This window comes from Aegilops tauschii, chromosome 5 (assembly GCF_002575655.3).
Source record: "Aegilops tauschii subsp. strangulata cultivar AL8/78 chromosome 5, Aet v6.0, whole genome shotgun sequence".
NCBI classification, from domain to species: domain Eukaryota; kingdom Viridiplantae; phylum Streptophyta; class Magnoliopsida; order Poales; family Poaceae; genus Aegilops; species Aegilops tauschii.
In genome coordinates this window covers 424,927,729-424,994,376 of record NC_053039.3, presented here as the reverse complement: position 1 = coordinate 424,994,376, position 66,648 = coordinate 424,927,729, and the positions used below count along the sequence as shown (strand labels likewise).

At 48.1% G+C, this 66,648-nt stretch overlaps 4 protein-coding genes across 6 annotated transcripts; all 4 read right to left on the bottom strand.

The window, feature by feature from the left end:
• Nucleotides 1-8,753: 8,753 nt before the first annotated feature.
• LOC109745604 (putative F-box protein At5g52610) lies at nt 8,754-9,848 on the bottom strand. The gene has a single exon (XM_020304725.1). It carries the CDS (start codon nt 9,846-9,848, stop codon nt 8,754-8,756), a length of 1,095 nt encoding a protein of 364 aa, XP_020160314.1.
• A 17,520-nt stretch (nt 9,849-27,368) lies between these two features.
• Nucleotides 27,369-36,358, bottom strand: LOC109745607 (noroxomaritidine/norcraugsodine reductase). 3 transcript variants are annotated; one of them, XM_020304727.4, is made up of 4 exons: nt 36,002-36,352; nt 35,487-35,703; nt 33,860-33,966; nt 27,369-27,769 (listed from the first exon to the last, which is right to left on the bottom strand). In XM_020304727.4, the coding sequence occupies exons 1-4, from the start codon at nt 36,293-36,295 to the stop codon at nt 27,605-27,607; spliced, it is 783 nt and encodes a 260-aa protein (XP_020160316.1). In that variant the 5' UTR covers nt 36,296-36,352; the 3' UTR covers nt 27,369-27,604. The 3 variants fall into 3 exon arrangements, with proteins under 3 accessions (XP_020160316.1, XP_020160318.1, XP_020160317.1); XM_020304729.4 differs by lacking the exon at nt 27,369-27,769 and adding an exon at nt 34,955-35,067 and having other exon boundaries at nt 33,860-34,364; nt 36,002-36,355; XM_020304728.4 differs by lacking the exon at nt 27,369-27,769 and having other exon boundaries at nt 33,860-34,364; nt 36,002-36,358.
• Nucleotides 36,359-59,343: 22,985 nt separating this feature from the next.
• On the bottom strand, nt 59,344-60,372 carry LOC109745603 (putative F-box protein At1g19160). The gene is made up of 2 exons (XM_020304724.1): nt 59,930-60,372; nt 59,344-59,857 (listed from the first exon to the last, which is right to left on the bottom strand). The coding sequence occupies exons 1-2, from the start codon at nt 60,370-60,372 to the stop codon at nt 59,344-59,346; spliced, it is 957 nt and encodes a 318-aa protein (XP_020160313.1).
• A 689-nt stretch (nt 60,373-61,061) lies between these two features.
• Nucleotides 61,062-63,865, bottom strand: LOC109745602 (uncharacterized). The gene is made up of 2 exons (XM_040388490.3): nt 63,119-63,865; nt 61,062-61,352 (listed from the first exon to the last, which is right to left on the bottom strand). Exons 1-2 carry the CDS (start codon nt 63,840-63,842, stop codon nt 61,291-61,293), a joined length of 786 nt encoding a protein of 261 aa, XP_040244424.1. The 5' UTR covers nt 63,843-63,865; the 3' UTR covers nt 61,062-61,290.
• Nucleotides 63,866-66,648: the final 2,783 nt, after the last annotated feature.

Below are 66,648 nucleotides of genomic sequence, written 5' to 3'. Positions count from 1 at the left end.
TTAACTCCCACTTGATTCAAGTGATTGTAGTACTCAGACATTCTGAGCACATGCTCACTAGCTGAGCTATTCTGCTCCATCTTGTAGGCAAAGTACTTGTCAAAGGTCTCATACATGTCGACATGGGCATGAGTCTGAAATACTAATTTCAACTCTTGGAACATCTCATATGCTCCGTGGCGTTTCAAAACGTCTTTGAAGCCCTGATTCTTAGCCATAAAGCATGGTGCACTAAACTATCAAGTAGTCATCATACTGAGCTTTTCCAAACGTTCATAACGTCTGTATATGCTCCTGCAATAGGTCTGTCACCTAGTGGTGCATCAAGGACATAATTCTTCTGTGCAGCAATGAGGATAATCCTCAGATCACGGACCAAGTCCGCATCATTGCTACTAACATCTTTCAACATAGTTTTTCTCTAGGAACATATCAAAATAAACGGGGAGCAACATCGCGAGCTATTGATCTACAACATAGATATGCTAATACTACCAGGACTAAGTTCATGATAAATTAAAGTTCAATTAATCATATTACTTAAGAACTCCCACTTAGATAGACATCCCTCTAATCATCTAAGTGATCACGTGATCCATATCAACTAAACCATGTCCGATCATCACGTGAGATGGAGTAGTTTTCAATGTGAACATCACTATGTTGATCATATCTACTATATGATTCACGCTCGACCTTTCGGTCTCCAGTGTTCCGAGGCCATATCTGCATATGCTAGGCTCGTCAAGTTTAACCTGAGTATTCCGCGTGTGCAACTGTTTTGCACCCGTTGTATTTGAATGTAGAGCCTATCACACCCGATCATCATGTGGTGTCTCAGCACGAAGAACTTTCGCAACGGTGCATACTCGGGGAGAACACTTATACCTTGAAATTTAGTGAGAGATCATCTTATAATACTACCGTCAATCTAAGCAAAATAAGATGCATAAAAGATAAACATCACATGAAATCAATATAAGTGATATGATATGGCCATCATCATCTTGTGCTTGTGATCTCCATCTCCGAAGCACCGTCATGATCACCATCGTCACCGGTGCGACACCTTGATCTCCATCGTAGCATCACTGTCGTCTCGCCATCTATTGCTTCTACGACTATCGCTACCGCTTAGTGATAAAGAAAAGCAATTACAGGGCGATTGCATTGCATACAATAAAGCGACAACCATATGGCTCCTGCCAGTTGCCGATAACTTGGTTACAAAACATGATCATCTCATACAATAAATATAGCATCATGCCTTGACCATATCACATCACAACATGCCCTGCAAAAACAAGTTAGACGTCATCTACTTTGTTGTTGCAAGTTTTACGTGGCTGCTACGGGCTGAGCAAGAACCGTTCTTACCTACGCATCAAAACCACAACGATAGTTCGTCAAGTTAGTGCTGTTTTAACCTTCTCAAGGACCGGGCGTAGCCACACTCGGTTCAACTAAAGTTGGAGAAACTGACACCCGCCAGCCACCTGTGTGCAAAGCACGTCGGTAGAACCAGTCTCGCGTAAGCGTACGCGTAATGTCGGTCCAGGCCGCTTCATCCAACAATACCGCTGAACCAAAGTATGACATGCAGGTAAGCAGTATGACTTGTATCGCCCACAACTCACTTGTGTTCTACTCGTGCATATAACATCTACGCATAAAACCAGGCTCGGATGCCACTGTTGGGGAACGTAGTAATTTCAAAAAAATTCCTACGCACACGCAGGATCATGGTGATGCATAGCAACGAGAGGGGAGAGTGTTTTCTACGTACCCTCGTAGACCGTAAGCGGAAGCGTTTATCAACGCGGTTGATGTAGTCGTACATCTTCACGATCCGACCGATCCAAGTACCGAACGCACAGCACCTCCGAGTTCTACACATGTTCAGCTCGATGACGTCCTTGCCTTCTTGATCCAGCAAGACGGGCGAAGTAGTAGATGAGTTCCGGCAGCACGACGGCGTGGTGTCGGTGTTGGTGAAGAACAATTTCCGCAGGGCTTCGCCAAGCACTACAGAAACTATGACGGAGGATAAACTAGAGGGGACGGGGTTGCCGGCACACGGCTTGGTGTTTCTTGATGTGTCTTTGGTGCTAGCCCTGCCCCTCTATTTATATGTTGGGCCCTGGGGTCGAAACTTGGAGCAAAAGCCTCCTCAAAGTCGGTTTTGCCCGAAAGGCAAGAATCCCACTCGGACTCCAGGACCAAACGCCACAATCCTTGGCGTCTGGCCCAGACGCCAGGGTCTCCGGCGTTTGGCCCCTTGGCCTCCGCAAAACTCCTTTTGCACCGACTTATAGCCCCGTGGGCCTGACCCCTTGGCCTAACCATATCATCCTATATGTGAATCTTTACCTGCGGACCATTCAGGAGCTCCTCGTCATGTCTGTGATCTCATCCGGGACTCTGAACAACATTCGGTCACCAACATACATAACTCATATAATACTATATCGTCAATGAACGTTTAAGCGTGCGGACCCTACGGGTTCGAGAACTATGTAGACATGACCGAGACACCTCTTTGGTCAATAACCAATAGCGGAACCTGGATGCCCATATTGGCTCCTACATATTCTACGAAGATCTTTATGGGTCAAACCGCATAACAACATACGTTGTTCCCTTTGTCATCGGTATGTTACTTGCCCGAGATTCGATCGTCAGTATCTCAATACCTAGTTCAATCTCGTTACCGGCAAGTCTCTTTACTCGTTCCGTAATACATCATCCCGCAACTAACTCATTAGTTACAATGCTTGCAAGGCTTATGGTGATGTGCATTACCGAGTGGGCCCAGAGATACCTCTCCGACAATCAGAGTGACAAATCCTAATCTCGAAATACGCCAACCCAACAAGTACCTTCGGAGACACCTGTAGAGCACCTTTATAATCACCCAGTTACGTTGTGACGTTTGGTAGCACACAAAGTGTTCCTTCGGTAAACGGGAGTTGCATAATCTCATAGTCATAGGAACATGTATAAGTCATGAAGAAAGCAATAGCAACATACTAAACGATCAAGTGCTAAGCTAACGGAATGGGTCAAGTCAATCACATCATTCTCCTAATGATGTGATCCCGTTAATCAAATGACAACTCATGTCTATGGCTAGGAAACATAACCATCTTTGATCAACGAGCTAGTCAAGTAGAGGCATACTAGTGACACTCTGTTTGCCTATGTATTCACACATGTATCATGTTTCCGGTTAATACAATTCTAGCATGAATAATAAACATTTATCGTGATATAAGGAAATAAATAATAACTTTATTATTGCCTCTAGGGCATATTTCCTTCATAACCGTCCTGTATTGGACCAGGCTCATGAGATATAGTGCATTGCTAAGGAGCTGGAGCTCCTGAAGTGTGAGTTAGCGGACAAGTTTGTCGCGGGTTGCATTATTGCAAAACTCCCTCCTAGTTGGAGGAATTTTGCTACTTCTCTCAAGCACTTGAGACGTGAATTCTCTATTGAGGATGTCATTGGTCATCTCAGTGTTGAGCAGAACTCGAGAGCAAAGGACTCACACGTGAAAGGGGCAGAGGGTTCTTCTAGTGCCAATGTGGTGCAGAAGAACTTCCAAAAGTTCAAGGGAAAGAAATCTATCCAGCAGAATACTACCTTTAAGAAGAAGGGTAAGAAGAAAGACAAAAAGAGAGATGGATGCTTTACTTGTGGTTCAGAGGAACATTGGGCAAACAAGTGCCCAAACAAGTACAAGAAGCCAGCACAGGACTCCAAGTCTGTGAATGTCACTCTGAGCAACAATGATGCGACATCTGGGTATGGTAATCTGTTTACCATACTTTCAGTTTGTCAGTCCACCGATTGGTGGGTTGACACTGGGGCCAATATTCATGTGTGTGCTGATGTGTCTTTGTTTTCTTCCTACCAGGTCGCACGAGATTGTTCCGTCCTGATGGGGAATGGCTCGCATGCTTCTGTTCATGGTGTTGGCACGGTAGATCTGAATTTTACTTCGGGAAAGATCGTGCAACTGAAGAACGTGCAGCATGTCCCGGCCATCAAGAAGAATCTCGTTAGTGGCTCCCTTCTATGTAAAGAAGGGTTTAAGTTAGTATTTGAGTCTAACAAAGTAGTCATATCTCGGTATGGACTATTTGTTGGAAAAAGGATATGATTGTGGTGGTCTGTTCCGCCTTTCCCTGGAGGATTTCTGTAATGAAGTCGTGAACCAAATTCATTCTAATGTGAATAAATCTGAGGTTTGGCATTCACGTCTTTGTCACATAAATTTCGGTTGTATGACACGGCTAGCTAAGATGGACTTAATCCCGAGTTTCACTTTAGCCAAAGGCTCTAAGTGCGATGCGGGTGTGCAAGCTAAGCAACCTTGTAAGCCTCACAAGCTTGCGAAGGAGAGACACCTGGCACCATTAGAGCTCATACATTCAGATCTCTGTGAGATGAATGGTGTGTTGACTAAAGGTGAAAAGAAATACTTCATGACTCTAATTGATGATTCCACTAGATTCTGCTATGTGTATTTGTTAAATACTAAGGATGAGGCTCTACACTACTTTAAAGTCTATAAGGCAGAAGTTGAGAACCAACTTGAGAAGAAAATAAAACGAGTCCGGTCTGATCGTGGTGGAGAGTGCTTTTTTAATGAGTTTGATTTATTTTCTGCGGAACATGGCATTATTCATGAGAGGACGCCTCCCTACTCACCCCAGTCAAACGGGGTTGCCGAACGGAAAGACCGTACTCTAACTGATTTGGTTAACGCCATGTTAGATACATCGGGTTTATCCAAGGCATGGTGGGGGGAGGCTGTATTTACATCATGTGGAAGAAGGCCACGGACGACGCCGAGGCTGCTGCTGCCGCCGCCGCGTTGGCCTGGCCAACTAGAGGGTATGATATGTTCATCCCTCGTTTACTCATACTTGTACTAGCCGTATATGTGCTGCTCATAGATGGTTCGCTTCTATGTTCTGTACGTGCTAGTATGCTTATGTATCGCTATGAGATGCATACCTTTTATGCCATGCTTACTGTATACTCGTGGATTAGTCTAATCGGAAAAGTGCTAATATTTCCAACAACTTCTTCTCAGGAGCTCACCGCGGAGACGATGGACTACTCAGCATGCCCGGGGAGATCCCCAGCCCCGAGGTGGAAGAGGACGGTGTTGAGGGCGAAGCAGGGCTCCCCGGCTTGCGTGGCTCATCTATGAGGAAATGGACGTCGCGGTGGAAAGGACACAGTGGCGGGGCAAAGCGACGGCGGTGACCACGCGCACGACGAGGGCGTGCTCCGCGGGGAGGCAAGCAGGAGGTGGCATGATGTGTGGCCACGGGCATTGGGTACGCGCTCTGCGTCCGACTGGTGGGAGGAAGAAGACTAGGAATTCCTTATTTAATACCATGTTTAAATTTTATGCCCTATTTGACATCGACAATGATTTCCTCCCTATTTAACAAGGAGTCTAAATTTTACATCTGTCGTAGACCGACAATGTGGACTTGTTTAATATCTTGATGTAGATTTAGATGTGATTTATTTAGCACTTTCTTGAGGAATAATATGAATATGTACATGTCGTTTCATATCATTCAAAATACAAGGCTAGATATGGGTCATATTGTCCCATTTATTGATTGACATGTGTGAAAATTATATTTATGGTATGCTAAGTTGGCGTCATAGTGTGGTGAAAACTATAGAACCTTGGTTTCTAGTAATGTCGCTGTTCTTGTTTTTGCAACTTTCGTAATGGACAATTACATATCAAGGACGGCATTCCTGAAGTACATGTTTGTGTCTGGTTTTTTTGACAACGTACATGTTTGTATCTTTTATGTGTTTGCAAAATTTCATTGTGGTCACTTGGAAATAAAAACTTAAATCTCATAGTAGCACCTTTATATATATATATTTTCACAAGCCATGAAACCTGTTTTTTTGGGTCAGAAAATTGCATGTTCACATGGAACATGAACATGTATTGCTTGTCAAAAACCTCAATAATGCAAACACATTTTTGTTCACCCGGGGGCACGTGCTCCCGGTTGCAACTTTGGACTACAGCTAGATATTCTAATTACCTTTGTTCCACTAGATGTGTCATCAACCCACTATGCCACACATACCAATGAAAATATTGTTGAGTAACATGATTGTATTAGGAAACATAGGTTAGACTAGAAAATATTCTGGCTTGCCTTGTACTCAAGTAAATCATGTACTGCTATATATATGCCCACGAGGCTCAAGCAATACAAGGAATTATTCCACCAATCCTCTCTCCCTTCTAACATGGTATTTATCGCAAGTCGATCCTAAACCCTAGCCGCCGCCGCTTCCGCACCCGCGCGCCGCCCCCGGGACGGTCGGCCTCCATGACCGCCGCCGAGGGCCGCACCGCCCGTACCTAGGGTTCGTCCGCCGGTCGTGTTGACCGACTGCCCTAGAGAGTCTTTTTCCCGAGCCTTGCTCCGGGGTTTTCTCTCTTCCGCCGGTCATCTTGATCGTGCGGTTTCTTTTTGGTTTTTCAATCTATTATTGATCGGTTTGCGTCGCCCACCGCCGCCGTCGACCTCGAACGCCTCTACTCCGACCCCTGGGCGACCAGCCGGCCTCTCCTCCGACCCGGCGGCCACACGCGCCGAGGCGGCCCGCCAGTCCTCCCGTCACCCTGCGCCGGCCGTCGCCGCCCTGCTCCGACCGGGACACCTGCATCGCCCCGACCCGGCGGCCTCGCGCCATGCGACGGCCAATCATAGCAATCGCTCGCGCGCCGGCCCGCCCATCGATCCACATCACCCGCCTCCGCCGCGTCTGCACGGCGGCCCGACGATCTACCTCGCCGGCATCGTCCTCGGTTGTGTCGGGACGGCTGCGTCAGGCTCGTCGGCTGCCTGCTGACAAGCTCGTCCGCACGAAGTCCCACGTCCGTCGTCGCTGGTTTCATCTTGGACTTCGCCGCCACCACGCCTCCATCGAGCGGCGTCCCCGACCTCGCGCACGATTGGCTTGATCACCCGCTCGCCGCCGCGATCCACCTCATCTATGCCGCGCGACCGACCTGGCTCGTCGATTACGCGCGCCTCCGCAGGTCCCGTGAAGATCGTCCCCGAGTTCAGCGCGCCTCTCCACCGATCGAGCATCGGGTTGCCGCTGCGTCGCCCCGTGGTTCTCCTCGCGGCTGTATCGACTCGTGCGTCGCCGCTGCGTCGCCCCTTCGGGCCGTAGTGTCGCGATACGCGGTTCCCACCGCCGCCCCGAGGTCGTCCCCGCGGTTGCACCGACTCGCGAACCGCCGTTGTGTCGCCCCTTCGGGCTGCAGCGTCGCGGCCCGCGGTCCCCGTCGCCACCCAGAGGTCTTCCCGCCGTCGCCCCGACCCGGCTGCCGCCGCTGCGTCGCCCCTTCGGGCCGTAGCGCCGCGGCCCGCGGTCCGCTCCGCCGTCACCGCGCGTCGACCTCCCGTGGTATGCGTCGCGCCATCTTCCTTGGCGCGGGAACGCCACCGTCCGCGCCGGTCTTCGTCACGCTGTCAGGGTTCTTCGCCTACTTCGAGCACCGCCGGCGCACTCCTAACCTAGCCGCCGCCACCGCTCTTCTTTGGCCGCCGCCGCCGCTACCTTCGTGGCCGCCGCCGCCCGTCCACCCCCTTCGTCTTCGTCCAAGCACCAGCCCGTCGCCAGCCTCGCCGTCATCTACACCGACCACTTCGTCTACTCCGACCACCATTAGTGACATCGGCCCCGCGCCGATGGACGCCGCAATCGTCGTCGAGTTCTTCTCTGCTGGCCCCTCCGACTTCTCCGACATGGCGTACAGCTCGTGCAGGTCCCTCGTCTACGCATGCCCGGTGCTGGCAACACCGATGCGTGCCTTCATCCACGACATGTCCCTGGGCCTGGCAAGCCTGGGCGGCGCTTCATCAACTTCGTCTTCGTCCGTCTACGCATGCCCGGTGCTGGCAACACCGATGCGTACCTTCGTCCATGATATGTCCCCGGGCTTGACAAACCCGCCGCGACGCGTCGTCAACAACATTTTCTTCCCGGCGCACCCCTACTTCGACACCACTGCGCCCATGCTAACTCGGCGCCCCCTTGCGCCCGCGGCTCCACGGCGACTTCCTCGACACCGGCTACCCCGACTCGACATCAACAACGGCATTCTTCGCACGGCTACCTCGACCACGGCTCCACCACCCACGCTCTCGGCTACATTGACAAACGGCACAAAGGGCTACCGCCTGCTTGAGCAACCTCGTTGGTTTTCACTCCAGCCACGACTCTGCGATGCGTCGACCGTTATGATTGTGGGGGTGGGGGGGGGTGTCCGTCGGCTTGCCTTCAGATTCTTCTCCAGTCTCACCGTCTGCGTCGCTGCCATTGTGACTGCGGGGGATGTTGAGTAACATGATTGTATTAGAAAACATAGGTTAGCCTAGAAATATTCTGGCTTGCCTTGTACTCCAAGTAGATCATGTACTCCTATATATATGCCCACGAGGCTCAAGCAATACAACGAACTATTCCACCAATCCTCTGTCTCCCTTCTAACAAATATAAACACTTTGAAAAATGATTAATGAAATGGGACCTAAACAACATACTCCTGAATCTACTAAACAGTAGTACAAACTACGAAGTAGTGAAATTTCAATAATTTTTCAGATGCAAAATATATTGAAACGAACTCCGCCCGAGCCCAGGGACACATACCATGAAGCGGGGAAGTAAATACTCACTACCCTTCACTTGGCCGCATATAAATACCTAATGGTTCCAATGTTTGGACGTAAGCAAACGTCCGGTAGTTAAATTTGCAGCCCACACCATTCATCTTAGCGACCAACACTCCCTTATCCCTGTGATTAACCTGCACGATGTTGGACGCAAGCCTCGAGCCGAACGGCGATGATGCGCCTTGCCGCGAGCATGCATACAACAACTGCCCCTCGCACTTCAAAAAGTGCTCGCCGTATGCGAAGTGCGGCCGTGGAATCTCGTGCAATGGAGACGTGAGGGTGTACCGGCAGATCCACCTCCCCTCCTTGTTCCGAACCCACGCTTGCATCATCCCCGCCGGGTTGCTGATGACGGCCCCCAGCCTCCCGTGCACCTCGGTCAGGCTGTAGTCATTGGGCCTCGCATGCAGAAAGGGCAAAGGTGTGCCGGCAGAGGAGGCGATGTGTTCGTTCTCGAGGTCGAACGAAACGATCCTTGCGGAGCCGCCGTCGTCCGTGACCCAGTATGTCACGCCGTCGACACTGACAATGCCGGCGTCGAGGCTGCACCTCTTACCACTGGGGGCCGGCACCTCCCGCCACGCCTCCTCCCCAAGCGTGAGCACGTGCACGGCGTCATAGCCCTGGTTGTTGAAGCTGCAGGGGACGTGCACCACCTTGTACCACCCTGTCGTCGGATGGTACGCGAAGCTGTATGCCCTGTCCCACTCCAATCTCCTGTCGTCCCCGCGGAATAGCTGGTCGTCGCATGGCAGCCGTGGGACGGACAGCGTCTCCCTTGTTGCCGGGTTAACCAGTGTGATGTCGCCGCCGTCGTCGCAGAGGCATAGCAGGCCGCTGCATGTGCCGACAAGCTGCGGCCTGCCCCTCCACAGCACGCTGTAGCTCCCCGTCGAAGACGACGAGAGGTCGTCAACAACGTAGACGACGGTGGAGCCGGCCTGCCAGAGGAGGGCTGTGGCACGGCTCTGCATCTCCGTGGTGCGCTCGCCGACGGCGTCGCGCCAGTGCCTGCAGACGAGGCGGGCGCGGCGCCTCGCGCTTGGCGGGAGCCGCAACAGGATCTCCACCAGCATGTCCGGGGACAGATCCATGGCCGGATGCGTGCCCTGTTTTTCCTAGCTTTATTTCCGATCTTCCAGTTGCATGCTCAGGTTGCCATCCGTCGTTTCCGTTCCTTTTAACGGTATTGGATACAAGTTCTTGATTTTTGTTACTCCTTGGTCGGTTCATGTTACCCGAAAAAAAAAACTCATTAGGAGGTTCGCAAGTAAATCCACGTGTTTGTTGCAAGGGGTAAACTTGAGACAGAACCGACTTAAATCATCTCTATTAAACCTCAAAGAATTAAGAATATCCCATTAATTCTTGTAAAAAAAGGAATATCCCATTAATTTACAGAAAAAGTCAAGCCATCGCTACCAATCCTAATTTGACACTCTCTAGAATTTAATGGAACAGATGATTTCTGGTTAGTTCGATTTACAAAGTGCTCTGCAGCCTAAGGATACCTCCTCAAAACCAAGATTGTCCTACGGTAACGGGAAAGACAAAGACTTGCAAATTTTCCAGGAAAAAAAAAAACACTTGCGATCACTTGCCTGGTACATGCATTGTCTTCCTCTCCTCTCATTTCTTTTTGAGGTAATAGCACCTCAGATCCATAAACTTGCACAGAATGTGATGTTTTAGTCCAATACTTGCAAAATGTTACTGAGGACTCCCACAACTTGACACCTTATGTGATGTTTTGGTCCACAGCGAATCACAGCGTGACAAGTGGCAGTCCAGAGGGTGGACCGGTCAGCACAGGAAATTTTGCACAAAGGCCCCTGCCGTTTACTCGATTCAACCCGCACTACTTACCGTTGATGTTCCCGTTCCTCCTGTTCCCCCACCCCACACCTACCGTTGCAGTCCCCCTTTCTCCTTCTTGTTCCCCATTCTCCATCCTCTCGCTCTCGCTCTCCCTCTCCCTCTGTCGCCGGCAGCAAGCTCCCTTCCCCCATCCCCTGCCTTGAACCCTTGAACATTTGCACAGCTCGTGGCCATGGTTTCCTGGAGCGATTCTGGCAGCTCGTCCGACGCTGAGTCAGTCAACAGCGAAGTGCAGGTTAGATCTCTTTCTCTGGTAAGGTTAGGGTTTCTTTGGGTGTGCATTGGTAGTTAGAAAATGAAGTTGGTTTACTTTTGTTTTAGCTACCTGCCACCATCTTGTGCTTGGAATGGAACGGCCTGGCCACAGATCTGAGTTCTATATGTGAGCATGCACGTGTGTGTGAGAAGCTGGTGGCATTTTATTCAGTGGATAGTGGGAGGAGATTCCTAGCTTGTGCACAGAAGGTTAGTAGCTGATTTGGTCAGTTTGATTCAGTGTTCAGTTTAGTTTGACAGTTCAGACAGTCAAATGCATATATTACTGTGGTATTGACAGTTAGATTCAATGTTTATGTTGCTGTTTTTGCTTCTGTCAGTTAACTGAATCTTCTTGTTTGTAGTTCTTTAAATTAAGTGAATACTGTGGAGATCTGTCATTTAACTGAATCTTGTTGTTTGTAAATCTGAATTTGTGGAAGCTGACAAATTTTGCTCAAGTAAACTGAGCATTTGTAGTGTAGTTGAGCCAGTATTTAATAGTTTTTTTTCATTGTACTGAATATTTTTCTTTGTTGCAAATTTGTAGAAGATACCTAAATGCAGCTATCTGGAGTGGGTTGACCCTGAGTGGCCTGCCCCTTTGAAGATGAGCCTAGCTAGGATCTGGGGCATGTATGAAGATGAGAACAAGCTTAGGCTCCAGGACAATGTAGTTCATGATGAAGAAAATCTTAGGGTTGTGAGAGAGAAGGAAAAGATGGAAAAAGACTTGAGGTTTTTTAAGGTTGATTTTGCTCAAATGGTGGCTGAGAAGGAGCAAGCTCTGGCCCAACTAGACAACACACAACTTGCTCTGGCTGACATGAAGGAAGATCTTGATAAGAAGATGCCTGACAAATCATTCACAAACATCCATCAAGTTGTGAGGGCCAAGGCAGAGAAAGAGAGGGACCTCATGAAGCAGGAGAGGGACAGTATCATGGAAGAGAGGGACAGTCTGGAGCAAGAGAGGGACAACCTGGTGCTGGAGAGGAATGTGCTAAAGCAAGAGAAGAAGAAGTTAGAGTACATGATTGGTGATCTTTTCAAACATAAGGAAGACACCAAGGGCAAGATAAGGAAGTTGAAAGAGATGCTTGAAGAATTTGAGTGATGCAATGGTGGTGTAATGTAATCATTAGTAGCAGATCCAGTATGACCTTGCACTTCAGTTCCAGGCTTATTTGTATTCAGTAATTTGACTAATTTGTGTACTGAAGTATGTACTTTGATTTAATTGAAGTGTCTTATTAATGATTTAGTGAGTTCACTGATTTTTTTGACAGTTAACTATACTTTGACAGTTAACTGAATTTTTCAGAGTTAACTGAATTTGGTCATAGTTAATTGTACTTTGACAGTTAACTGAATTTTTCAAAGTTAACTGAATTTGTTCAGAGTGCACTAAATTAGTGCACAAAGCTAACTCAAATCTTGTTTCAAAGTCAGAAGATAACTGAATTTGTCCTCTCAGTGCACTAAATTTCAGATAACTGACAGTACTTAAGTGAATATGTGCACCATATGGACCATACTCATTGCTCCTAGCTATTTTTGACAGAGAGTTAACTGAATTTTTTCACATTTAACTGTAATTGTGACAGTTAACTGAACTTTGACAGTTAACTGAATTTTTCAGAGTTAACTGAATTTGTTCACAGTTAACTGTACTTTGACAGTTAACTGAATTTTTCAGAGTTAACTGGATTTTTCAGAGTTGAACTTCTGAATGTTTAACTGAATATGTGCATATGGACCCTACTACATGCCCATAGGTCCCATCTATTTTGGGAAAGAGTTGGTTGCAACACATTGTTGCATATGGACCCTAGTCATGGCATCTCATGTTGCATCAGTACACCACATGCAGACATTCAAATTGTTAACTGACCACAACATTCATAACTAACTAACTACAGCATGGGATACTTTAGCATAGGATAGTTCAACACCTTAGTTTAGCATAACTGACCATACCATCATAGTTCAACATCTTAGTTCACCATCATACTTAACAGCACCATAGCATCATAAAATAACTTATATGCTCTACATTGCCAAAATACTTAACTTATATGCTGCTTTACTATATCAGCATACCTAATGTCTTATTCTTCAGCTGCATCACCCTGCTTCTGCTTCAATTCTCCTTCAACATCTTCAGCCTCTCCGAGCGGCGCACCACCCCATCTGCAGGCCTCTTGTTGCTTGCATTCTTCTTCCCCTTCCCGCCGTCCGCCTCCTCTTCCTGCACAGGCATCTTGTCCGCCTCGTCCGCCTCCTCTTGCTCGACGACGACGAAGTCGGGAACATCCGGCAGCGCGTCCACGTCGATGGGGAGGTTCAAAGCCCGTGGTGCCATCTGCACCTCATCCGGCTCGTCGTCAGAGAGGACGATGACGTCCACCTCCCACTCTTCAGACGACTCGGTCTCCGGGTCGTAGCCAGAGTCCACGTCGGAGGTGAGGTTCTCGTGCTCGGAGTCGGACGACGAATCCGCATCGGAGACGTCGTCGGGAAGGAGGAGCTCAGGCTAGAACCTGTCCCAGTGCGCCCTGTTGATTGGCACGGGGACGGCAAGGACAACCTCCCGCACGCGCTCCGCCCTGGAGGCGACACAGTTTGGATCCAGCTGCTGCGGCGGCGCCTTGGCGGACTGGTACATCCACTAGCGCGTGCGCTGGTCCGGATCATCCGACCGCGTCTCCCCCATGGCGAACTGCAGGATCTTCGCCGGATGGACGCCGACGACGCCGTACGGGCCGCTGGGCATGGCGCAACGCTTCTGGTCGTCCGTCATTACCTTGATGAGGCCGCGCGCGTGGTTCCTCATCATCTGGATGCTCGGGAACCAGCACGCGATCTCCTGCAGCTCCGCCCGCGCCGCCTGGACGTCGCCGGCCAGATCTGCGACGGCCCTCTGCCATCCGAGGCTGCCGTCCATGGCGTCGGCGGCTGCTTCGACCTTGGCGAGGGTTTTCGTTGGTGGTGATGAGATGGAGGTGCGTAGCACAAGCAACGAGGAGACGAGGGAAGTGGGGAGTGGGTAGTGGGCGACGAGGAGACGGTGGGTTGCCGTCTTTAAGACAGGTGTAAAAACTGAATCGTCGGCCCCTCGGAAAAATCAGTATTAGTACAGCAGTGGCAGCAAATACACCAAACCATGACTACTACTCTACCGGCATTGCTTCTAGCTTACCAAACCACGGTCCTGGGTTCGAGACCCAGGCCGAACATTTTTGTTTTCTTTTTTCCTTACACAAAATTTAGTTATCTATAGGCCAAAGAATTGCAGCTAACTACATTCAGTTTGCTGTAGCAAGTTAATTTTTTTTAAGTTTAACTTCATTAAACATTTCAACAGAATTTAACTAAACTTTGCTAACTGACAATACTTAACTGATTTTTGGACGACATGAACTGAATTAAACTGAACTTTGCAAACTTATAGTAGTTAACTGAATTTTGGACAGCCTAAACTGAATTTAACTGAACTTTGCTAACTAACAGTACTTAACTGAATTTTGGACAGCCTAAACTGAATTAAACTGAACTTTGCTAACTGACAGTACTTAACTAAATTCTGGACAGCCTTAACTGAATTAAACTGAACTTTGCTAAATGACAGAAGTTAACTGAATTTTGGAAAGCATTAAAACCCAGCTAATGCCACATGTTTGCCATCACAGTATTTAGTTACAAAAATGGCAGTTAATGCCACTGTTTGCCATTAAAAAATGAGGCACTGGATGCTCCTTTCTGCATCCAAAAAAGGCCACTCAATGTTTTACATTGCTTCAGGCCTTAACAAAAAAAGTGACAGTCTGAACTGCCACCAAATCAAGCATCAGGGGGAGCATTTAGATGAGGAATTAGGCTGTTGCTCATATCTTCTCCAAACAGCAGCCACCATGCCCTCTCACCGGGCATTACTCCTCTTCCTGTCCTTGCATCTAGAATTCTTCCACCCCTACCTCTACATGCAGCTTGAATATCTCCTCTTCCTGAACCTGCATCTACATTTCTTCCTCCCCTGCCTCTACCTGCAGCTGGAAATCCTCCCCTGCCTCTCCAAGCATGCACATTTCTGCCTCCTCTTGCTGGAACTGCATCAGCATTTGCTCCTCTTCCTCGCACTGCATTTGCTCCTCGTCCAAGCACTGCATTTGCTCCTCTTCCAAGCACACCATTTGCATTAGCTCCTCTTCCAAGCACAGAATTTGCTCCTCTTCCTCTCCTTTTCCTTCCTCTTCCTCTGCTAGTAGCTTCAGATCCTTCTCCTCTGTCAGCTGCTGTGCTTGCCCTTGTCTGTCTACCAATGTTCATCTCTGTAGTGACCCTTGGCTGTGGTATTGCAGCACCAGCAGCAGCAACAAATGAAGACTGTTGTGGCAATGGGCCATGAACTCTTTGTTGAGCTCTTCCAGCTCTATCTCTGGTAGCCATGTTGAAGACCATGCCGGTGGGTGACTCACTAGGATCCAACCTAGGATCTGGCCTGGTAGGGTATATGTTCTGCAAAGAAGAAGCTCATATTATTCAGTTGAAAGTGAAACATTCTTCAGCTACAAGTGAAACTTTATTCAGTTACAAGTGAAACATACCTGCAGAAAAGTTGGATCATCATAATTTTCATCCACCAGCTCTACCCCTTCTTCAACAAGTGCTTCCTGCCATCTGTAGTGGCCCTTTCGGTTGTGGTCAGCTCTGCCACATATGGAGCAATGCATTGTAACACCTTTCTTGTTCAAATATCTGACACCATGTTTGATTTTCTCTTTAGGTGTTTTTTTACTGTTTTTCTTTGGCCTGCCCAGCTGTTTAGTGAACACTGGTGGAAATACCTTGTATCCTAGCTGCACCACCCAGTATTTAGGGTCTCTAAGAGGGACCAGTGTGTAGCCATATGCTTTCATATAATTCTCCACAGTGTAGCAGTCATGAACCATTAACTCTGGATCAATTTTTTCTTCCCTACAACAAGCTATGCAATGGCCACAAGGCACACCAGATTACTGCCATCTCCAGCAATCACAAGTATGCACACACAAGTCCACTGTGTAGCTAGAATTTCCAGACTGAACTCTGAATTTTTGTTGGCCAGCTTCTGAAACATGACAATTTGCAACAAATTCAGTGTTCTTGTCTAACTTCTTCTTGATCTTTGGGCATATTCTCTGCCCTGCCCACTTTTCTATTGTCTCTCTTTGTTTGCTCACAAGCCTTTGCATGATTTTTTAGAATATATATTCAAGCATTGACAACACTGCCATCTCTCTGCCTTCAAGGATATAGTTGTTAAACACTTTAGAATTATTGTTCAGTAGAATGTCACATTTGGGAAATTCACTGGAAAAATGCTTTACACCAAGTCTTTGGATCAAGTCTTTCAGTCCAATGAAATACAGCTGAACTATCTGCATTCATTTTCTCACAGTTCTGCCTCCACTTCACTTTGTTTGGTGATCTTGCAATGGCCCACAGGTCTTGCTTCAGCAACTCTCCCTTGTTCTTCTCATTGAAATTCTGATAGATATGCCTCACACAAAACCTATGCTCTGCATCTGGCCACACTTTCTGCACAACATTTATCAATCCCTTTTGCTTGTCACTCATAATTGTGAAAGGAGCAGTGTTAGTGATGTTTAGATCATCTCTCAAAGTTGTCAGAAACCATTCCCAAGATCATGTGCGTTCTACTTCAACCCAACCCATTGCAATGGAGAAAATGCAGTCATTTGGATCAATTCCAACAGCACTAAGCAACACTCCTTTGAACCTTGTTTTCATGTGACATCCATCAATGAAAATGGTAGGCCTGCACCCCTTTAACCACCCTCTTTTACATGCATCATAAGACCAATATAGTGTCTTCAGACACTTCCTTGGAAATTTTGTGTCTTTCTTCAGCTCAGTTGATAACAGAAATGTAGACCCAGGGTTTGTAGTCCTTAATTCATGACCATAGTCACATAGCCTACTGAACTGATGTTCTACATCACCATGGATCTCTTTCAGGGCTGCAGTTCTATCCCTAGCTAGCTTCCATCTGTTAGGGGTCACATTGAATGCCTTGGTGATTTTTCTTGCAAATGTACCAAGTGACATTTTCTGGTCATCCCTGAACTTATCTATGAAATACTGGCACTGAAACTTAGCTGTCATCTACCTTATCTTCCATTTCTTCTGACAACGGTGCTCTCCATAGTAAGCCTTGATTACAAATCCCCCTGTCCTGTTGTCATTGCCAGCTTTTAGCCACCATGGGCAACCTCTTTCACAAACATCCTCTATTCTAGTTTTGTCATTCTTTAACTTCTTGATCTGAACTCTGTTCTTAACAGAATATGCAGTAATAGCAAGTCTTAGCTCCTTCACATCAGCAAAGACCATCCCAACTTTAAAGGCAGGGGAAACCATGTCCACCTTTGAATTGAAGGCAGTAAACTTGTACCTCAACTGCTCTGCTTCCTCAATGGGCAGATTAAGATCTTCATCATCAAGCAAATAGTCATCTGCCTCCACATCATCCTCTTCTTCCTCAGCTTGTTCATCAACATCAAAGTCAATGTTGTCATCATAAAGATCATCATCCCCCTCATCTATGTCATAATCACTGTCACTGAAATCTGATTCAGAAACAACTATATCTTCAATTACTGTTGCTCCATCTTCAGTAAGCAGATTGTGCTCTACACCTTGTATAAGCAAACTTTCAGGTTCTGTTCCAGTTGCAGCAATCTCTAAAAATGGCTCATCTTCATTGACAGAAATGACACTGTGGTAGAAAGAAGCTTCACTTGCAGTGTGCATTGCAACAGGGCACTGAATTGATGGCAATGTGCATATGGATTCAGCCCTGAAATTGTTGATGAAATCTGCATGGTCAACCATAATAGCCAGCACTTTATGCTCAACACTAGCTCTGATGATGTGTTGCACATCATCATCAGATTTAATTCTGACCAAACCATCTGCAATTGATTTGTCAGGCAAGCACCAGTAAAGTATGTGCTCACCCACTGGATATCCCAACCAAGTTAGGTGCTCTTCAATGAAAGAATATGAGAATGTGGTAGCATCAACATAATCAAGAACTTCCACTGAAGGGTTCCAGTACTCCAAATTACTGATTGGTCCACAGAAAATTCCACCATGATCAAGTTCAAGTGTAAAGAAAGAAGTGTCCACCCTTTGTCCATTTGCTGAATCACACACTGCATCAAATATGTGTAATTTGTATGCACTGCACAATGATGTATACACTTAACAGTAAAATTCAGTTAACTGAGAAGTTCAGTTAACTACAGTGCACTGAAAACATTGTGAATAACTACAGTGCACTAACAAAATTCACATAACTACAGTTAACTGACAAAATTCACATAACTACAGTTAACTGAAAAAATTCAGTCAAATGTCCAAAAATCAAGACTTGAGCTAACTGAAGTTGGTACCATTGAACACAACTAACTGGTGGCATCACTAACACCTGAAACATGAGCATGACCATTGCACAAGTAAGCATTAGCATTGAACAACTAAATTTGGTGGTGATGAACACAATCAACTATTGTCAGATTTGCTTTCGGTGCACATTAATGGAGGACCGAACTACTACTCGACTCTAACAAGCTAACGTATGAATGAAAAAGAAGAACCACTTGTCAGGCCAAACCCAAGACTCTGCCACGCTAAAACCTAACCTAATCTACTCGGCCAAAACCTACTAGGCCAAAACCCTAGCTTTACTGCTGTAAGACAAACCCAACAGCATTCAACACGCACACCACCGTGCGACACACCGATGCGGCGGAGCTGATGCGGACGGCGACGACACACCGGCGACGAGGAAACAGAGCACGGGCGGAACAAGGAAGAGGCGGAAGAAGAGGGGACAGGAGCTCACCATAGTCCGATGGGATGACGCTGAGCGACCGGATGAGATGAGCGGAAGGAGGCGGCTCCATCCCGCCGGCAAACTTCGGCAACGACGGCGCGATGACAAGCATCATCACCAAATCGCCACCACACTGTGTCCCCCGACAGGACAGCGGGAGAGGTCGAACGGATCTGTGCAACAGGAGTGGCATTTAATTCAGGTGGGGTGTAGTGCGGGTTGAATCGAGTAACGACAGGGGCCTTTGTGAAAAATTGCCCGTGCTGACCGGTCCACCCTCTGGACTGCCACTTGTCACGCTGTGATTCGCTGTGGACCAAAACATCACATAGGGTGTCAAGTTGTGGGAGTCCTCAGTAACATTTTGCAAGTTTTGGACTAAAACATCACATACTGTGCAAGTTTATGGATCTGGGGTGCTATTACCTCTTTCTTTTTCACATCGCCTATCCCCTCCCTACTAGCACACAAATGGGCTTTGAAGTCATTTTCGTACATGGGCCGGCGACGGTTTGTCATTTCTCCTCAAATCATGTATCACTTATACTTGACACAATTTAGACAATTTTTAGAACCACCTCGAATGCTCAAAGGGGCTCAGACAATTTTCCATTACTAATTTCTTCTATGCTCTCAGTCGATGCCCCGTGAGGGCGGTTTCCTTTGATTACCGCCTCCATAGCTCCCAGGCAACCGATTCTGTTCCATTTGGTATCCAACCATGCTACAGAAATTTAAGTAAACCAACATATTGTTCAACACATAAGCATACACATAGAGGTTGTCTCCAATTTTCATTAAACATCACATAAGTTCATATATAGTGCCACTAAAAACATCACACAAATCAACACACAAGATAGAGTTAAACATAGTCTTAAACATCACACAAGTCCTATAAAACACAAATTTCTCATAATTCCACAGTCTTGAAGAAGTAGCATCGGCACCTCCGGCAGCACCACTGGCTCCAGCAGCAGAATCATCACCTTATTCATCAGAAGGAGGAGGTGACATCATCTTAGTTTGCATTAGGCCATACAATTCTGGAACACATGCCATGACTTGTGTCATGAGTACGACCATTCGTAGGAACCAATATGGTGGTCATTAATTTATTGAATTTGACTTGCGTGTCAACTACAAATCCATGGAATGCATTAGTAGTAATTGTGAATGACATGGTGGTGACATATCATGCATCGATGGACCTCAATGCAACGTTGTTCATGGAGAAAGAGTTCTATTCCAAAATATGTTGAAGAGAAGGCATGGTAGAAAAGTTCTACTGCCACAATAGAAATGTTCTACCACCACAGTAGAAAAGTGATACCATGATAGAGTTTTCTTGTTGAAAAACTGTGCCACGATAGAAATTTTGACACTGTTGTCATGAAAATATTTTCTTGCGGACAAAACGCAGCCACAATATGATTTTTGCAAAAAAAAATTAAGGATGATCAAGACTTCTTCAACGAAAGGGGCTATGCCATATCACTATAAAATGAATTCTATATGATGTTAATCCTTTTTGGCACCTTGTTTGATGTGTAGTTGACGTTATTAAATAGGACCCCTCACACAAATATGAAGTAGTTAGTGTTCGTTAGAGTGTAGCATCATCCGGAGTACTTGCCAACCTGAGGTGCACAATTTCACATGGGCACGATAGGCTTGACATGTATGAGGGGGATGCAAACAGTTGTCGCTGCGAGGCACCTGGTTGTCTTGGCTTTCCAAGATCATCTTGGCTCGAAACACACGCATAAAAAGATCATCAGAGTCATATGGAGATATGATTGGCATGTTGACCTACCGTTCTCATTAATCTGTCATCGGTGATGTCACATCATTAGCGGAGTAAGTGAGTCATGGATCTTAAGTCACTAGTAATGAGGGATACTGATTTTTTTGGGAGCATGTTGGGGAACGTAGCAGAAATTCAAAATTTTCTACGCATCACCAAGATCAATCTATGGAGTAATCTAGCAACGAGGGGAAGGGGAGTGCATCTACATACCCTTATAGATCGTGATGCGGAAGCGTTGCAAGAACGCGGATGAAGGAGTCATACTCGTGGCGATTCAGATCGCGGTTGATTCCGATCTAAGCGCCGAACCACGGCGCCTCCGCGTTCAACACACGTGCAGCCCGGTGACGTCTCCCACGCCTTGATCCAACAAGGAGAGAGGGAGAGGTTGGGGAAGACTCCGTCCAGCAGCAGCACGACGGCGTGGTGGTGATGGAGGAGCGTGGCAATCCTGCAGGGCTTCGCCAAGCACCGCAGGAGAGGAGGAGGACATGGAAGAGGGGAAGGGCTGCGCCAGAACTTTTGTTGCGGCTGCCCTCCCACCCCCCACATATATATAGGGGCAAGGGAGAGGGGGGCCGGCCCCCTCAGATCCAATCTGAGGAGGGGGCGGCGGCCAGGGGGTTGCCTTGCCCCCCAAGGCAAGGGGGGCGCCTACCCTTAGGGTTCCCCCAAACCCCCAGGCGCATGGGCCCTGGGAGGGAAGGCGCCCAGCCCACTAAGGTGCTGGTCCCTCTCCACATACAGCCCATAGGGCCCTCCGGGGCTGGTGGCCCCTCCCGGTGGACCCCCGGAACCCTCCGGTGGTCCCGGTACATTACCGGTGACGCCCGAAACTCTTCCGGTGGCCAAAACGGGACTTCCCATATATAAATCTTTACCTCCGGACCATTCCGGAACTCCTCGTGACGTCCGGGATCTCATCCGGGACTCCGAACAACATTCAGTAACCACGTATATCTATTCCCTATAACCCTAGCGTCATCGAACCTTAAGTGTGTAGACCCTACGGGTTCGGGAACCATGCAGACATGACCGAGACGTTCTCCGGTCAATAACCAACAGCGGGATCTGGATACCCATGTTGGCTCCCACATGTTCCACGATGATCTCATCGGATGAACCACGATGTCGGGGATTCAATCAATCCCGTATACAATTCCCTTTGTCTATCGGTACATTACTTGCCCGAGATTCGATCGTCGGTATCCCGATACCTTGTTCAATCTCGTTACCGGCAAGTCTCTTTACTCGTTCCGTAACACATCATCCCGTGATCAAATCCTTGGTCACATTGTGCACATTATGATGATGTCCTACCGAGTGGGCCCAGAGATACCTCTCCGTTTACACGGAGTGACAAATCCCAGTCTCGATTCGTGCCAACCCAACAGACACTTTCGGAGATACCTGTAGTGCACCTTTATAGCCACCCAGTTACGTTGTGACGTTTGGTACACCCAAAGCATTCCTACGGTATCCGGGAGTTGCACAATCTCATGGTCTAAGGAAATGATACTTGACATTAGAAAAGCTTTTAGCAAACGAACTACACGATCTTGTGCTAGGCTTAGGATTGGGTCTTGTCCATCACATCATTCTCCTAATGATGTGATCCCGTTATCAACGACATCCAATGTCCATGGTCAGGAAACCGTAACCATCTATTGATCAACAAGCTAGTCAACTAGAGGCTTACTAGGGACATGGTGTTGTCTATGCATCCACACATGTATCTGAGTTTCCTATCAATACAATTTTAGCATGGATAATAAACGATTATCATGAACAAGGAAATATAATAATAACCAATTTATTATTGCCTCTAGGGCATATTTCTAACAGAGCATACCCTAATTTAAAGTTAATTGAAGTACCATTAAGTATGAACTATGTCTAAAGTCTTTTTGCATTTATGTTGTATATCCATGGCATGCAATTCCACCTTCCCACCTAGCAAGATTCTCGTGTCGTGGGTTTGGACGTGCTGCCCCAATTGTGGTCTTCCATGCAATTAACTCGATGGTACACGAAGTTGTATGCCTTGTCCCACTCAGACCTCCTGTAGAAGTCGTCGCCCCGCGGAATAGCTGGTCGTCGCATGGGTGAAAATGTTTGAAACTAGTCCCCTTCTGAAACTTCAACATAAAATGACCCTAATCTGAAAAAAATCCTAAACTGGCCCATTTTTGCATGACGCCCAGTGTTGGGGGCCCATGCCGCATGACACCCGGGGCTAGGGCGCCATCGTAGCGACATGTAGCATGGCGCCCCAGGCTAGGGTGTCATGCCAATTAGCATGGCGTCCTAGCCCCGTGCGTCATGAAAAAGGGCCAGTTTTGTAAAATATTTTTAGATTGGGGTCATTTCATGTTGAAGTTTTGAAGAAGGGTCAGTTTCGTCCATTTCCACGTCGCATGGCAGCCGTGGGACGGACATCGTCTCCCTTGTTGCTGGGTTGACCAGGGCGACGTCGCCGCCATCGCCGCAGCACAAAGGCATAGCAGGTCGTCATGCCGACCAGCCGCATCCTGCCACGCCACAGCACGCTATAGCTCCCCATTGAAGATGAGGAGAGGTCGTAAAAAACGTAGGCGGCGGTGGAGCCGCCCTACCAGAGGAGGACCGTGGCATGACTCTGCATCTCCATGACTGATGAATATCGGAACAGGGAGATCTCCAACTACACTTTTGAAAAGATGCGAGAGCTCTCGCGAGCAGGGTCACGTCGGTCGTGCGCGAGGCGCCGCCGGCCTGATATCCTTGCTCCGGCCTCAGCCTCCGTCCGGCCCAGATCCGGAAGCCCCATCACACCCTCTCTCAATCCTTCCCAACCGCGTCTCTCGCCAGCCGCTCTTTCGGCCTCCCGCAGCCGGCGAGATCCCGACCAGTTCCTTGAGCGAGCAGCAGCAGGAAGATGGCTGTGCGCGGGTAACCATGGGGCTATCGCGACCTCACATGCGGTGCGTGGGCGCTCCCCGCGGCCGCTCGGCTCCCCGCCCTCCGTACTTCGCCGCCGCTGGCCAGACTGGATCGAGGCTCCCCGCCCTGGCCCCTTCTCCATCACCCTCGGCGTCGCCTCATCTCCTGGGCTCGGCAGCTGCTGTGACTGATTCTGCATTGGCTCCGTCATCGTCTCGTGTTCCAGCCGTTCTTCCCGTCTGAGCCTCCTCAGGCTGGCCCCTCAGGCCGCCTACGCCAATCGCTCGTGGTTTGCCCCCTGTGGTTGTCACCTCTGCCTCGCCATGTTCAGATTGGGAGGGCCCAGCTTCCCCTCCGCCGACGACTTCCTTTGGGCGTGCGCTCGCCCCCGACGCCATTGTGCGGGCCCTGTGGCAGCTGCTGGCCGTGCCATGTGCTTCCCTCGCCGATGACGTCTGCAGCATTGGCGATGACAACGAGCTCGCCCCACTGACGCTGTTGGGTGCGGCTGCCAGATGCTCGAGCGGGGTGAGCGATCTGGCTGTTGTTGCTGTCGCTACTGCTCCTGAGGCGTCTTCGGAGCAGGGATGGGTGAAGGTGGGGGGCTCAGCGTTGTTTGGCGTCACCGGCCTTGGCTCTGGCTCCCTGGCCTATCCCCGCCTGGCTCCACGGTTGATGTTGCAGATGCCTCGCCCCGGGACACCGTGCGACGGTTTGCAGAAATCTCTTTCGATGTGCTCACTGCTTGGAGAACGGCCATCGTGCACACGACTATCGTAACCCCTGGCGTCCTCTCAGCTCATTGGCATGTCTTGTCATGCCGCCCATCTCTCGCCTCGGCACCCAGCATCGTCAGACTCCTGCTCCAAGAGAAGGCCAAATGAAATTTGCGCTTCCCTCCAATGAGCTTCGCCATGGGTCTTGGGCCTCTGTGGTTTCTGCTTCCGCTAGCCCGACAACCCCATCCAATGTGGTGCTTCAGTATGCTCTGGCTGGCCAGACTGAGTTGCTTCAAGGCTGGCAGACACGTATTGAGAGCTTTCTGGAGCGGGCGGAGGCTGCTTTGAGTAGCCTCTCCCTTGTGCCGGCTATGTTGCAGGCCACACCAATGCCACGATCTCTTGGTGTGGCTGATGTTGGCTCCACGGAGGACGGAGGTGCAGAGCCCTATGGTTGTTTCTCCCCCCGTGTTCGGGACAATTCACCGTCGATGTCTGCTCCAACCGTTGTGTTGCCTACTATTGTGGGTGAGTCCATCGCCGTGCTTGCGGCTCTGGTGCTACAGGTAATTCCCGAGCTTAGGGATATAAGTCTAAGCCCTGCTTCGCCTCTGTCCTTGGAGAGGTTGGAGGTGGACTTATCGGCGACCTTGTGTGAGGGGCATGTCTCGCCTCTTTCATGTTTGCAACTCGAGGCGCCGAAGTCCATTGTGTCGATGGTCCCTGTGGTCGAGGATGTCGTGTCGGTGGTTTCTCAGGCCGATGATGTCATTGCGGCCGGTTGGTTGGTTCCTGCTCCTAAGAGCCCCTTGGTTGACGACAACTACATCAAGAAGTACAATGAGTTCTACGACTTCCTTGACAAATGGGTGGTTGATCATCCTGGATCCAACAATACAAGTGGATGCCTCCTAAAGGAGAAACCCAACAAGGAGAAAGCAAAGACAAACAAAAGCAAGAAGGGTGCACCATTCCGAAGGTTCCTGTGACTTCATGATGGAGGGTGCTTCATTTCTATTGTGGGTGGTGTTCTTGTCTAGAGCTTCGTTGTGTTGTACAAGTGTCAAGAGTTGCGGTTGTCGTGCATTAGGAGGGCCACATGTGCGGTCACGGTGTTTCATGCAGTGTGAGTAGTACGCATGTGGGTTGTTTGTATCAGTTTTTGCCCGGTTTTCCGAAATTAACTGGACAACTCTCTTCTTCTTAATTAATCGGCGAGGCAAAACTTTTGCCTCCGTTTCAAAAAAAACTACGATGATGAGATGTTGTTATTGCACCACCGGGTTCTACATTGAGGAATAAGGCCCAAGTGCTGGCATGATTCGGGGTATGCTGCTAACATTGTGTGGTACAAGAAAATATAAGCACTAAAAGGAAGTAGTTGAAATTCTAGTCAGAATACTATTTACATAGTACTTCCCTGTTTCTTTTTTACTTCGAATATTACGTTTTTCATAAGTTAATCTTTCCTATGCTTGACCAAATTCATAGCAAAAAGTACAAACAATCACAATACCAAATCACTATCGTGAGATCCGGGACACCCATACGAACCCAACACAGCCGCCGCCATAGAAAGACTATCGCAGCACACTCCCTCGCCGCCGCCAGTGCCTCCAGACCGACTCTTCTCCTCTCCTGCCTCTTTCCCTCTCGCGACCCCTTATCCTAGAGCCCCGCGGTGCATCATGTTGATTCCTATTATCCAGATCATATCAGGGTAGGCTGGTGATTGTTGACATGATCTGGTGTTCCTGTGCTCGTTCAAATTGGCCATCTGCTGATTTACCTCGTCCAGATCTGGCAAGGAAGGCTGGAAGTCGTCAATGTAGTTCGTTGCAACCTCATATCCGTCCATAGCAGATCGAGCAGGTGGCGCCAAGCCTTTAGGCACTGACCTTCCTTGACAACGCAGGGCGGTCGCGAAATGCCCTGCGGCGGTGGCCACCTTCTTGGACAGTCTCGACATAGCAGGCATGTCATATTGGTGGTGGACACAAGGTGTGCTGGATCAACATGAGTACATGGATGCTCGGCCTCGTGCAACGACTGGATGACGCGAGCATCGACCGCACATGGAAGTGAAGGGTGGATGATTGGGTCCTGATGAGGCCTCCCTGCCAGTTCCACCAACCTGAATGCTCGATGTCTCGTCCTGAATTGCCGCCGATTGACTTCTGTGAAGATGTGGCGGGTTGCTAGATTGCCCCATGTGGGTTCTTGGCGGCACCCACGACTTTATTTTTGCAGTCTGCGTCCGAGCACTGCGGACGCCTTTGGGCTGCCGGTTGGCCTCTAAGATGGTTTCTTGGCAGCCTTGACGACCTTGTTGATATCGGGACCTTGTAAGATGGGCTCTGGTTGTGTTGTGACGTCCATGTTAGGACTCTGGACGTGTACGCTAACGAGGCGAGATGATCTAGCTTCAACAAGGACTTCTTCATTGAAAGTGGGGGCAGCGGTACAAGATGACTCAAGTTTGGTGGTGCTATTCAATACAAGGTCTTGAGCTCCGAAGTGAAAACTCTAGGTCTGACCTACATAAGTTGTACCTCGCAATGATGATTTATACATCATACCCTTGTTGGATACATTGTTTGGTGCTTGCTCGGACTTATTCTTCGAGGTGAAACCCAAGATCTAATCTTCATGGGTGGATCTGGTGACGACGACACTTGTGTCTCGTTTCCTTCGTGAAGGCATCGTGTTTGAAGCACTACTTTCACAGTTCAGGTGTTGTCATCTGTGGTGATTGTTGTTGTATGTTTAAGTTCACTTTGACTGGTTGTGTACATCCTAGTCGTGCAGAGGCCGACATGTGTTCATAGTGATTGTATTCTCTTGATGCAACATTATGAGTCTATAAAGTCCGCTCTTTATCGAAAAACTATCATGAGATCCATCATGTAATATATTTACATATTGTATAAATTCTGTGATATAAAATCTGGTTACATTTTATAAACTTTAACTTCAAGACAAACCTAATATGCCGACTCTATGCAGAATAAAAAGAAGGTAGTATGACCCTATGAAGTTCGCATCTCGTCTTGACAAAAATCTTATATAGTAGTTAAGTATACTTTTCAGCATCAATAGAAAAGCAGTACCCCAATATTCATCTCCATTACTAACACAAGAATGACCATATAAATATGTCCAGTACAAAAGGCATACAAAAACTGTGTAGCACAGGTATGCACGCACATACACACATACATGTACTACGTACCATAGATGATGCCAGTGATTACTCCATGTTGGCATAATTTATTTTACTAAGAAAATTGTCACTCGCAACACTCGTACTTCTCTGTCGAGTGACTAATTAGAGCTTATGCAGTGGTGGTGATGGTGGCCAATTTAAGCACTAATGGTTCGACCACCGTCAACATAGATGACCTGCCCGGTGATGAAGGAAGCCGCCGGCATGCAGAGAAATGCCACCGTCGAGGCAACCTCTGCTGGCTTGCCACACCGTCGCAACGGGGTCTTCGCGTGCTCCCGCTCCATGTACTCCTTATTTATCTATCAAGTATATCCACAAAGAACATTCGGGATGTTAGAAACCTTTTTCCTCCCGGTGTAAAGTATACTTATCACTTCCCAAAAAACTGTTTTTTTTTAGAATCACCGGGGGGAGCTCCCCCACCTGAATATATTACTCAAAGGACTGCCATGGCAGTAAGTACAGAATTATATAGGCACGGTGCAACATGCAGAGAGGTAGGAACGCCACGAGAAGACGTCCTCCTTGTCTTGTGTTTCCCACAAGACGATGAGATCAGAGATCCAAAACAGAAATGAGGTTCCTAAGGGTTATTACAGAGCTTTGATCCACCGTCCTAAACACCATGTCATTTCGTGCTGCCCAGATCATCCATAATAAAGCCAAGAGGACCGAGGGCCATGCCGTGGTGGAGAGGTGAGGAGGTATAGTGGCGTGCCATAGGTCTGCGATGTTGTCGGTTGGTGGTAGGAGCCCAAGTCGTTGCCAAATCCTATTAGCAAGAGGGCATGTGATGAAGAGGTGGCTGGAGTCTTCGGGTAACCTAGCACACCGGGGGCATATATCTGAATCTATTATATGCTTGTGTGCAGATTGACCCTGGTGTTGAGGTGGTCTTTGAAGAGTAGCCAGGCGAAGACTTTAAGCTTTCGAGGAGCCTTGGCGCTCCATATGAGAGGAGCAATGAGATCGTTATCTGGCCGAACCATGAGGGCACCGTATGCATGCTTGGTGGTGAAGCCAATGCCATGTCGTAGGAATCGTTGATCTTCCCCCGCCGAGGGCACGAAGTCCTGCAAAATAGCCACAAGTGACACAAGCTCTTGTTCTGTCGTGAGGGAGAGACGATTACGGAGGTTAGCTTGGATACCGAAACAAAAAAAAATTAGCCACTTTAACCACCTGTAAGGTGGAGTGTGAGAATAGGTGGGGGAAGGTGATGGCAAGGGGTTGTGGAGCCAGCCAAGTGTCTAGCCAGAAGTAAGTATGTGAGCCATTGTTTGTTAACACGAACGTGATATTCTGTAGGGTAGGGATTTGCTGTGAAATTGTGCGGCACAGAAAAGAGGTTTGAGGGGATGAGGTGACTAGTGTGTTAGGGTGTTGGAGATCAAGCCACTCAAGCCAAGGTGTTTGTGCATTGGAGAGTGCTTTGGCAGCAAATTTCATAAGGAGGCAGTTGTTTTGAACTTGCGGGTTTTTGAGCCCTAAACCACCGATTTTTTGGTAAGTAGACATTTTTGCATGCAATAAGACATTGAGCACCTGAGCAAGCAACGTCTCCTTCCCAAAAAAAGCCCTTCTCAGAGAGTCCAATGTTTTGATTGTTTTCTTGGGGATGCGAAACACAGATGAAATAGGTGAGGATTGAGTCCAAAACTACGGAAATGAGGATGAGCCGATCGCCTTTATCGAGAAGTTTGGCACGCCAGCCCATAAGTAATTTCCCAGAACGTTCTACCAAAGGGTTGAAGGCATTGGTGAGAGGCTTAGTCGGGGCGAGAGGAAGACCGAGGTAAGTTTGCGGAAAGGAGGCGCATGAGCACCCCATGGCGAGGGCAATGGCAGTAGTCTTGGAATCGTCTGTGTGTAGAGTGGCTAAGGTAGTTTTGGAGAAGTTGATGGCGAGGCCCGTGGAGTGTGCAAAATTGTTTAGGATTACTTTAAGGGCTACGGCGGCGCCAGGAGAGGCGGCTGAAACGATGAGCGTATCATCGGCGTATTGGAGGACGGTGGGAGGCTGGTGGGAGAAGATGGGGTGGTGGAGAGAAGGTTCAGAGTTCTGGAGGATGAGCTGTTGAAGCAGGTCGGCAACGATAAGGAAGAGGTAAGGAGAAACCGGATCACCTTGTCGAAATCCATTTTTGCATTGAATCCAGTTGCCTGGAATCCCGTTCAGGAGAATGGCCGCTTTGCCTGTGTGGAGAATGTTTTGGGTCCATCTGCGGAAGGTTGGGGAGAACCCACGTATTGCCAGGATTTTGTCAAGGGCAGGCCAGGCCACTGAGTTGAAAGCCTTTCTGAAATCCAGCTTAAAGACCATAGTTGGTTTTTTACGTGACTGGCAAGAGCTAATGAGATCGGCTGCAAAGACAAAATTTTCGGTGATATTTCTGCCAGAGATGAAGTCGGTCTGGTTGTCATTCACTAGCAGAGGGATGAGCGGCTTTAGGCGAGATGTGATAACTTTAGCAACAACCTTGATTGGACAGTTCTGTAGTGAGATAGGCCTAAAGGTGTCGGGAGATGTTGGTGTGTCCTTCTTAGGGAGGAGGATAATGTGGGCACGGTTTAGGCGTTCTATGTCTGCTAAGCCTTGGTGAAAGTGGGAAAAGAAGGACAGGACTACATTTTTTACTAAAGGCCAGAAGGATCTATAAAAGGAGGGTCCGAAACCGTCCGGTTCAGGGCTGGCTTGGGGGTTCATTGTGAAGAATGCAAGCTTAATTTCTTCTTCGGTAAAAGGCTCATCTAGGACGTGGAGTCCGGGCACCGGCTGTGGATATATAGTACGATCAAACGTAGGATTTCTGCCTTTTGATGGTGAGCAGAGTATTCAGAGCCATCACGTGTGAGGGTAAAGATTTTATTTTTCCGGAGACGTTGAGAAGCAGACGTGTGGAAGAACTGAAGGAAATATGCCCTAGAGGCAATAATAAAGTATTATTTATTTCCTTGTATCATGATAAATGTTTATTATTCAGGCTAGAATTGTATTAACGTAAACATAATACATGTGTGAATATATAGACAAACAGAGTGTCACTAGTATGCCTCTACTTGACTAGCTCGTTAATCAAAGATGGTTATGTTTCCTAGCCATAGACATAAGTTGTCATTTGATTAACGAGATCACCTCATTAGGAGAATGACGTGATTGACTTGACCCATTCCGTTAGCTTAGCACTCGATCGTTTAGTATGTTGCTATTGCTTTCTTCATGACTTATACATGTTCCTATGACTATGAGATTATGCAACTCCCGTTTACCGGAGGAACACTTTGTGTGCTACCAAACGTCACAACGTAAATGGGTGATTATAAAGGTGCTCTACAGGTGTCTCCAAAGGTACTTGTTGGGTTGGCGTATTTCGAGATTAGGATTTGTCACTCCGATTGTCGGAGAGGTATCTCTGGGCCCACTCGGTAATGCACATCACTATAAGCCTTGCAAGCATTGTGACTAATGAGTTAGTTGCAGGATGATGTGTTACGGAACGAGTAAAGAGACTTGCCGGTAACGAGATTGAACTAGGTATCGAGATACCGACGATCAAATCTCGGGCAAGTAACATACCGGTGACAAAGGGAACAACGTATGTTGTTATGCGGTCTGGCCGATAAAGATCTTCGTAGAATATGTGGGAGCCAATATGGGCATCCAGGTCCCGCTATTGGTTATTGACCGGAGACGTGTCTCGGTCATGTCTACATAGTTCTCGAACCCGTAGGGTCTGCACGCTTAACGTTACGATGACAGTTTTATTATGAGTTTATGAGTTTTGATGTACCGAAGGAGTTCGGAGTCCCGGATGAGACCGGGGACATGACGAGGAGTCTCGAAATGGCCGAGACGTAAAGATCTATATATTGGACGACTATATTCGGACTTCGGAAAGGTTCCGAGTGATTCGGGTATTTTTCGGAGTACCGGAGAGTTACGGGAATTCGTATTGGGCCTTAATGGGCCATACGGGAAAGGAGAGAAAGGCCTCAAAAGGTGGCCGCACCCCTCCCCATGGTCTGGTCCGAATTGGACTAGGGAAGGGGGGCGCACCCTTCCTTCTTTCTCCTTCCCCCTTCCCTTGTCCTACTCCCACAAGGAAAGGAGGAGTCCTACTCCCGGTGGGAGTAGGACCCCCCCTATGGCGCGCCTCTCCCCTTGGCCGGCTGCCTCCCCCTTGCTCCTTTATATACGGGGGCAGGGGGGCTCCCTAGAGACACAACAATTGATCCTTGAGATCTCTTAGCCGTGTGCGGTGCCCCCCTCCACCATATTACACCTCGATAATACCGTTGTGGAGCTTAGGCGAAGCCCTGCGTCGGTGGAACATCATCATCGTCACCACGCCGTCGTGCTGACGAAACTCTCCCTCAACACTCGGCTGGATCGGAGTTCGAGGGACGTCATCGAGCTGAACGTGTGTAGAACTCGGAGGTGTCGTACGTTCGGTACTTGATCGGTCGGATCGTGAAGACGTACGACTACATCAACCGCGTTGTGATAACGCTTCCGCTGTCGGTCTACGAGGGTACGTGGACAACACTCTCCCCTCTCGTTGCTATGCATCACCATGATCTTGCGTGTGCGTAGGAATTTTTTTGAAATTACTACGTTCCCCAACAAGAACTTGGTATTCTCTCCGCCGTGGATGGCGCGTGATACTTTAGCACGCCAACGCCAGTATGTCATTTTCTCCTGGATGGTGCATTTGAGGATGGAGACAATGATTTTGCGAGTGAGAGATTCTGGTTGGGATAGAGTCCTATTTTCCTCGACGAGGTCTAAGGCGGTGATTGCAGCATGGCAACGAGCTTCGCGGAGGGGGGTGGGGATACGAGAACATGCCCATTTTTTGAGACTGATGCGAGATTTTTTTTAGCACGGCGACGAGAGAGGCGGCAGCGTTGGGTGGCGATGTGGGCTGTGAGGCCCAAATTTGGCTAACAATATCACCACAAGGCCGGAAGTTGGCCCATCCAGCCTCAAATTTAAAGAAATTGGATCGTGGGATGGTGGAAGTGACGTGGATGATGAGGGGGACGTGATTAGACGTGAAACGAGTACGAGAGGATAGCGAGGTGTTAGGGAAGGCGTCAGCCCATGCTAGGTTAAAGAAAACGTGATCTATCCGTTCTAAGGTGGGGGTGGCTCTGTTGTTTGACCAGGTGTACCTGCGATCAAGTAGGGGCAACTCTATGAGAGCTAAATCATCTAGGGTTTGGTTAAACGCATTGGCTTCGGCGTGGCAGAAGGCGGGGTTGTTTTTATCAGAGGGGAAGCGGATAAGGTTGAAGTCGCCAGCGATAATCCAGGGGGTGTCATCTGGTTGTGAGATCGAGGAGAGTTCGTTTAAGAAGGCTTGCTTAAGTGATCATGACGAGGGAGCGTATATATTTGTGATGGCAATGTGGTGGGCGCACGCAGTTGATTGTAGGATTAGGTGGATGAGAAAGTTAGGTGTGAGTAGGAAACAACTTGAAAAGAGGCAGAGTTGATGGCAGAGATGGTGCCACCCGCGGTGCCCACAGCTGGTAACGAGAACACTTGGTCGAGTTGTCGTGGCAAGAAGGATCTTATTTTGAGGTCAGAGAGAGTGTCGAGTTTTGATTCTTGCAAGAGGGTAATGTGTGGCTTAATCGCTATCAATTCGGAGAGAACATCGGAGCATTTATCATCATCACCAAGATCACGTACATTCCGGGAGCAGATTGAGAAGGCGTCATTACTCATTAAAATCGTTCAAATACCAGCGGCCAGAGCCGGCGTACAACTGGCGTACATACACAAAAGCTACGGGTGAGAGCAAGAGTAGCACTGGTACAAGCGACAGAGGTTGCAGCAACCAAAAGTACAGCGTGACGGCAGCGACATGTGGAGAGACGAGGGGTAGCGGAGGCGGCCGGGAGCGCGCCGACGGGCCAAGAACGCAAAGAGAGCAGATCATGGAGCCTCGTCGTCACCAGAGGCAGAGGCCTCGGATCCAAGGATGGCATCCAGCTGACCGTCGTCGGCGCCACAGAGCAGCGCAATGGCGGCTAGGTCTTCGGCGGAGGCAAGAGGGGCATTGGGCTCGTGGAGGCGGGCCTCCTGGATGGCACGGCCAATGGCCGTATCCACGTCAGCAGCAGAGAGGCGAGCTGCCTTGGCCTTGATGGCCTTGGCGAGCATAGGGGAGTACTTGGCCTCCTTGCCAGCCAGCCTCCATCCCAAAAAACTGTTATAACTCCCTTAAGCCTAAACCCTAACCATAAACCCTAACTATAAACCCTAAATTATCTCATTAAAAAGATATCAAAAGCCTGGTTTAAAATTAGTGCGTTGTTGTTTAAACTAGCAAAACACCTACTAGTAGTACTTTGAACAGGTTAGACAATATATTGCTTACTTTTTCAACCATATCAGTTGCGATGAATCCTGGGGCGACACTGTTCACACGGATGTTGTGAGGGGCCCACTCGGTGGCCAAACTCCACGTCAGTTGGTTCAGTGCACCTACAAACACAACATATATTTATAAAAGAGGTAATTACACTGGTAGTCACTAAACTTGCGTTGGATGTGCAGTTTAGTGTTACATCTTTGACAATACGGTTTTTCGGTCAGATAACTTGCGCTTAGGTGCATATACGGTCACTCTGGTTGACTGCCCACGTATTCGTCGATGGCGTGGCATGCCACGCAAGCAGTGGCCCACTGTCAACGACACAGGCCGGTTCGGGGAGGCGCGTGCATGGCGTTTTTTGCATAGACCCCCGATAACATTGACCATGTGTCACTCTCACACATGTCAAACCAGTCAACCTCATAATCCATGTTAGTCTTGTTGCTCTCACTCCCATAGAAGAAACCCTTGTGGTGGATCTGAACACTAAACAAGCCATCAAAATCACCTGCATTGTGAAAATAAAACAAATTTTCAGTACCAATACAGCACACAAACCCTTACCAAAATATTACAGACATCACACAGTTTCAGTACCAATACAACACACAATCTTAAATAAATCAGAGTACACGCATTCACTGTCAAAAAAATTCAGTTAACTGCATGCAGTTTCTGAAATTCAGGGTACACATTCAGTGTCAAAAAAATTCAGTTAACTGCATGCACTTTCCGAAATTCAGTTAACTTCTTGCCCTTCCCAGTACAAACATCAGACATTTTCAACTATTTAAAAGATTTAATCCAACCAAACCGGGGACCAAGACCTTCCTGAACCCTAGTTCGATTTGCAAACAGGGGACGTAGACCTTCCTGAACCCTAGTTCGATTTGCAAACAGGGAACCTAGACCTTCAAAGTCCAATCCGTACGTCCAAGATCGGTTAAGAATAATGCGTCCATATGAAAAACTATCAAAGATAATGGCCTTAATACATGAACCCTAGGTAGGTGAAACGCGGCAAAAAGAAGATGCCGAGGAGCAGATGAGAGAAAAGAGATGGATGAAAGCAGGGAGAGAAAGGGGGAGCAGACGTACCATAGGAGTGCACTGCTTTGCCCGGACGTCGACGACGAGGTTCAATCATCTCCTCTGACGACGGCCGCCGTCATGCACCGCTTCCTCCGCCTCCGCCTCCGCCTCTATTTGATCTGGAGACGAAGCGTCGGGGAGTCAAAATGAATGGCCAGAGTTATTGGGGTACCACTCCGCAAATATGCACAGTTGGCCTGTTCCTGCCGTTGTAGGGATTTTTTGCGCAAAATAAAATAAGTGCAGGAGGTTCTATGCAAAAACGCCACGCATGCGCCTCCCCGAACCGGCCTGTGTCGCTGATAGTGGCCCTCTGCTTGCGTGGCATGCCACGCCATCGACGAATACGCGGGCAGTCAACCAGAGTGACCGTATATGCACCTAACGCAAGTTATCTGACCGAAAAACCGTATTTTTAAATATGTAGCACTAAACTGCACATCCAACGCAAGTTTAGTGACCACCAGTGTTTATTTTGGGAGGGAGTGACTAATACTATGAAATGTATTTTGGGAGGGAGTGACTAGTGAGCAGGTACCTTTTGTGATGGTATAGATTGTGGAGCCTGCGAAGCCGATGGAGCTTGCAATGGAAGAGATGTTGATGATGTTGCCTCCTACGGCCCGCGCGAGAAGAGGGTGAGCGAGTTGGCAGAGATGGAAGCTGGACTCCAGGTTGGTGGCCATCACATTCTTGTACTCCTCCATCGTGCACTCAACGGTGGGCTTCACCAAATGTTGCCCTGCATTGTTCACCTACATACAGAGAGTAGAGAGGCCCACGATTGGAAACGTATCGTACGTATATGGTCCTTCGGATCCACCTGCCGTCTCCACGACTTGCATAAAATGTTTTACGGTGATTTTGTTTTGAAACATTGGCAACAAAAAAATTCTTTTGCAAGGGGAGAATTGGCATATTTGACACTTCTGTTTGTGGCTTCAAGAAGTTTCTGGATCTACCCATGGTCAATGGTTAGAAACGAACCTGTTATGTACGGAAGGAGCATGAATGGTTGACATATTGATTTCCATATACACGAGTAGAACTTACTAGTATGCTAAGCTTGCCGTCGAAGGTTTGCCGGACCGTATCCATGAGCTTCTCCCTGTCGGCGGGCACGGAGACGTGACAAACGGAGACGGTGACGCGCATGCCCTTCTCCTCCCACCGCAGGCAGCACTCCAGCTCCGCGGCGTTCCGGGAGCAGGTGTGCACCCTGGCCCCGAACCCGGCGAGCTCCTCCACGATGGCCCCCCCGATCCCTTTGCTCCCGCCGGTGACGAGCGCCGTGGCGCCGGCCAGGCTCCACCTCTCCTCCCTGCTCCCACGCTCGGCTGCCGCCATCTCGCCCCCCTAGCTCTGCCTGGAATTGCCTGTTTGTTGGGGTTTGAAATACTACGGGGGCAGATGCCGCCACGGACGGACAGATCCATCACGACCATACTGGACTGCCAGCCACTGTAATCCCACATGTATGTTTATCATAGCCAGGCCCGGAGAGCTTTTAATTCCGACAAGGAATGCAGAGGATTGGATAGCCTGTGAGGGCGTCCTCCGTCGCTTCTGGCCCATCCTACGGCCGGTGAAACCACATGATCGAACAGTATTGCAACTTACTCTAGCCTACGAAAATATCTTATATTTTAAGACGAAGGTATAAGTGCTGGGTCTGTCTAGGACACATCTAACCCGATCTTCACTATGTTTGTGGTCTATTTTTTTTTTTGTCCCAGTTTTTTTTATTCTTTGTTGCTGCCTTATTTGTGTGAGGTTAGATGTGACATCCTTAAAAACATCTAGATGTGAATTAGACAAACTGATAAGTGTTTTGGTCGTCTTCTTTTCTATGACGGGTGATTGCCTCCCAATGATGTAAGGCCAACTGCAACGCACGGCCTCAAACGGACGTCTGTTTTGTCCGCTTGCGATCGTGCGACCATCGGTGCGCCAAGCCGGCACGCCTCATCCCAAACCGTCCATGTTGTGGACTTCGATTTTTTGCCAAAAAAAAAACTTGCAATAATACAAAAACGTCCACACATCCATAGTACCCAAATTCAACACAGTTCTTAATTAAACTAAAAGTTAATAAAAGACATAAAATAAACTAGATAAAGGCCCGTTGCCAGTGGCCGCCGTCGTCTTCTGAAGCTGCCGTCCTACTCGTCGTCGTCGCTGGTGAGGCCGACGTAGGGAGGTGCCTGCCAAAGGTGGGTTGGCGGCCCTTGCCAGACCGGAGGCGCCGGCGGCGCCTGCACCATCTCCTCCTGCTCTGGTGACCGCGGCGGCGTGGCTGACCATGGGCCGACACCCACCGAGTCGGCCATCTCCGGCGCCGTGGACGACCAGCTCCACCGTTGGTCCACCAGACGAGGGTTTCACGCGGCGACGGGCGGCTCCTCACCACCTCTTCCTGTACCTTCTCCTTGACGTCGAGGTCCAGCTTCGGGATGGCCACGTCGCCGGTCGCAGAGAGGGCTAGCACGGTTTGCAGGCCCTCCCATTGCCGCTCGTCATGGGTGGTCATGGAGTCCTCCATGACCCGCCTGATGAGGCGGGCCTCCTCCTCCTCGTTCATGGGTAGTAGCGGTGGTGGGGACAGGGACGGAGATGGCGACAGCGTGTTGCCGCGCACACGCCTACGACCACGCGTTTGGGGCGAGCTGTCAACAAGAGCCGGACGCAGGCGGCGAGGGCTCAGAGGACGACCGACAAAAAAGTTTTGCCGCTGCAGGTCGTGCTCGTCGTGGAGCCACGTATCCCACAGGCCACAGCGGCGAATCCATGGCATACCTAGGGTCGTGGAGGAGGTCCGCTGGTAGGCGGGCACGGCGTCGGTTGATCTCGTTGCAGCGGGCGCGGCCGCTCACCGGCACTGGCGGGATTGGCACGCGATCTGCGGAGAGATGCCAGTTGTTGGGCAAGTGAACATCTCCCCACGGGAGTGGCGTCGCCTGTTGGGAATCGTAGCATAATTTTAAAATTTTCCTACGCTCATCAAGATGCATCTATGGAGTATACTAGCAACGAGGGAAAAGGAGTGCATCTACATACCCTTGTAGATCGCGAGCGGAAGCGTTCCAATGAACGTGGATGACGGAGTCGTACTCGCCGTGATCCAAATCACCGATGACCGAGTGCCGAACGGACGGCACCTCCGCGTTCAACACACGTACGGTGCAGCGACGTCTCCTCTTTCTTGATCCAGCAAGGGGAAGGAGAGGTTGATGGAGATCCAGCAGCACGACGGCGTGGTGGTGGATGCAGCGGGATGTCGGCAGGGCTTCGCCGAGCTTATACGAGAGAGAGAGGTGTTGCAGGGGAGGAGGGAGGCGCCCAAGGCTGAGATGTTACTGCCCTCCCTCCCCCCTGTATATAGGCCCCCTGGGAGGGGGCGGAGGCGCCGGCCACAACCCATCTAGGGCAAGGGGCGGCGGCCAAGGGGGGAAACTTGCCCCCCAAGGCAAGTGGGGCGCCCCCACCCTAGGGTTTCCAACCCTAGGCGCAGGGGGAAGGCCCATGGGGGGCGCCCCAGCCCACTAGGGGCTGGTTACCCTCCCACTTCAGCCCATGGGGCCCTCCGGGATAGGTGGCCCCATTCGGTGGACCCCCGGGACCCTTCCGGTGGTCCCGGTACAATACCGGTAACCCCCGAAACTTTCCCGGTGGCCGAAACTTGACTTCCTATATATAATTCTTCACCTCCGGACCATTCCGGAACCTCTCGTCACGTCCGGGATCTCATCCGGGACTCCGATCAACTTTCGGGTTTCCGCATACACATATCTCTACAACCCTAGCGTCACCGAACCTTAAGTGTGTAGACCCTACGGGTTCGGGAGACATGCAGACATGACCGAGACGCCTCTCCGGTCAATAACCAACAGCGGGATCTGGATACCCATGTTGGCTCCCACATGTTCCACGATGATCTCATCAGATGAACCACGGTGTCGAGGATTCAATCAATCCCGTATGCAATTCCCTTTGTCAATCGGTATGTTACTTGCCCGAGATTCGATCGTCGGTATCCCAATACCTTGTTCAATCTCGTTACCGGCAAGTCTCTTTACTCGTACCGCAATGCATGATCCCGTGACTAACGCCTTAGTCACATTGAGCTCATTATGATGATGCATTACCGAGTGGGCCCAGAGATACCTCTCCGTCACACGGAGTGACAAATCCCAGTCTCGATCCGTGCTAACCCAACAGACACTTTCGGAGATACCCGTAGTGCACCTTTATAGTCACCCAGTTACGTTGTGACGTTTGGCACACCCAAAGCACTCCTACGGTATCCGGGAGTTGCACGATCTCATGGTCTAAGGAAAAGATACTTGACATTGGAAAAGCTCTAGCAAACGAAACTACACGATCTTTTATGCTATGCTTAGGATTGGGTCTTGTCCATCACATCATTCTCGTAATGATGTGCTCCCGTTATCAATGACATCCAATGTCCATAGTCAGGAAACCATGACTATCTGTTGATCAACGAGCTAGTTAACTAGAGGCTTACTAGGGACACGTTGTGGTCTATGCATTCACACATGTATTACGATTTCCGGACAATACAATTATAGCATGAACAATAGACGATTATCATGAACAAAGAAATATAATAATAACCATTTATTATTGCCTCTAGGGCATATTTCCAACAGTCTCCCACTTGCACTAGAGTCAATAATCTAGTTACATTGTGATGAATCGAACACCCATTGCGTCCTGGTGTTGATCATGTTTTGCTCTAGGGAGAGGTTTAGTCAATGGATCTGCTACATTCAGGTCCGTATGTACTTTACAAATATCTATGTCTCCATTTTGAACACTTTCACGAATGGAGTTGAAGCGACGCTTGATATGCCTGGTCTTCCTGTGAAACCTGGGCTCCTTCGCAAGGGCAATAGCTCCAGTGTTGTCACAGAAGAGAGTCATTGGGCCCGACGCATTGGGAATCACCCCTAGGTCGGTAATGAATTCCTTCATCCAGACTGCTTCCTGTGCTGCCTCCGAGGCTGCCATGTACTCCGCTCCACATGTAGATCCCGCCACGACGCTTTGCTTGCAACTGCACCAGCTTACTGCTCCTCCATTCAAAATATACACGTATCCGGTTTGTGACTTCGAGTCATCCAGATTTGTGTCGAAGCTAGCGTCGACGTAACCCTTTACGACGAGCTCTTCGTCACCTCCATAAACGAGAAACATATCCTTAGTCCTCTTCAGGTACTTCAGGATATTCTTGACCGCTGTACAGTGTTCCATGCCGGGATTACTTTGGTACCTTCCTACCAAACTCACGGCAAGGTTTACATCAGGTCTGGTACACAACATGGCATACATAATAGACCCTATGGCCGAGGCATAGGGGATGACACTCATCTTTTCTCTATCTTCTGCCGTGGTCGGGCATTGAGCCGTGCTCAATTGCACACCTTGCAATACAGGCAAGAACCCCTTCTTGGACTGATCCATATTGAACTTCTTCAATATCTTGTCAAGGTATGTACTCTGTGAAAGACCAATGAGGCGTCTTGATCTATCTCTATAGATCTTGATGCCTAATATATAAGCAGCTTCTCCAAGGTCCTTCATTGAAAAACACTTGTTCAAATAGGCCTTTATACTTTCCAAGAATTCTATATCATTTCCCATCAATAGTATGTCATCCACATATAATATGAGAAATGCTACAGAGCTCCCACTCACTTTCTTGTAAACACAGGCTTCTCCATAAGTCTGTGTAAACCCAAACGCTTTGATCATCTCATCAAAGCGAATGTTCCAACTCCGAGATGCTTGCACCAGCCCATAGATTGAGCGCTGGAGCTTGCATACTTTGTTAGCATTCTTAGGATCGACAAAACCTTCCGGCTGCATCATAACAACTCTTCCTTAAGGAAGCCGTTAAGGATGTCGTTTTGACGTCCATCTGCCATATCTCATAATCATAGTATGCGGCAATTGCTAACATGATTCGGACGGACTTCAGCTTCGCTACGGGTGAGAAAGTCTCATCGTAGTCAACCCCTTGAACTTGTCGATAACCCTTAGCGACAAGTCGAGCTTTGTAGATGGTCACATTACCATCTGCGTCCGTCTTCTTCTTAAAGATCCATTTGTTTTCTATGGCTCGCCGCTCATCGGGCAAGTCAGTCAAAGTCCATACTTTTTATCATACATGGATTCTATCTCGGATTTCATGGCTTCCAGCCATTTGTCGGAATCCGGGCCCGCCATCGCTTCTTCATAGTTCGAAGGTTCACCGTTGTCTAACAACATGATTTCCAGGACAGGGTTGCCGTACCACTCTGGTGCAAAACGTGTCCTTGTGGACCTACGAAATTCAGTAGGAACTTGATCCGAAGCTTCATGATCATCATCATTAACTTCCTCCCCAGTCGGTGTAGGCACCACAGGAACATCTTCCCGCGCTGCGCTACTTCCCGGTACGGAAGGGGTGACTATAACCTCATCAAGTTCCACTTTCCTCCCACTCAATTCTTTCGAGAGAAACTCTTTCTCCAGAAAGGACCCGTTCTTGGCAACGAAGATCTTGCCTTCGGATCTGAGGTAGAAGGTATACCCAATCGTTTCCTTAGGGTATCCTATGAAGACGCATTTCTCCGACTTGGGTTCGAGCTTTTCAGGTTGAAGTTTCTTGACATAAGCATCGCATCCCCAAACTTTTAGAAACGACAGCTTAGGTTTCTTCCCAAACCATAATTCATACGATGTCGTCTCAACGGATTTCGGCGGAGCCCTATTTAAAGTGAATGCGGCAGTCTCTAAAGCATAGCCCCAAAATGAGAGCGATAAATCGTTAAGAGACATCATAGATCGCACCATATCCAATAGAGTGCGATTACGACGTTCGGACACACCATTTCTCTGAGGTGTTCCAGGCGGCGTGAGTTGTGAAACTATTCCACATTTCCTTAAGTGTGTACCAAATTCGTGACTTAAATATTCTCCACCACGATCTGATCGTAAGAATTTTATTTTCCTGTTACGTTGATTCTCAACTTCACTCTGAAATTCCTTGAACTTTTCAAAGGTTTCAGACTTGTGTTTCATTAGGTAGACATACCCATATCTACTTAAATCATCAGTGAGAGTGAGAACATAACGATATCCTCCGCGAGCCTCAACACTCATTGGACCACACACATCGGTATGTATGATTTCCAATAAGTTGGTTGCTCGCTCCATTGTTCCGGAGAACGGAGTCTTGGTCATCTTACCCATGAGGCATGGTTCGCACGTATCAAATGATTCGTAATCAAGAGACTCCAAAAGTCCATCTGCATGGAGCTTCTTCATGCGCTTGACACCAATGTGACCAAGGCGGCAGTGCCACAAGTATGTGGGACTATCGTTATCAACTTTACATCTTTTGGTATTCACACTATGAACATGTGTAACATCACGTTCGAGATTCATCAAAAATAAACCATTGACCAGCGGGGCATGACCATAAAACATATCTCTCAAATAAATAGAACAACCATTATTCTCGGATTTAAATGAGTAGCCATCTCGAATTAAACGAGATCCAGATACAATGTTCATGCTCAAAGCTGGTACTAAATAACAATTATTGAGGTTCAAAACTAATCCCGTGGGTAGATGCAGAGGTAGCGTGCCGACGGCGATCACATCGACCTTGGAACCATTCCCGACGCGCATCGTCACCTCGTCCTTTGCCAGTCTCTGTCTATTCCGTAGTTCCTATTTTGAGTTACAAATATGAGCAACCGCACCGGTATCAAATACCCAGGAGCTACTACGAGCACCGGTAAGGTACACATCAATTACATGTATATCACATATACCTTTGGTGTTGCCGGCCTTCTTCTTGTCCGCTAAGTATTTGGGGCAGTTCCGCTTCCAGTGACCACTTCCCTTGCAATAAAAGCACTCAGTTTCAGGCTTGGGTCCATTCTTTAACTTCTTCCCGGCAACTGGCTTACCGGGCGCGTCAACTCCCTTGCCGTCCTTCTTGAAGTTCTTCTTACCCTTGCCCTTCTTGAACTTAGTGGTTTTATTCACCATCAACACTTGATGTTCTTTTCTGATCTCTACCTCAGCTGATTTCAGCATTGAATATACCTCAGGAATGGTCTTTTCCATCCCTTGCATATTGAAGTTCATCACAAAGCTCTTGTAGCTTGGTGGAAGCGACTGGAGGATTCTGTCAATGACCGCGTCATCCGGGAGATTGACTCCCAGCTGAGACAAGCGGTTATGCAACCCAGACATTCTGAGTATGTGCTCACTAACAGAACTATTCTCCTCCATTTTACAGCTGAAGAACTTGTCGGAGACATCATATCTCTCGACCCGGGCATGAGCTTGGAAAACCAATTTCAGCTCCTCGAACATCTCATATGCTCCATGTTTCTCAAAACGCTTTTGGAGACCCGGTTCTAAGCTGTAAAGCATGCCGCACTGAACGAGGGAGTAATCATCATCACGCTGCTGCCAAGCGTTCATAACGTCTTGGTTCTCAGGGATTGGTGCTTCACCTAGCTGTGCTTCTAAAACATAATCTTTCTTGGCTACTATGAGGATGATCCTCAGGTTCCGGACCCAGTCCGTATAGTTGTTGCCATCATCTTTGAGCTTGGTTTTCTCTAGGAACGCGTTGAAATTGAGGACAACGTTGGCCATTTGATCTACAAGACATAGTGTAAAGATTTTAGACTAAGTTCATGATAATTAAGTTCATATAATCAAATTATTTAATGAACTCCCACTCAGATAGACATCCCTCTAGTCATCTAAGTGATACATGATCCGAATTTAACTAGGCCGTGTCCGATCATCACGTGAGACGGACTAGTCAAGATCGGTGAACATCTCCATGTTGATCGTATCTTCTATACGACTCATGCTCGACCTTTCGGTCCTCCGTGTTCCGAGGCCATGTCTGTACATGCTAGGCTCGTCAAGTCAACCTAAGTGTATTGCGTGTGTTCCGAGGCCATGTTTGTACATGCTAGGCTCGTCAACACCCGTTGTATTCGAACGTTAGAATCTATCACACCCGATCATCACGTGGTGCTTCGAAACAACGAACCTTCGCAACGGTGCACAGTTAGGGTGAACACTTTCTTGAAATTATTATGAGGGATCATCTTATTTACTACCGTCGTTCTAAGCAAATAAGATGCAAAAACATGATAAACATCACATGCAATCAAATAGTGACATGATATGGCCAATATCATTATGCTCCTTTGATCTCCATCTTCGGGGCACCATGATCATCTTTGTCACCGGCATGACACCATGATCTCCATCATCATGATCTCCATCATTGTGTCTTCATGAAGTCGTCACGCCAACGATTACTTCTACTTCTATGGCTAACGCGTTTAGCAACAAAGTAAAGTAATTTACATGGCGTTATTCAATGACACGCAGGTCATACAAAATAATAAAGACAACTCCTATGGCTTCTGCCGGTTGTCATACTCATCGACATGCAAGTCGTGATTCCTATTACAAGAATATGATCAATCTCATACATCACATATATCATTCATCACATCTTCTGGCCATATCACATCACATAGCACTTGCTGCAAAAACAAGTTAGACGTCCTCTAATTGTTGTTGCAAGTTTTTACGTGGTTTGTAGGTTTCTATCAAGAACGTTTCTTACCTACGTATGACCACAACGTGATTTGCCAATTTCTATTTACCCTTCATAAGGACCCTTTTCATCGAATCCGTTCCGACTAAAGTAGGAGAGACAGACACCCGCTAGCCACCTTATGCAACTAGTGCATGTCAATCGGTGGAACCTGTCTCACGTAAGCGTACGTGTAAGGTCGGTCCGGGCCGCTTCATCCTACAATGCCGCCGAAACAAGAAAAAACTAGTAGCGGCAAGAAGAATTGGCAAACTCAACGCCCACAACTGCTTTGTGTTCTACTCGTGCATAGTAACTACGCATAGGCCTGGCTCTGATACCACTGTTGGGAATCGTAGCATAATTTTAAAATTTTCCTACGCTCACCAAGATGCATCTATGGAGTATACTAGCAACGAGGGAAAAGGAGTGCATCTACATACCCTTGCAGATCGCGAGCGGAAGCGTTCCAATGAACGTGGATGACGGAGTCGTACTCGCCGTGATCCAAATCACCGATGACCGAGTGCCGAACGGACGGCACCTCCGCGTTCAACACACGTACGGTGCAGCGACGTCTCCTCCTTCTTGATCCAGCAAGGGGAAGGAGAGGTTGATGGAGATCCAGCAGCACGACGGCGTGGTGGTGGATGCAGCGGGATGTCGGCAGGGCTTCGCCGAGCTTATACGAGAGAGAGAGGTGTTGCAGGGGAGGAGGGAGGCGCCCAAGGCTGAGATGTTACTGCCCTCCCTCCCCCCCTTTATATAGGCCCCCTGGGAGGGGGGGGGGTGCCGGCCACAACCCATCTAGGGCAAGGGGCGGCGGCCAAGGGGGGAAACTTGCCCCCCAAGGCAAGTGGGGCGCCCCCCACCCTAGGGTTTCCAACCCTAGGCGCAGGGGGGAGGCCCATGGGGGGCGCCCCAGCCCACTAGGGGCTTGTTACCCTCCCACTTCAGCCCATGGGGCCCTCCGGGATAGGTGGCCCCACCCGGTGGACCCCCGGGACCCTTCCGGTGGTCCCGGTACAATACCGGTAACCCCCGAAACTTTCCCGGTGGCCGAAACTTGACTTCCTATATATAATTCTTCACCTCCGGACCAATCTGGAACCTCTCGTGACGTCCGGGATCTCATCCGGGACTCCGAACAACTTTCGGGTTTCCGCATACACATATCTCTACAACTCTAGCGTCACCGAACCTTAAGTGTGTAGACCCTACGGGTTCGGGAGACATGCAGACATGACCGAGACGCCTCTCCGGTCAATAACCAACAGCGGGATCTGGATACCCATGTTGGCTCCCACATGTTCCACGATGATCTCATCAGATGAACCACGGTGTCGAGGATTCAATCAATCCCGTATGCAATTCCCTTTGTCAATCGGTATGTTACTTGCCCGAGATTCGATCGTCGGTATCCCAATACCTTGTTCAATCTCGTTACCGGCAAGTCTCTTTACTCGTACCGCAATGCATGATCCCGTGACTAACGCCTTAGTCACATTGAGCTCATTATGATGATGCATTACCGAGTGGGCCCAGAGATACCTCTCCGTCACACGGAGTGACAAATCCCAGTCTCGATCCGTGCCAACCCAACAGACACTTTCGGAGATACCCGTAGTGCACCTTTATAGTCACCCAGTTACGTTGTGACGTTTGGCACACCCAAAGCACTCCTACGGTATCCGGGAGTTGCACGATCTCATGGTCTAAGGAAAAGATACTTGACATTGAAAAAGCTCTAGCAAACGAAACTACACGATCTTTTATGCTATGCTTAGGATTGGGTCTTGTCCATCACATCATTCTCCTAATGATGTGATCCCGTTATCAATGACATCCAATGTCCATAGTCAGGAAACCATGACTATCTGTTGATCAACGAGCTAGTTAACTAGAGGCTTACTAGGGACACGCTGTGGTCTATGCATTCACACATGTATTACGATTTCCGGACAATACAATTATAGCATGAACAATAGACGATTATCATGAACAAAGAAATATAATAATAACCATTTATTATTGCCTCTAGGGCATATTTCCAACATCGCCGTCTCCCAGTAGCGCCGGCAGACGTCGGTGTGGACATAGGGCCTGTTGCGGTGCTCGGCCACCGACGGCGCAATCTCGAACACGGGCGGAGCAGGTGGTGCGGGCGGCGCGAAACTATTGAAGCGACATCGACCAGAGGAGGAGCCGGCCTCGTGGTCGTGCTTCCCCTTCCAAGACCATTGCACCAGCGGGGTGGGCGAGTGGTATGTGACGACGGCCGCTAGGGTTTGCTTGTGTCGGGGCTCAAGGAGGCATGTCGGCTAGCAAGTGGAAGCTGTTGACTGGCCAGTTCACGGCTTCCACATTTAAGAAGGACGACGGCCCACCAGCTGGGTGGCTGACAGCCGGGGCCCGCCATGCGTGCGCATTGATTTGGGGCGGTGGAGGTAGGTGGACGGCCGCCACGCGTCCCCGAGGCGGACGGCGACCAAGCGCGTGCCTGTTCGTTCGACGTCGTGTGGACGCAAACCAGACGTAGGTTTGCGCCAGAAATGGGACGGGTTGGATGCCAAACAGACAAAATTTAAAGACTGATTGCGTGTTGGACCGTGTTGTATGTCCGTTTTGGCCTAAACAGACAAACGCGAACGGAATGGGGTCCTGCATTGGAGTTGGCCTAATGGCCCTATCATGAGAACTTGAGCATTGACAGGTGCGGGCGAAATATATCCAGCCGCGAGGGCTCGCCATGCGCCGGTAACGCGAGCGGCATAGCCTCTGCCATCAACAGCGTGGCCAGAGCGCGTGGACGCCATGATAGGAGAGCGATCGCGATGCTGTGCGTGTGCTGAGCTTGGCCTGCCATGCCGCGCGTCTAATCGCCGCCCTTCAGAGCCCGCACTATGGGATGGCCTTCTGAGGCCGCACTAATGCTCATCACCTCCCAGCCAGGAACTCACCAGAAGCATCCCTTGTCTCCTGCCGGCGGCACAATTCTTTTAAATTCCGGGAGCTAGGTACCGCAAGCCAGATGCTCGTTTCTTTAGCAAGAAAGCGTATCTACAGCGGAAGAGCGTAAATAGCTGACCTTCGCCAAGCTGTAAGAACATCTACAGCCGGGCGCAAATCGGCCTCAAATGTCCAGGCTGACCGGCACGTCTTGTATCCAGCCTAAATATGAGGCAGATATGAGGGCGTTTGGGCGCGTCCACTGCGTCGGACCCAGCTCACGCTGGCCCATCCAACCCCACATATATTTCTTCTCATCCGCTAGCAAGACCACTCTCCGGCCTTCTCCGGCATAGCGGGAAGCGGATCCGAGTCCTTCCCTTCCAGATCCGTCGACCCCGAGCTCATCCCACGCGGCCTAAAGGATGGGATGGCCATTCGGTTTGCGCTCCACCGCTCCCGGGAGGACGCCCGTGCGAGGTAGCGCTCGGACTCCTTCCGACGGGAATCCATTGCGTCCGCCCAAATGGCGCATGGATCTGGTGCTAGGTGTGTCGTCGCTGCCTCACCGGAGGTGGTGCGGTCCGTCTGGCGTCCAAACGGGGTGGTGGACGCGCAACCCCTCTGTTGGCGCGCCGAGGCCATAGACGCACCATGGGCGCCGTCCAACTCAAACATGGCGAGGCGTACCCGCCGTGCGAGGCAACACGCGCGGTAGGCGGCGGCAGCCCTCACTCTGTGGGAAAGGTGCTTTGTGGTAGGTTTAATCTTGCGGTGTCCTCACTTTGTTAGAGGAGGGGTAGGGAGGGGCAACGGCGGGGTTTGATCATATTGATTGGTTTTATTTTGTCTATATTATGTCATCACGCTTCATGCATTACTCTGTTTGCCATGAACTTAATACATAGAGAGGCAAGCATAAAAGTGTTCTCGAAGTGGAGTAATAGTAGTCGATGTAGAATCGTTTCGGCGACGTAATGCCTATGTACTGATCATACCATGAATATCATCATAACTATGTGCTATTCTATCAATTGATCAACAGTAATTTGTGTACACATCGTTTGTTATGTTCTTGAGAGAGATGCCTCTAGTGAAAGCTATGGTCCTCGGGTCTATCTAAATCATATTACTAAAACCCTAAAAACCTTGTTGCAATTTATTTACTTTTATTTTACTTTGCGATTTATATATCTCCTACTATCAGATTTGATCCTTGCAAATAAAGAGTACAAGGGGATTGACAACCCACTTGCCCGTGTTGGGTGCAAGTATTTGCTCTTGTGTGTGTAGGTACTGCTAAAGGTCGTTTGTGTGTGTCTCCTATTGGATCAATAACCTTGGTTCTTTACTGAAGGAAATACTCTCTGCTACTATATTATTTTATCTTTCCTCTTCGGGGAAATTCCAACACCTATCACAAGTAGCAACCACCATCACCAAACCAGAAGCCATTCTCCAACCCTAGCCGTCATTATTTCCCATCTCATCTTCATAGCCACCACCATCACCGCGGCAAACCACCTCCAAGTTAGCCACACTTGTAATCGTGTATCGCATCCCGCAATCATTGTAAGACAAATTATCAATAAAGCATTCATCTTCATGTCTTCTCCAATGATTTCTTCTTGCGATATGATCGTCATGTGTGAGTAATTCGATAAGGCAATGGGTTGAGGCATAGCCTTGCAACCCGATGTATTTGTATGATGGATCGATGGAATTGAGTTTGAATTAATGTCATGTATGTGTTAGAATTGCATCATAGTTCTCTTGTATATTTCTCGATCTCCGACCATGTAGGTGCCCAGGATCCTGGAGTTCTACCAAGGAGGAGGTTAGGAGCACGAAGGAAGCAAAACGCTATTTTGAACACTAGTGACAGACATGTTTAGTATTGTAGCAGAAAGCCAATCCTTGGTGAAACCTGAGGTGTTGTCATTAAACCCAATATTTTTCTTTGATTAATTATTAATAAGCGAGGTGACCCCGTATGACTGTAAGGACATGCAGTTGGACAACTAACTCTTCATGCAGGTCGCGAAACGGATAGGTGAGCCGGACCGAGGACACCCGCATGGTGGTTTATAGTCTGAAAGGCCCATGTGAAGGAAATATGCCCTAGAGGCAATAATAAAGTCATTATTTATTTCCTTATTTCATGATAAATGTTTATTATTCATGCTAGAATTGTATTAACCGGAAACATGATACATGTGTGAATACATAGACAAACAGAGTGTCACTAATATGCCTCTACTTGACTAGCTCGTTGATCAAAGATGGTTATGTTTCCTAGTCATAGACAAAGAGTTGTCATTTTATTAATGGGATCACATCATTAGGAGAATGATGTGATTGACTTGACCCATTCCGTTAGCTTAGCACTCGATCGCTTAGTATGTTGCTATTGCTTTCTTCATGACTTATACATGTTCCTATGACTATGAGATTATGCAACTCCCGTTTACCGGAGGAACACTTTGTGTGCTACCAAACGTCACAATGTAACTGGGTGATTATAAAGGTGCTCTACAGGTGTCTCCGAAGGTACTTGTTGGGTTGGCGTATTTCGAGATTAGGATTTGTCACTCCTCCGATTGTCGGAGAGGTATCTCTGGGCCCACTCGGTAATGCACATCACTTAAGCCTTGCAAGCATTGCAACTAATGAGTTAGTTGCGGGATGATGTATTACGGAACGAGTAAAGAGACTTGCCGGTAACGAGATTGAACTAGGTATTGAGATACCGACGATCGAATCTCGGGCAAGTAACATACCGATGACAAAGGGAACAACGTATGTTGTTATGCGGTCTGACCGATAAAGATCTTCGTAGAATATGAGCCAATATGAGCATCCAGGTTCCGATATTGGTTATTGACCGGAGACGTGTCTCGGTCATGTCTACATAGTTCTCGAACCCGTAGGGTCCGCACGCTTAAAGTTTCGATGACGGTTATATTATGAGTTTATGAGTTTTGATGTACCGAAGGTTGTTCGGAGTCCCGGATGTGATCACGGACATGACGAGGAGTCTCGAAATGGTCAAGACATGAAGATTGATATATTGGAAGCCTATATTTGGATATCGGAAGTGTTCCGGGTGAAATCGGGATTTTACCGGAGTACCAAGGGGTTACCGGAACCCCCCGGGGGCTTAATGGGCCATAGTGGGCCTTAGTGGAGAAGAGGAGAGGCGGCTAGAGCAGGGCCGCGCGCCCCTCCCCCTCTAGTCCGAATAGGACAAGGAGAGGGGGGCGACGCCCCCCCTTTCCTTCCTCTCTCCCTCCTCTTTCCCCCATTCTCCTAATCCAACAAGGAAGGGAAGGAGTCCTACTCCCGGTGGGAGTAGGACTCCTCATGGCGCGCCTCCTCCTGGCCGGCCGCACCTCCCCCCTTGCTCCTTTATATACGGGGGCAGGGGCACCCTAGAGACACAACAATTGATTTGATCTTTTAGCCGTGTGCGGTGCCCCCTCCATCATAGTCCACCTCGATAATACTGTAGCGGTGCTTAGGCGAAGCCCTACGTCGGTAGAACATCATCATCGTCACCACGCCGTCATGCTGACGAAACTCTCCCTCAACACTCGACTGGATCGTAGTTCGAGGGACGTCATCGGGCTGAACGTGTGCTGAACTCGGAGGTGCCGTGCGTTCGGTACTTGATCGGTCGGATCGTGAAGACGTACGACTATATCAACCGCGTTGTGCTAACGCTTCCGCTTTTGGTCTACGAGGGTACGTGGACAACACTCTCCCCTCTCGTTGCTATGCATCACCATGATCTTGCGTGTGCGTAGGAAATTTTTTGAAATTACTACGTTCCCCAACAGTGGCATCCGAGCCTGGTTTTATGCGTAGATGTCATATGCACGAGTAGAACACAAGTGAGTTGTGGGCGATATAAGTCATACTGCTTACCAGCATGTCATACTTTGGTTCGGCGGTATTGTTGGATGAAGCGGCCTGGACCGACATTACGCGTACGCTTATGCGAGACTGGTTCTACCGACGTGCTTTCCACACAGGTGGCTGGCGGGTGTCAGTTTCTTCAACTTTAGTTGAACCGAGTGTGGCTACGCCCGGTCCTTGCGAAGGTTAAAACAACACCAACTTGACAAACTATCGTTGTGGTTTTGATGCGCAGGTAAGAACGGTTCTTGCTAAGCCCGTAGCAGCCACGTAAAATTTGCAACAACAAAGTAGAGGACGTCTAACTTGTTTTTGCAGGGCATATTGTGATGTGATATGGTCAAGACATGATGCTAAATTTTATTGTATGAGATGATCATGTTTTGTAACCGAGTTATCGGCAACTGGCAGGAGCCATATGGTTGTCGTTTTATTGTATGCAATGCAATCGCCCTGTAATGCTTTACTTTATCATTAAGCGGTAGCGATAGTCGTAGAAGCATAAGATTGGCGAGACGACAACGATGCTATGATGAAGATCAAGGTGTCGCGCCGGTGACAATGGTGATCATGACGGTGCTTCGGAGATGGAGATCACAAGCACAAGATGATGATGGTCATATCATATCGCTTATATTGATTGCATGTGATGTTTATCTTTTATGCATCTTATCTTGCTTTGATTGACGGTAGCATTATAAGATGATCCCTCAGTAAATCATCAAAGTATAAGTGTTCTCCCTGAGTATGCACCGTTGCGAAAGTTCTTCGTGCTGAGACACCACGTGATGATCGGGTGTGATAAGCTCTACGTCCATCTACAACGGGTGTAAGACAGTTTTGCACACGCAGAATACTCAGGTTAAACTTGGCGAGCCTAGCATATGCACATATGGCCTCCGAACACTGAGACCGAAAGGTCGAGCGTGAATCATATAGTAGATATGATGAACATAGTGATGTTCACCAATGAAACTACTCCATCTCACGTGATGATCGGACATGGTTTAGTTGATTTGGATCACGTGATCACTTAGAGGATTAGAGGGATGTCTATCTAAGTGGGAGTTCTTAAGTAATATGATTAATTAAACTTAAATTTATCATGAACTTAGTCCTGGTAGTATTAGCATATCTATGTTGTAGATCAATAGCTCGCGTTTAGCTCCCCTGTTTTATTTTGATATGTTCCTAGAGAAAACTATGTTAGTAGCAATGATGCGTATTGGATCCGTGATCTGAGGTTTATCATCATCGCTGGACAGAAGAATTATGTCCTTGATGCACCGCTAGGTGACAGACCTATTGCAGGAGCAGATGCAGACGTTATGAACGTTTGGCTAGCTCGATATGATGACTGCTTGATAGTTTAGTGCACCATGCTTAACGGCTTAGAATCGGGACTTCAAAGACGTTTTGAACGTCATGGACCATATGAGATGTTCCAGGAGTTGAAGTTAATATTTCAAGCAAATACCCGAGTTGAGAGATATGAAGTCTCCAACAAGTTCTATAGCTAAAAGATGGAGGAGAATAGCTCAAGCAGTGAGCATGTGCTCAGATTGTCTGGGTACTACAATCGCTTGAATCAAGTGGGAGTTAATCTTCCAGATAAGATAGTGATTGACAGAATTCTCTAGTCACCATCACCAAGTTAGTAGAACTTTGTGATGAACTATAATATGCAAGGGATAACGGAAACGATTCCCAAGCTCTTCGTGATGCTGAAATCGACGAAGGTAGAAATCAAGAAAAACATCAAGTGTTGATGGTTGACAAGACCACTAGTTTCAAGAAACGGGCAAAGGGAAGAAGGGGAACTTCAAGAAGAAAGGCAAGCGAGTTGCTGCTCAAGTGAAGAAGCCCAAGTCTCTTCCTAAGCCTGAGACTAAGTGCTTCTACTACAAAGGGACTGGTCACTAGAAGTGGAACTGCCCTAGATATTTGGCGGATAAGAAGGATGGCAAAGTGAACAAAGGTATATTTGATATACATGTTATTGATGTGTACTTTACTAGTGTTTATAGCAACCCCTCAGCATTTGATACTGGTTCGGTTGCTAAGATTAGTAACTCGAAACAGGAGTTGCAGAATGAACAGAGACTAGTTAAGGGTGAAGTGATGATGTGTGTTGGAAGTAGTTCCAAGATTGATATGATCATCATCGCACACTCCCTATACTTTTGGGATTAGTGTTGAACCTAAATAATTGTTATTTGGTGCCAGCGTTGAGCATGAACATTATATCTGGATCTTGTTTGATGCGAGACGGTTATTCATTTAAATCAGATAATAATGGTTGTTCTATTTATATGAGTAATATCTTTTTATGGTCATGCACCCTTGAAGAGTGGTCTATTTTTGATGAATCTCGATAGTAGTAATACACATATTCATAATGTTGAAGCCAAAAGATGCAGAGTTGATAATGATAGTGCAACTTATTTGTGGCACTGCCGTTTGGGTCATATCGGTGTAAAGCGCATGAAGAAACTCCATACTGATGGACTTTTGGAACCACTTGATTATGAATCACTTGGTACTTGCGAACCGTGCCTCATGGGCAAGATGACTAAAACGCCGTTCTCCGGAACTATGGAGCGAGCAACAGATTTGTTGGAAATCATACATACAGATGTATGTGGTCCGATGAATGTTGAGGCTCGCGGTGGGTATCGTTATTTTCTCACCTTCACAGATGATTTAAGCAGATATGGGTATATCTACTTCATGAAACATAAGTCTGAAACATTTGAAAAGTTCAAAGAATTTCAGAGTGAAGTTGAAAATCATCGTAACAAGAAAATAAAGTTTCTACGATCTGATCATGGAGGAGAATATTTGAGTTATGAGTTTGGTCTACATTTGAAACAATGCGGAATAGTTTCGCAACTCACGCCACCCGGAACACCACAGCGTAATGGTGTGTACGAACGTCGTAATCATACTTTACTAGATATGGTGCGATCTATGATGTCTCTTACTGATTTACCGCTATCATTTTGGGTTTATGCTTTAGAGACGGCTGCATTCACGTTAAATAGGGCACCATCGAAATCCGTTGAAACGACGCCTTATGAACTGTGGTTTGGCAAGAAACCAAAGTTGCCGTTTCTTAAAGTTTGGGGCTGCGATGCTTATGTGAAAAAGCTTCAACCTGATAAGCTCGAACCCAAATCGGAGAAATGTGTCTTCATAGGATACCCAAAGGAGACTGTTGGGTACACCTTCTATCACAGATCCGAAGGCAAGACATTCATTGCTAAGAATGGATCCTTTCTAGAGAAGGAGTTTCTCTCGAAAGAAGTGAGTGGGAGGAAAGTAGAACTTGATGAGGTAACTGTACCTGCTCCCTTATTGGAAAGTAGTTCATCACAGAAACCGGTTCCTGTGACGCCTACACCAATTAGTAAGGAAGTTAATGATGATAATCATGGAATGTCAGATCAAGTTGTTACTGAACCTCGTAGGTCAACCAGAGTAAGATCCGCACCAGAGTGGTACGGTAATCCTGTTCTGGAGGTTATGTTACTAGACCATGACGAACCTACGAACTATGAAGAAGCGATGGTGAGCCCAGATTCCGCAAAATGGCTTGAGGCTAGGAAATCTGAGATGGGATCCATGTATGAGAACAAAGTGTGAACTTTGGTTGACTTGCCCGATGATCGGCAAGCCATTGAGAATAAATGGATCTTCAAGAAGAAGACTGACGCTGACGGTAATGTTACTGTCTATAAAGCTTGACTTGTTGAAAAAGGTTTTCAAAAAGTTCAAGGGATTGACTACGATGAGACTTTCTCACCCGTAGCGATGCTTAATTCTATCCGAATCATGTTAGCAATGCCGCATTTTATGATTATGAAATTTGGCGAATGAATGTCAAAACTGCATTCCTGAATGGATTTCTGGAAGAAGAGTTGTATATGATGCAACCAGAAGGTTTTGTCGATCCAAAGGGAGCTAACAAAGTGTGCAAGCTCCAGCGATCCATTTATGGACTGGTGCAAGCCTCTCGGAGTTGGAATAAACGCTTTGATAGTGTGATCAAAGCATTTGGTTTTGTACAGACTTTTGGAGAAGCCTGTATTTACAAGAAAGTGAGTGGGAGCTCTATAGCATTTCTGATATTATATGTGGATGACATATTGTTGATTGGAAATGATATAGAATTTCTGGATAGCATAAAGGGATACTTGAATAAGAGTTTTTCAATGAAAGACCTCGGTGAAGCTGCTTATATATTGGGCATCAAGATCTATAGAGATAGATCAAGATGCTTAATTGGACTTTCACAAAGCACATACCTTGACAAAGTTTTGAAGAAGTTCAAAATGGATCAAGCAAAGAAAGGGTTCTTGCCTGTGTTACGAGGTGTGAAATTGAGTAAGACTCAAAGCCCGACCACGGCAGAAGATAGAAAGAGAATGAAAGTCATTCCCTATGCCTCAGCCATAGGTTCTATAAAGTATGTCATGCTGTGTACCAGATCTATTGTATACCCTACCACTGAGTTTGGCAAGGGAGAACAATAGTGAACTAGGAGTAGATCACTGGACAGCGGTCGAAATTATCCTTAGTGGAATAAGCATATGTTTCTCGATTATGGAGGTGACAAAAGGTTCGTCGTAAAGGGTTACGTCGATGCAAGTTTTTTGACACTGATCCAGATGACTCTAAGTCTCAATCTGGATACATATTGAAAGTGGGAGCTATTAGGTAGAGTAGCTCCGTGCAGAGCATTGTAGACATAGAATTTGCAAAATACTTACGGATCTGAATGTGACAGACCCGTTGACTAAAATTATCTCACAAGCAAAACATGATCACACCTTAGTACTGTTTGGGTGTTAATCACATAGCGATGTGAACTAGATTACTGACTCTAGTAAACCCTTTGGGTGTTGGTCACATATCGATGTGAACTATGGGTGTTAACCACATAAAGATGTGAACTATTGATGTTAAATCACATGGCGATGTGAACTAGATTATTGACTCTAGTGCAAGTGGGAGACTGAAGGAAATATGCCCTAGAGGCAATAATAAAGTCATTATTTATTTTCTTATTTCATGATAAATGTTTATTATTCATGCTAGAATTGTATTCACCGGAAACAAGATACATGTGTGAATACATAGACAAACAAAGTGTCACTAGTATGCCTCTACTTGACTAGCTCGTTGATCAAAGATGGTTATGTTTCCTAGCCATAGACAAAGAGTTGTCATTTGATTAATGGGATCACATCATTAGGAGAATGATGTGATTGACTTGACCCATTCCGTTAGCTTAGCACTCGATCGTTTAGTATGTTGCTATTGCTTTCTTCATGACTTATACATGTTCCTATGACTATGAGATTATGCAACTTCCGTGTACCGGAGGAACACTTTGTGTGCTACCAAACGTCACAATGTAACTGGGTGATTATAAAGGTGCTCTACAGGTGTCTCCGAAGGTACTTGTTGGGTTGGCGTATTTCGAGATTAGGATTTGTCACTCCGATTGTCGGAGAGGTATCTCTGGGCCCACTCGGTAATGCACATCACTTAAGCCCTGCAAGCATTGCAACTAATGAGTTAGTTGCGGGATGATGTATTACGGAACGAGTAAAGAGACTTGCCGGTAACGAGATTGAACTAGGTATTGAGATACCGACGATCGAATCTCGGGCAAGTAACATACCGATGACAAAGGGAACAACGTATGTTGTTACGCGGTCTGACCGATAAAGATCTTCGTAGAATATGTGGGAGCCAATATGAGCATCCAGGTTCCGCTATTGGTTATTGACCGGAGACGTGTCTCGGTCACGTCTACATAGTTCTCGAACCCGTAGGGTCCGCACGCTTAAAGTTTCGATGACAGTTATATTATGAGTTTATGAGTTTTGATGTACCGAAGGTTGTTCAGAGTCCCGGATGTGATCACGGACATGACGAGGAGTCTCGAAATGGTCGAGACATGAAGATTGATATATTGGAAGCCTACATTTGGATATCGGAAGTGTTCCAGGTGAAATCGAGATTTTACCGGAGTACCAAGGGGTTACCGGAACCCCCCGGGGGCTTAATGGGCCATAGTGGGCCTTAGTGGAGAAGAGGAGAGGCGGCTAGGGTAGGGCCGCGCGCCCCTCCCCCTCTAGTCCGAATAGGACAACGAGAGGGGGGCGGCGCCCCCCTTTCCTTCCTCTCTCCCTCCTCTTTCCCCCCTTCTCCTAATCCAACAAGGAAGGGAGGGAGTCCTACTCCCGGTGGGAGTAGGACTCCTCATGGCGCGCCTCCTCCTGGCCGGTCGCACCTCCCCCCCTTGCTCCTTTATATACGGGGGCAGGGGGCACCCTAGAGACACAAAATTTAATTTGATCTTTTAGCCGTGTGCGGTGCCACCCTCCACCATAGTCCACCTCGATAATACTGTAGCGGTGCTTAGGCGAAGCCCTGCGTCGGTAGAACATCATCATCGTCACCACGCCGTCGTGCTGACGAAACTCTCCCTCAACACTCGGCTGGATCGGAGTTCGAGGGACGTCATCGGGCTGAACGTGTGCTGAACTCGGAGGTGCCGTGCGTTCGGTACTTGATCGGTCGGATCGTGAAGACGTACGACTACATCAACCGCGTTGTGCTAACGCTTCCGCTTTCGGTCTACGAGGGTACGTGGACAACACTCTCCCCTCTCGTTGCTATGCATCACCATGATCTTGCGTGTGCGTAGGAAATTTTTTGAAATTACTACGTTCCCCAACACCATGGCGCATAGAAGGAATATACCCGAAGACTTGGCACATACTCTAGGACTAGGAGGTCGTCAACAATACGATTACCTTACATGTAGCCGACCTATAACCCTAGACCCCCTGGTATATCTACATAAACCGATGGGTATGGCTCGTAGACACATAAAACAATCTCGTGGTAAATCAATCCGTACTTTGTACTTTATCCCGATCAATACAATCACAAATAGGACGTAGGGTATTATCTCTTTGAGAGAGTCTGAACCTGGGTAAAACGTCATGTTCTTGTTACCATCGCATCTAGGCTACTAGCTCGGAACCCCCTACCCGTGATTCATCGGAATCGACTCCGTCACACAGGAGACAAGGTAGACCTGTGACGACGCCGGCAGGAGATGAGAATCGCTCTTGAGTAGTTAGAGCACAGACAAAGGGGCACACATCTCTCTTCTTCTTAATGAACTGCAGGGATACCCGCCCTTCCGACGAGGTTTCTAAAAAACAAAAAACAAATGACCGTTCATCCTTGTCGCTGATCTTCATGATGTCGTGTAAAGTATAGCTTAAACAACATATTACTTCCTCTGTCCGGGTTTACAGTCCCTAGTATTCTACTCCCTCCGTTTCTAAATATAAGTCTTTTTAGAGATTTCAATACAAACTACATACTGATACTGATATATATGTATGTATGTATATGTATTTTAGAGTGTATATTCACTTATTTGCTCCATATGTAGTCCCTTATTGAAATCTCTAAAATGACATATACTTTGGAACGGGGAAGTATGTTACAATTCTCCACAAAATAACTAGTAGTAGCAAAATATAATTTATATTTTGCTAGTCAAATCTATGGTCAAAATTGACCCAAGAATACGAGGGGCCAATAAATACGAGTGTTTCAGAAAGCTATATAGCAGCAACACAAACTAGAAAGTGCAAATATTCATTGCATCCTTGGGTATGTTTCAGTGGACAAATGGACACAAAATATAGTGAAACGAGGGGTAAACATTAACTAGACACTGTACTTGGATGCGTAAACACATAGTGACTCCGTCGTCTTGACGTAAGCAAACGCCCGATACTCAAATTTGTAGCCCGCACCATTCATCTTGGCGACCATTGTCCCCTTATCCCTCCGAATTACATTCACGTAGTTGGACACCATCCTCAAGCCGGACGGCAACAATGTGCCATCCCGTAGGTACGAATACAACAGCTGCCCCTGGCACATCAAGAAGTACTCGCCGTGGGATCTCTTGGCATGCACAAGTGAGGATGGCCACTGGAGTCCACATCCCCACCTCCTCATGCCAAACCCATGCTTCCGTCTTCCCCGACGGGTTGAGGAAGATGACTCCCAACCTCCCGTGCACATCCGTCAGGTTGTAGTCGTAGCCACCGTGTCTAGCCGGCATATAGGGCAACGACATGGTGGAGGCGGCGACGTGCTCGTTGTCGAGGTCGAACGAGAAAATCTTTGCGCTGTGATCATGCCCCGTGACCCAGTACGTCACACCGTCGATGCTGACAATGCCGGCGTTGAGGTTGCACCTCGCGCCGCCGGGGGCCGGAGCCTCCCGCCATGCGCCGTCCCCAAGCGTGAGAACGTGCACGGCGTCGTACTCGTAGACCCCGTCGAAGCTGCAGGGGACGTGCACCACCTTGTAGTGCCGGGACTTGGGGTGGTACGCGAAGTTGTACGCCCTATCTCACTCCCGCCTGCAGAGCCGCTCCCGGCGGAAATGGCCATTGCATGGCAGTGGGGGGACGGGCAACGTCTCGCTCGTTGCTGGGTTGACCAGGGTGATCTCGCCGCCGATCGTCGCGCCACCGTTGTGGCATATACAGAGCAGGCCATTGCACGTGCCGACCAGCTGCCAGTCGTTGTGCAAGTTAGTCGTAACAGGGCGGCCGCTAGGGCTCCTCCACAGCTCCCTGCGTCTCCCCGTCGAGGACGACGAGAGGTCGTCGACGGTGTAGGCGACGCCGGAGCTGATGCCCCACAGGAGGGCCACAGCCTGCGAACTATCCGTGGCACGTTCGCCGATGATGTCGCGCCACAGCCTGCAGACGAGGCGGGCGCGGCGCCGCGAGCTCGGAGGGAGCCGGAGCAGGATCTCCACCAATACATCCGTGGGCAAATCCCGATTGCCCATGGCAGCGTGGCTCGCGTACGTAGTTTCTCTCTTTTTATTGAGCTGCCGAGTCGTTTCCCTGACGGGATCAAACATCAGAGTCCTACTCGGTTGTAGAATTCTTTTGTACTCGGAACCTACTTGGCTACAAACTGAAATAATGATTCGGCTGTCAAGTTTGGAGCCGTCCGTCTGATACGAGACCGCATTGAATTATTATTCCGCAAAAAATCCTGCAAAGGGAGACCGCATTGAATCTGTTCGAACTGATTTGAATCTGGCATCCTGAATACTTGAAACTGTATTTTGAGATTATTTTGGCTCTGGCATCACACAAAGATGTATCTAAACTTTCCTCTAGCATTGTATTCCTATGTTTTAGTAGGATCCGTTGATGCATTTTGGTGTACAACACAAGCACAGTGCAGACTAACAATCCGTTAGATCGATATAGTGAAACTGATCAGACATCTGATGCTGTTTGATTAGATACTAAAGCACAAAAGATAGACAGAAAAATCCCGAATCATGTACGAGGACTGCAAGTGAAACTACATAGAAAAAGAAAGAACAAGTACAGGTACAGCTACCAATGGCCGCATGCATCTGTCGAAAGCAGAGGCCGGGGTGATCCTCCTTCTAAAAAAAGGGTACAGCTACCAGGGTCCCAAAAGCTCAAAGACACAAAGAAGGAACATGGAATGTACAAATGCCTCTCAAACATGTATACTCCAACTCAAAGTTTGAAACTCTAGGTTTATACAATTTTCAGATTATGAATAATTAGTTCCAGTTTGGCACCCGTGGGCACCAAGGATTCTATATCGGGTGTCAAGGCCAAGGGATGTTATTTGTGAAGACACGCGATGAAGAAGGCGAGCAGCAGAACAAAGAAGTCGAATAGCAGAACGAACACAGCCCACGGAGCTTGCAGACCACCTAACTGGCGTTCGAGGTAGCCCTCACCTTGGAGCGCCGTTGCAGAAGCCATGGATGGGGGTCTGAAATAACACAGATAGTATACCGGTCAGATATAATACGCACGACCACTTGTAAAAAATGAATATAATACACTCAGTCTGAAAAGGAATTAGCTTATTGTTCATGAAAAGTTAGCAATATACACACCACATATGATCTATAAAGAAAACAAGATTAGTTAAACTTCCAACTCAGCTTAAGAAGGCTCGTAAAGTTTTTAGAACCAATTAAATATAAATTGTGATTTTCATGATGAAAAATTATAATGCAATTTATGCAACCATATTATATTTCTTATTGCGTAGGTTAAGTTACAAGGTGGATGGTAGAACAACGGGAGAGATAAATTGCAAGATATATCAGTGCTACCATAAATTTGGTCAGATTGCCGACCCATTATACATGCACAAAGCCACTTTTTTTGGCGGAGGACACAGATAGTACACTCGCAAATATATAGCACATAGAAATGATTTATTTGGCCTTGAGGGTGCTAAAGTAACATGTACTCCCACCTTTTTTATCATTTTATTAGAAAAACTAGAGAATGGCGTTTTGAAGGCCGAGCTCCATGGAGGCCTTTATTTTCGAAAAAATCAAATTCAAACTTTATGTTTCAAAAAATTCTGAAAAAAAAATATGCGGGTATGTAAGGATGTAACCCACATGTGTGTAAAATTTCATGATGAAATACGTTGAAATGCGACCTGTACAAAAAAGACAAATTCATGGCTTGGGAGGATGAATAGTATCATGTGTTAAACAACCCCAGATTTGTCTTATTTGCACAGCCCTTATTTCAACGTGTTTTGCCCTGAAAATTTACACACATGTGTGTTATGCCTTCATGTATATCTTTATTTTTTTCAGATTTTTTTGAAATGTAAAAATATGAATTTTAATGAAATTTGAATTTTGAATCTGGAGGCCTCCAGTGAGCTCGGTCACCAATGGCAATTTCCGAACTATTAACATCTACAATACAAAATTAATCTATACCACTATATAGTGTGTCAGTATCTTCAAATATTAACAGTTGGATATGCTACATCCAACGATCGAGAGATGGCAAATCTGAGCATTATCATCCATTGGATAAAGTTTTCAACTCGTAGGATTCTGCCACATGGCCTTCTAATTGAGCCCCCAACTCTACCATCTCATGTGTTCTAGAAGCATCTTTTCACATGCTTATCTGGTACTCTAATAATAAAGAGACTAGAACAGTTTGGATTCTAGAGAGGTAAGAACCAAGTTGAATCTTGTCCAATACAATTCTACGAAAGGAAGTACATATTTAAATGTATTTTTCCATGCTTTTATATATTTAAATGACGTGACGTGCAAAGCATGTACAATTTACTAGTACTATTGGATTCATCATTGAATGTATTTTTCACACCATATATAATTTTTATTATAAGTATTATATTGTTCTCTATAAAATTGCTCAAACTTTATCTAGTTTAACTTAGGATAAAGCTAATATGCATAGTATAAGACTTACTAGATTCGCTGGCCTAATTATTGCTCCCCTCGATCCAAAAGAAGTATCGTGAATTTGAATTAAAAGCACGACACTTATCTTGGATTGAAGGGAGTAGACAACTAAAACACCAATTGGCAGTTATAATAATAGTTACCTGATGTGACTTCTAGAACCTTAAAGAATGTAATGGACTCTTTGGATTAAAACAGACACTGTAATAAGTAGTTAATACTGAAGGTCAGAACAAGACTGTCATGAACAAACAGGTATCCTAATCGGACATCCACATGAACTTACTTGCCACCATAAGCACCCAATGGCTCCGTCGTCTCGACGTAGGCGAACGTCCGGTAGTGGCGAGCCCCGCCCTTGACCTTGGCGAGCAGCGTCCCCTGGTCCTTGTCGCTGACCGTAACGTCGCATGGGGACGACAATAGCCGCGCAACGACGACCCTTGGAACGTGGTGACGTGCTCGCCGTGCACGAAGTGCGGCCGCGTGGGGTCTTGCGACCAGAGGCCGCACCGGCGAGTCCACCTCCCCTTCTCCCCTCGAACCCACACCCCGGTCGTGCCCCCGAAGGGATCGTGGACGACGACGCCCAGCCGCCCGCGCACCTCCGCCAGGTGGTAGTTATCGGGGCCGGCGGAAAGAGCAGGCGACGGCAAGGCGAAGCCCGCGAAGCCGGCGACGCGCTCGTCGTCGTCGAGGCTTAAAGACACCACCCTAGCCGCGCCGCCCTTCGTGACCCAGTACGTCGTGCCGTCGACGCTGACGACGCCGGCTTTGAGGTTGCACCTCGCGCCGCCGGGGGTCAGCACCTCCCGCCACGTCGCCTCTTTCTCGACCGTGAGCACCTGCACGGCGTCGAAGTCGTAGGCCCTCTCAAAGATGCAGGGGACGTGCACCACCTTGTACCGCCCGGACGTCGGGTGGTAGGCGAAGCTGTACGCCTTGTCCCACCTGCAGGAGCGTCGGTCGCCGAGCTGGTCGCCGCACGGCAGCGGCGGGAGGGTCAGCATCTCGCAGGTCACCGGGTTTACCAGCGCGACCTCGCCGCCGGTGCTCCCGCCGTTGTCGCAGATGCAGAGCAGGCCGTTGCACGTGCCGACTAGCTGCAGGTCGGCATCCCATTGGGAATACATGGGGGGGCTACCGCCGCTCCACAGCTCCCTGCAGCGCCCCGTGGGCGACGACGAGATGTCATCGACGACGACGTAGGCGACGGCGGTGCGGGTGTTCCAGAGGAGGACCTTGGCGCGGCTCTGCATCTCCGTGGTGCGTTCGTCGACGGTCTCGCGCCAGAGCTTGCAGACGAGGCGGGCACGGCGCCGGGCGCAAGGTGGGAGCCGCTGCAGGACATCCGCCAACACGTCCGTGGACGTGGAGAAATCCATGGCCGGATGCGAAATGTTTCTGCTAGGTTTCTTTTCGATCTTCCTTTTTTTTTTGACGTCGATAAGTGCCACACGTGTGGGCGTTAGGGGGCTTGCCCACACATTTTGTGTGGTGTGTAAGAGGAACAGCCCACACACCTATGTGTGGGCAAAACAAGTAATGCCCACACACCTTTTTTTTCCCTCCCGATCCCTCTCACACGTGTGCGTGTGGGCGAAATAAATAACGCCCACACGCCCCGTACGTCAGGCCTCGTACCTCGTGGTCCCGCACGCCCCGCGTACAGTCACCGCGCGTCCCACAGTTGCCATGGTCCAGACCCTCGTCCATGTTCGTTTAGCTGCACTTGCCATGTCGCTGAACTTGGGTTGCCATGTCGGGCAACTACAGTTGCCATGGTTGCTCAACAGCAGTTGCCATGTATAGTCTGATCTACTGCAGTTGTCATGATTTCAAAATTTTAGGAGTTGCCACCCACTAACACTAGGCAGTTGCCATGTAGCACTACAAAAAGGCATGGCAAAAAACATGTTCGGGTAAAAGAGAGAGTTGTCATGTTCTGACAAGCACGCTAGGGCAGTTGCCACGTAGAAGAAAGAGTTACCATCTGCTTACGTGTACGCTAGGGCAGTTGTCATGTACCATGCAAAAACACATGGCAACTCGGGTAAAAGAGAGTTGCCATCTGCTTACAAAGCAAAGCTAGGGCAGTTGCCATGTACCCTGCAGAAACACATGGCAACTGCCAGCTTTGGGTGTGGGCGAGGAGACGGGCGTGTGGGCGAAGTGATAAACGCTCACACACCAGCCCCCTCTGCGTGCGTGAAAACTGGTGTGTGGGCGAATTGCTAAACGCCCACACACCAGCCCCCCGTGTGGTAAAAAGGACGTGTGGGCGACCGGATGAATGCCCACACACCAGCTTAGTCCTACGTGGCACATAAAAACTGCTAGAACGCGCTAAGATTCGTGCAGAATTGGTTGGACGAGGATCCATGTGTGTGAGCGAGTTGCCAGACGCCCACACGTGTGGGCGTTAGTGTTTTCGTGTTTTTTTTTTTTTTGAAAACTTCTGTTCGATCTTCCTGTTTGCATACATAGATGCCCACGATGCCCTCCGTTGTTTCCGTTCCTCTTATAACAAGGGCATAAATCCTACCTGGTTGTCAAGCCTGTTACGATTTAATTTGGCTGTCAAGTTTGGATCCGATTTGGGACCGCGTCCAATCCGTTGGAAATCGATCACAAATTTCCCTCTCTCAACTCGTCTTCGTTTCGGAGCATGAGGTGTATATACAGTTTAGAAAAAAGAATGTGGCTAGGTCTCAGTCGACTGAAATTAACCAAATCGCAGTCAAGTGATAATAGTATATAAGGAGAAAAAAGAAAAAAACTAAAAGGATGTTTTTTTACGAATTTCCATGCATGTAAGATCTATAGCATCGACCGAGACTTAACGAAGTATCAGTCGACTGAGACTTAGCAAAACTGTTAGAAAAAATGTTCCGGACATTGAGAAAAATGGTTATACAACGGGCGTCTACGACTCAGTAGGAGAAATCAACCGCTTAGCCAACCAACCGATCAACGGGATGGTGGCCGTTGGATCACATCAACGGAGCTCCAATGTAGCACTCACGGCTCCAGCGAAGCTCCACTGCAGCCACGACATAGCAACACTGGCAGCCACTGATGAGCACTCCATCGCATCAACAATTACCCTGCGCCGCTGCACCCCCATCTGTCTTACAGCACCGGGAGCCGCCGTCGAGCAGCTACCCCAGCACCGGCAAGCGCTGATTAGCGTTGCATCGCAACGCCAATGACTCTGCACCATGGCGCCCCCATCCGGCTTGCAGTACCGGGAGTCACCGGCGAGTAGCTACATCGCAGTACCGGATCCGCCGACGAGCCGTTGTATCGCAGCACCGGGATCCACCGGCGAGCAGCTGCATTGCAGCACCGGGATCCGCTGCCGCCCTGTGCTGCATGACAGCACCCGAGCCGACAGAGTACTGAAAATCGCAACAAGGCCGCCGACTTGTGCTTCATCGATTGGAGCATCTTGAGGGAGCTTCGCAGCATCGGTCATGCCGAAAAGAAACCATGTGTGCGCGGAGAGAAAGAGTTAGAGGTGAGAGACGAGAATGGGATTGCGTGATTTGGGGAAGAAAGGGAGCAGAACGAGAGGAAAAAAGGAGATCTCGCTTCGGGTGGGAAGAAGATAACAAGCCGTGGGTGTGCGCGATGCGGGCTCCACGAGAACGAGGACACGTGGTGTGAGTACGAGGAGGTTTGTGTGAGCGAGAGATCATCCGATTGAAACCAAACGTTTTCCTTATACAATGTAAAAATGTTCACATAATTCAACGTTTGACAAATGGCCATACCTGTCGACATTTTCAAATATAAATTAAAATAAATGTACCT

Bases quoted from the DNA above. Each gene is read 5' to 3' on its own strand.
- LOC109745602 (XM_040388490.3), bottom strand. From the start codon at position 63,842: ATGCTGACCCTCCCGCCGCTGCCGTGCGGCGACCAGCTCGGCGACCGA. The intron at 61,353-63,118 runs GTAAGTTCATGT...GTGTTATTTCAG, and splicing joins TTGGGTGCTTATGGTGGCAA to ACCCCCATCCATGGCTTCTG.
- LOC109745603 (XM_020304724.1), bottom strand. From the start codon at position 60,372: ATGGGCAATCGGGATTTGCCCACGGATGTATTGGTGGAGATCCTGCTC. The intron at 59,858-59,929 runs GTGAGATAGGGC...CGTCCCCTGCAG, and splicing joins GAGCGGCTCTGCAGGCGGGA to CTTCGACGGGGTCTACGAGT.
- LOC109745607 (XM_020304727.4), bottom strand. From the start codon at position 36,295: ATGGCGGCAGCCGAGCGTGGGAGCAGGGAGGAGAGGTGGAGCCTGGCC. The intron at 35,704-36,001 runs GTAAGTTCTACT...CTCTGTATGTAG, and splicing joins ACGGCAAGCTTAGCATACTA to GTGAACAATGCAGGGCAACA. The intron at 27,770-33,859 runs GTAAGCAATATA...TATACTTGATAG, and splicing joins CAACTGATATGGTTGAAAAA to ATAAATAAGGAGTACATGGA.
- LOC109745604 (XM_020304725.1), bottom strand. From the start codon at position 9,848: ATGGATCTGTCCCCGGACATGCTGGTGGAGATCCTGTTGCGGCTCCCG.